The 72,089-nt window shown below is 45.1% G+C and overlaps 2 protein-coding genes across 2 annotated transcripts; both read right to left on the reverse strand.

Moving 5' to 3' along the window:
* Positions 1-29,907: 29,907 nt before the first annotated feature.
* Positions 29,908-32,262, reverse strand: LOC123180026 (uncharacterized). The gene has a single exon (XM_044591984.1). It carries the CDS (start codon positions 32,219-32,221, stop codon positions 30,113-30,115), a length of 2,109 nt encoding a protein of 702 aa, XP_044447919.1. The 5' UTR covers positions 32,222-32,262; the 3' UTR covers positions 29,908-30,112.
* Positions 32,263-36,939: 4,677 nt separating this feature from the next.
* Positions 36,940-41,278, reverse strand: LOC123064547 (60S ribosomal protein L4-1). Its single transcript, XM_044488010.1, has 3 exons — positions 40,126-41,278; positions 38,996-39,125; positions 36,940-37,352 (listed from the first exon to the last, which is right to left on the reverse strand). Exons 1-2 carry the CDS (start codon positions 41,224-41,226, stop codon positions 39,012-39,014), a joined length of 1,215 nt encoding a protein of 404 aa, XP_044343945.1. The 5' UTR covers positions 41,227-41,278; the 3' UTR covers positions 36,940-37,352; positions 38,996-39,011.
* Between the last annotated feature and the right edge of the window lie 30,811 nt (positions 41,279-72,089).

Genomic DNA, 72,089 nt, shown 5'->3' on the forward strand with positions numbered 1-72,089 from the left:
ACTTGGGGATTATCCTCATTGCTGCATAGAAGAATTACGTCCTGGAAGCACCGCTAGGTGCAAAGCCCGCTGCAGGAGCAACACCAGATGTTATGAACGTTTGGCAGAGCAAAGCTGATGACTACTCGATAGTTTAATGTGCCATGCTTTACGGCTTAGAACCGGGAGTTCAAGGACGTTTTAAACGTCATGGAGCATATGAGATGTTCCAGGAGTTGAAGTTAATATTTCAAGCAAATGCCTGAATTGAGAGATATGAAGTCTCCAATAACTTCTATAGCTGCAAGATGGAGGAGAATAGTTCGTCAGTGAACATATACTCAGAATGTCTGGGTACCACAACCACTTGACTCAACTGGGATTTAATCTTCCTGATGATAGTGTCATTGACAGAGTTCTTCAATCACTGCCACCAAGCTACAAAAGCTTCTAAAAGTGCATTATATCGACTAGAGGGGGGGTGAATAGGCGATTTTTATGAAAGTCTTCAAAACGTGAGAGTTATGAAGACAAACAGCAAAGATTATGCCTGTTACTATGCAGCGGAAGTTAGATTACACTAGGCCAGCCATGGTCATGTATTCAATAGAGTGAAAGCACAATGACAAACAGCTTCAGTGTAATAAGGATCAGGTAGGAAGAAGTTATGAAGCCAAACAGATCATACATTCACGTTGTGAAGACAAAAGATAAAGCAAGCATGCAATGGCTTCACAATGAGTAACAGTAAGAAAAGGAAGTGAAGCTGAAACCAGTGACTCGTTGAAGACAATGATATGTTGGACGAGTTCCAGTTGTTGTGACAACTGTATGTCTGGTTGGAGCGGCTAGGTATTTAAACCTTAGGACACACAGTCCCGGACACCCAGTCCTGAACACACAGTTCAAGACACCAAGTCCTCACCATATTCTCCTTGAGCTAAGGTTACTTAGTCCTCGCCCAATCACTCTGGTAAGTCTTCAAGGTAGACTCCCAAACCTTCACAAACTTCGTTCACTGGCAATCCATAATGTCTCTTGGATGCTCTGAACGCGACACCTAACCGTCTGGAGGATTCACAGTCCTCAAGTGTAATAAGTCTTCAGATCGCACAGACAAGAAGATTTAAGTGATGCCCAATTTACTCTAGCTCTGGGTGGTTAGGGCTTTTCTCCTCACTAGAAATTTTCTCTCAAAGGCTTCGAGGTGGGTTGCTCTCAAACGACAAAAGCTGTGCACTAAAATCTGAGCAGCCAACCGTTTATGGTTGTGGGGGTGGGCTATTTATAGCCACTTGGCAACCCGACCTGATTTGTCCGAAATGACCCTGGGTCACTAAGGAACTGACACGTGTCTCAACGGTCAGATTTCAAACTCTCATGGCAACTTTACTTGGGCTACAAGCAAAGCTGACTTGTCCGGCTCTGGACAAGATTCGCTCTCATTGTCTTCACTCGAAGACATAGGTTTTTGTTTTAGGCATCACTTCAGTCATTCTGACTGGTTCTCCTGGACCCCACTTAACAGTACGGTGGTTCCTATGACTCAACACAAAATAAAAAGAACTACGAAAGATCTAAGTCTTCGAGCTCCATAGGCTTCATAACGTGTCTTCTTTTGTCATAGTCTTCAATGTGAATATCTTCATATACCACCTTTGTCTTCAATGTCTTCATACATTTTTAGGGGTCATCTCTGGTAGTAAAACCGAATCAATGAGGGACTTCTACCTGTGTTTTCCTACAATTCTCACAAACACATTAGTCCCTCAACTAGGTTTGTCGTCAATACTCCAAAACCAACTAGGGGTGGCACTAGATGCACTTACAATCTCCCCCTTTTTGGTGATTGATGACAAACTAGTTGAAGTTTTCAACGGGGAATATAATGTGTGAATTTTGTAAAGGATAGGGAATTGTCTTCATAAGTTGCAAGGGCTCCCCCTGAAGATGTGCATATAAGTTGATTTGCTTTTGGAATGCAAATGCACATGGCAGGTTGTACTTGTGGAGATCCACTTCAGCTTATGATGACAATCCACTATGCATGTGAAAGTATATGAAGATAATGACATGCATAATGGAAAATGGACGTCTGCGGAATGAGATAAGTGCGGAATTTATCGTCGCACATGCGAAATTTATCTTTGCAAACAGGGTGGCAAATGACCATCGAGTCTTAGTGTTACAACTCAAAGAACCAAATGAAGCAAAAACGAGAGTTGTAAGCACGAAGCAAAATGTAGCAAAAATATAGCACCCGCCCATATGGACCCGCTTGAAGACTATCAACTCATATGCTTCTCCCCCTTTTGTCAGCAAGGACTAAAAAGGTTCGAAGACATAGAGTGTCTACTCGTTTCCAGGAGCAGCAGGGTCGTTGCAGGTGTTTGGCGGTGCAGAGGAGCTTGGAGGTGCTGAAGCAGGTGGCGGTGATGTAGCATCGTCGTCTTCATCAATGATCCTTGCAGTAACTGTGGCAGCAGATGAATAAAACTCAGAGTCTTCAAGTGATGGTGTGTTGCGCATCACAGCCCTTCTGGGAGGTGTGGTGTCAAACTTGAAGCGCTCAGTGAAGCCATCCTCTTCAAGTTCAGCTTTAGTGCATATCATTGAGAGCCCTTTCCATGTACGACGGCAAGTCTCATGTGTAACGAAGGCATTCTTGGTGGCAAGCTTTCGAAGACGATTGACATCCACCAAGAGGCTTTTCATCTGACGCTTTAGCCAGTCGTGATGCCTATCTTGCTTTTGGTGAAGGGCCACAAGAAGCTCTCGGTCAGTGAGGGCACGAGCGCGCTTCTTGGGTCTTTGAGCATTTGTGCTGTCTGTGGCTTCAGTAGATGCTGGGCGTGGTGCACGTGTAGTGCCAGCCAATGGATACACCCTGGATATGGCTTCAACACCTTCAACGTTCTGCGTGAAGCTCTGGTGTTCTGCATTCTGAAGACTTATCGGTTGCTTGGCAGGTTCGGGATATATGGCTTCAGCAGAGGTATCCACATCTGGCAGGAAGATCCGATGGTTTCGGGCTAAGGGCTGATACGAGATCGTAGAGTGCAGTTTGATCAGCCTCATCACCCAAGGAGCATAGAACTTCAAACTAAATAATTCCGAGCCTGGCGCTGCAAGTTGGCGTATGAAGAGATCCTGTGCGTTGAAGCATTTGCCATGCAGGATATAGAATAGGAGAGTCTTCGTTGCACCCTCAATCTTGGCATGTGGAGAGTGTCCCTTAATGGGCCAGAGAGTCCGCCGGATGATGTGATATATGGTCCTGGGCAGGTACTCAAGGTCTTCAACGAAGAACTCAGTTGGATAGGGTGCATCCTGAGGCAATGGCTTCATCATTGAGAGCATCTGACTCATATTTGGTTCAGGCCTCTAGAATATGCTCTCAATAGCTTCAGAATGTAGTTGACAGCCTTCCTCGAAGAATTCGCCAGGAGTGGGCAGGCCGGTGAGCTCAATGATATCAAATGCATTGGCTTCATGATGGACATTGCCAGTCATCCACTCCAGGACCCAAGTCTTTGGATCTCTGTTGTATCCTTTTATATGGAGGGTGGCATAGAACTGAAGCAGAAGCTCTTCATTCCAGTGCTCTTCATCAGTCACAAACGGCAGCAGACCCACTTGCCTAAAGCAATCCAAAGCTTCCTCAAGACAGGGCAGACCAGCAATGGCTTCAACCTCAAGGCGCTTGTGCGGGAAGATGCGACCTTGGTTGTATAGGATGCTTGAGTAGTAGCTGCGCTGAGGATAGCTCCAGAACCTGTCTGATACAATCCTTTCCCTTGAATAGGGGTTCTTGGAGCTGTTGAAAAATGTATTGTCTGCCTTGAAGCTATTTATGTCAAAGGAGCCAGGTGCTGATGCAGGACCTGGGAACCTTGGAAGCCTTGGGACTGGCTTCTGGACATGAGGCCTGTGCTCAACATGATAATCAAATTGAGGACCTGCAGCAGACTCAGGAACAAAAGTGTCTGGCTCAGTAGCTTCGCTGTCTGCTGAAGCATTTGGTGGGGCGGGCTCCACATTGGCTTCAGTGTTTGTGGTGGCAGCCTCAACATTTTCTTCCTCCGCTTGTGTAGTTGGAGGGACAACCTCAGGCACGTTCTCCTGGAGAACTGCATCTTGATGGAGCGGGGGAGTGGGTTCTGGTGGTGCTTCTTCATTGTCTTCGGCTGATGCAGCCGGAATTTCTTCAGTATGGACTTGAGGCCTTGGACCTTTGCGAAGCCTACGGAACGCAGATGACGCTTGTGGGGTTGGAGTGGGCTGGGCCTCAAAGTCTTCTTCCTCCTGAGGGCAATCCGCCCATGACTCATCTTGTGCCATTGGTGTCAGAGGATGACCAATGCTGATGGGTTCGCTTGTTTCAAGCTGAGGAAGGACTGCATCATCTTGTACATTATCCTTATAACCAATGTCTTCAGCAGCGATGGGGTCAGCTACTGGAATGTCTTCAGCTTGAGGAGCCTCTGTGGGAGCAGGCTCATGAACTGTCAGCTGACGTTCTGCATTGGGGTGAATGACAGAGAGGGGTTCAACCATCAAGGGCTCTGTGGGAGCAGCCCGAGCTTTCTTGATCTTACGCTTCTTCTTGGTGGGGTCAGAAGGAGAGGCTTCAGAGTGTTTCCTCTTCCTAGCTTCAGCCTCTGCATTCCGTGTCTTCTTAAGCTCTGAAGTGGTTGACCGGCTCTTGGGCTTCGAGCCAGTCGTGGCGATTGGGAAGACAATCGGAATAGCTTCTTGTCTTGGTGCCTCTGGTTCATTCACAGCAGGCTGCTTCTTCTTCTTCGCGGCCATCTTGGGGTCGATGCCAGGACGCCCAAGTGCCTTGCGCTTCTCGGCCTCATTGTAGGCCTGCACACATCGTTCTGCCAGAGACTTCATCCGCTCACGCGAGCCTTGAGCTTCTACACGCTTCTTCAGAAAATTTTCCTTTAGCTCATGCAGCATGGTTTTGAAGCTCTTCACTTCCTGCACGTTGAGCCTGGCCATGTGCTTCTTGAACTGAGCCTTTTCATGATCAATTTTCTGCTTCAGCTCAACAATGCGCTGAGCAATGGCCAGTTCTGAAGCAATTGCGCCTTGGAAGGCGACGCTGAGGCCAACGGGCAGCTGCAGATCTTCGAAGCTTATGTCCGGTGAGGCAAACCATTCATCAATGAAGTTGTGGATGATGGAAACATCAAAGAAAGGTAGGTTGTTGAAGATTTCTGCTTCTTCCTTGCTTTTGATGAGCTGCTCAAGAGCGTCATCTCCAAGATCTTCATCGCTTGATAGATCAATGGCTTCGCTGCGCAGAATGGCAGCAGCAGTGAGATCTTTGCCGGTGTGTTGCTGGGGCTCCTTTTCCTTCTGGGGCTTGGAGATGCGGGATACGTCTTCGGACTGCACACTGACTTCAGGAGGTGCAGTTTTCAATGGCTTCGCCCTTGAGATTTTTGAGGCAGGGGCCGGCTTTGAAGCTTTTGGTTTCTTCGTCTGCTTTGGCTTCGGCACAGCAGGGGCTTCATCAGACTCAGAGTCAGCTGGAGGGTCATTCACGGCATTCCCTTGGACTAAGATGTGGGTGATCAGGCCCTCAAGATTGGCAAACGGACCGATGACATTGGGTTCTGCGTCGCGTGTGCCATCTGCCCTTGGTGCGGAGGGACCAGGGTTAAAGTCTAACCCAAATTTCTTCTTGTTTAGCTTCGCTGACTGTTGGGCAAACTGAAAGTTGCGCTTGAAGAGATTGTCATCACGACACCAGAGGAGTGACGACGGATGCGCATCATCAGGCTGTGGTCCTCGGACCATGCATGGGTAGAAGCCTTGAGCAATGGCTTCATCTCTGGTCTTGGGTACGAGATTCTTGTATAAGATGTCCCCCCATGGCTTCTTGATGGCACATTTCTCAGCATACTCCTGAGTGACGAAGCGGTATTTGAACCACTGTTCTGCCCAATAGCGTCGAATCCATTGGATTCGGGTCTTGCGCTGCCCATAACTTTCTTCTGGATCTGTTTTGTACATTTCTGCCAAGTCTTCAGGCGGATCTTTGGAAGTTCCTTCACGTCTCTGTCTGCCCCCCTTCCTTGCTGCTGCTTCTGAAGCCATATACTTTAACTTGAAAGGCTTCAAAACTTTCAAAGGCTTCAAAGGCTTTCTTTTGCTGGACCAACAGGAACTGGCTTCAGGAGAGTTTATGTGATGCTGTAGGAATTCTGCAAATGAATGCAGACTATGAGAACCGAAGGATTCTCCCACGGACATGTACCTGTGACAGCATTAAGGTGCGAGCGAAGGGGAAGAGGTCATATGCATTCTCAGAAGGTTTTGAAAATTAATCAGTTTAGAAGACATTGACCTCATCGTGCGAAGACATTCACTCATAGATAAGTAGTTGGTTCCAGATTTGTACGAACCCACAGATCAGTACAAGTGAGGAATCTAACTACTTCATGAAGCACAAGTGAATATACTAGGCATGTTATGAGATGCAGCGAGAGATCTAACTTGTGTGAAGAGAAACTTCTTACGGTAGAAAGTGACAGAACCATAAGATCAAAGGGGCTGTAAAAAGTGCTTTTCTCAATGGCAAGATTGAAGAAGAAGTGTATGTTGCACAACCGCCTGGCTTTGAAAATCCAAAACATCCTGACATGGTATACAAGCTCAACAAGGCACTGTATGGCCTCAAACAAGCTCCCAGGACCTGGTATGACACACTCAAATACTTCCTGAAGAGCAAAGGCTTCATACCTGGTTCCCTGGATCCCACTCTTTTCACGAAGACATATGATGGTGAACTGTTTGTGTGCCAAATATATGTGGATGACATTATCTTCGGCTGCACCAATCAGAAGTACAGTGAAGAGTTTGGATATATGATGCAAGAGCAATATCAGATGTCCATGATGGGGGAGCTGAAGTTCTTCCTTGGTCTTCAAATACGACAACAACGCAATCGCATCTTCATATCTCAAGAGAAGTATCTCAAAGATTGCCTGAAGAAGTTCGGTATGCAAGACTGCAAAGGCTTCACAACACCTACGGCTAGATGGAAGTGGGAGATGATGCCGAGCAGTTCAGTCCTTTAAAAAGAAGTTTTGAAAAGAAGTTTTATTTACCACACTGGAACTGCTAGACGAAAGTGGGAGATGATGCCGAGCAGTTCAGTCCTCCGTGCCCTAACTTGGCGACGGAAAACACCTACGGCGACAGTGGAGAGGACGATGTCCACGATCGGTGTGAAGACGGCGTCGGAGAAGTCGTGGCAGTGAAGCGCTTCGTCGCCGGCATCGTCGAGTGCTAGTGGTGGTGCTAGGGTTCGTGCGAGGGTGGAAGAAGGAGATAATGACTGCGGTAAGTGTGAATTTATAGGCTCAGGGGCAGCACTGTGCTATTACACAGGTGCCCCTGGCGGTTCGCATATGAGGAACGCGTGGCCAATTTGCGGAAGTTTTGGGTCTGTTCCACGTCCCACGCACGCTTGGATTGTCGGGCGGTCGTTCCTGCTTCTCCGGATTTTATGTGGAGGAATGAGCATTGAAGACGGACTTTATGGTTGTCTCTATGTCTTCTGTTGACTAGGACGCAGTGAAGACATTCGACAGTTTCAATAGAATGCATATGACTTGGAGAGATAGAATTTGAGATAGAAAGAAGAGAGAGATTAGGGTCCGATCACATTCACTTAGTTCAAAAGATTCAACCAAGAAGACATAGCTATGAGTGAATGTTGTAGAGGACAGAACACTAGTATATATATCTATATAATCAACGTAGTGAAGATAATCATGAAGACATGTTGAGTTCGAAGCCAAACCAAATGTGAAGATATTGCAAGGTAACGCCATGAGTGAAACACTTTAAAAATGGAACGTTTGGTGGTGGCGTTACCCACCGTATAGGAAGTATTAGACCCAGACACGGCGCACAATTATCGTGGCGCTCTGAAGTAAAATTCCACATTAATGTATTCACACTTAGAATGTATGTCTTCATTGATTGAAGATATACTTTACTTTGTGTGCTGCACATCAAAGTCATCAATATGCATAAGTGTTAGGATGTGTGCCTGATCACAGGACATTTGAGGATTCCAAGATATTTAGCTCACACCGTAACTTGCAAAACCTCTTCTCATCCAAGGGCTTGGTGAAGATATCTGCCAATTGTTCTTCAGTGTTGACGTGTATGATATCAATGTCTTCCTTCACAACATGACCTCTGAGAAAGTGATGACGAATTTCAATGTGCTTTGTCTTCGAGTGCTAAACTGGGTTGTTGGCAATCTTGATGGCGCTTTCGTTATCGCAGTAAAGTGGCACTTGCTTCATATGAATGCCATAGTCCTTGAGTGTTTGCTTCATCCATAGAAGCTGAGCGCAGCAAGATCCAGCAGCAATGTATTCAGATTCAGCAGTGGAGAGAGATACACAGTTCTGCTTCTTGGAAGACCAACATACAAGTGATCGTCCCAGAAAGTGACATGTGCCTGATGTAGACTTGCGATCAACTTTGTCACCAGCATAATCAGCATCCGAAAATCCAACCAAATCAAACTCTGAGCCCTTTGGATACCATAATCCTAGAGTTGGGGTGTGAGCCAAATATCGAAGAATTCGCTTCACAGCTAAGTGATGCGACTCCTTTGGTGCCGCTTGAAATCGAGCACACATGCAAACACTAAGCAAAATATCTGGCCTAGATGCACATAAATAAAGCAAAGACCCAATCATGGAGCGGTATACCTTTTGATCGAACTCTTTACCATTGTCGTCAGGACCTAGATGATGTTTGGCTGGCATTGGTGTTGTGAAGCCTTTGCAGTCTTGCATACCGAACTTCTTCAGGCAATCTTTGAGATACTTCTCTTGAGATATGAAGATGCCATTGCGTTGTTGTCGTATTTGAAGACCAAGGAAGAACTTCAGCTCCCCCATCATGGACATCTGATATTGCTCTTGCATCATATATCCAAACTCTTCACTGTACTTCTGATTGGTGCAGCCGAAGATAATGTCATCCACATATATTTGGCACACAAACAGTTCACCATCATATGTCTTCGTGAAAAGAGTGGGATCCAGGGAACCAGGTATGAAGCCTTTGCTCTTCAGGAAGTATTTGAGTGTGTCATACCAGGCCCTAGGGGCTTGTTTGAGGCCATACAGAGCCTTGTTGAGCTTGTATACCATGTCAGGATGTTTTGGATTTTCAAAGCCAGGCGGTTGTGCAACATACACTTCTTCTTCAATCTTGCCATTGAGAAAAGCACTTTTCACATCCATTTGATATAGAAGTATGTTATGATGATTTGCATAGGCCAGCAGTATGCGTATGGCTTCAAGCCTAGCCACAGGAGCAAATGTTTCATCGAAGTCAATGCCCTCCACTTGAGTATATCCTTGAGCAACGAGACGAGCTTTGTTTCTGACAACTTGACCATGCTCATCTTGTTTGTTGCGGTATATCCATTTGGTGCCTATTATGTTGTGCTTCTGTGGATCAGGACGCTTAACCAGTTCACATACATTATTCAGCTCAAACTGTTGAAGCTCTTCTTGCATAGCTTGAATCCATTCAGGTTCCATGAAGGCTTCTTCAACTTTCTTGGGTTCTGATATTGATACGAATGCGAAGTGCCCACAGAAATTTGCCAGTTGAGTTGCCCTTGAACGAGTGAGTGGACCAGGTGCATTGATGCTGTCAATTATTCTGTCAATTTGCACTTCATTGGCAACACGAGGGTGTACAGGGCGAAGACTTTGCTCTTGCTGATCTGTGTTGGTGTTGGGAGGAATGTCTTCAGGCTGAGCATTGTCTTCATGTTGATCAGGTGCTGAGATGATAAGTTCTTCTTCAGGATGAGCTTCAGAAGGTATAATCTCTACAGTTCCCATAAGCTTGATTGATTCATCAGCTGGAACTTCATCTAGCACATTTGGCAGTTGCTCTCTTTGTGAACCATTTGTCTCATCGAACCGCACATCCACTGTTTCAACCACTTTGTAATGAAAGAGATTGAAGACTCTGTAGGAGTGCGAATCCTTTCCATATCCAAGCATAAAGCCCTCATGTGCTTTTGGTGCAAACTTTGAGGTGTGGTGTGGGTCCTTGATCCAGCATCTTGCGCCAAATACTCTGAAGTAACTGACATTTGGCTTCTTGCCAGTTAGGAGTTCATAAGATGTCTTGTTCAGAAGCTTGTTAAGATAAACACGATTGATTGTATGGCATGCAGTGTCAATGGCTTCAGTCCAGAATTTTCTTGGAGTCTTGTATTCATCTAGCATTGTTCTAGCCATCTCAATGAGTGTTCTGTTCTTGCGTTCGATGACGCCATTCTGCTGTGGCGTGTACGGAGCTGAGAATTCATGTGTGATGCCCAAGGTATCAAGGTATGTATCAAGGCCAGTGTTCTTGAATTCAGTGCCATTGTCACTTCTAATGTGTTTTATCTTGGCGCCAAAATTGTTCATAGCACGATTGGCGAAGTGTCTGAAGACATCCTGCACTTCAGTCTTGTAAAGGATTATGTGCACCCATGTATATCTAGAGTAATCATCAACGATGACGAAGCCATAGAGGCAAGCAGAAGTAGTAAAAGTTGAGTAGTGAGTGGGACCGAAAAGATCCATGTGGAGTAGTTCGAAGGGTTGTGTAGTAGTCATGATTGTCTTTGAAGGATGTTTTGCCCTTGTCATCTTCCCTGCTTCACAGGCACCGCATAAGTGATCTTTCTTGAACTTGACACCCTCGATGCCTATGACATGCTTCTTCTTCGCAAGAGTGTGGAGGTTCCTCATGCCAGCATGCCCAAGCCTCCGATGCCAAAGCCAGCATTCTGAAGCTTTTGCAAGAAGACATACTGCAAGTTGTGGTCCTGCTGAGAAATCTACCACATATAAATCATCTTTTCGATACCCTTCAAACACTAGAGACTTGTCAGATTCCATTAGTACTAGGCAACGATATTTTCCAAACATTACGATCATGTTCAAATTGCAAAGCATTGAGACAGACATTAAGTTGAAGCCAAGGGATTCAACAAGCATGACTTTATCCATGTGTTGATCCTTTGAGATTGCAACTCTACCTAGACCCAATACCTTACTTTTACCAGTGTCAGCAAATGTGATGTGGCTCTTGTCGAATGGACGTAAGGTTGAGTCCATAAGGAGGCTTCTTTTGCCAGTCATGTGATTTGTACACCCACTGTCAATAATCCATTCTGAAGACTTTGAAGTCGCTGGTGTCGTACCCTACAGTGCGGTTAGGGGGATAGGCTTCACGAAGAGAATTGTGAAGCAAAAACATTTGACGAACCAGTGGGTTATGAAAACTTAGATCCAGATTAGGACTAATAGGGAGAGTAGCATGCGATTCCGGAACGAGGTACATAATGATGCCATTCGGGCATTTTATCTTGCGCCCTACAAGATTTTTAAGGTCCCCAGCAATAGCGTCAGAAGATTTTGTTTTTCTGCTGGAGACCTTTCCCTGCAAAAGAGAGTTAAGCTTTCTTAACCACCCACATCTTCAAGGGTGGCTTAGAAGCAATAAGTCTAAGTGCAGCATCTGAGAATTTTGGCTTTGAAGCCTTAGCAAACAGTCTAGCAGGTGGACAATAATACTCATAGGAATAAGCAGAATAGTTTTTGGTCATATGAACATGACGGTTCGATGAACCGCTCTCATATTCATATGCCTGAGTATGGTTTCCCTGCAAAACATTTGCGTTAGTGTGACTCAGGTGAGTCCTCTGTTTGTATGAAGCCATTGGACCGTATGAAGCCTTTGGTCTGAGGTTTGTCTTCTTCAAGTGAGGTGTCATGAAGACATTCACATGAAGATTTTCCAGACACTTTTTCGGAACCCAGATCTTCTTCATAGGCGGTCCATTCCTGCAGTTAGTACCAATGTACCTGGCAAACACATCACCATTCTGATTCTTAAACAGTTTATAGTTTGCATCAAAGGATTCATCAATGATAATGGGGTTAGCACAAGTGAAGCCAGATAAATTGGATGGATCTGCTGAAAGTTCCTTTGCAGCAACCCATGTGGTTTTGGGGTACTACTCAAGTTTCCAGTAAGAGCCATCTGCATTTATTTTCCTCACGAACCCAACACCCTCTTTCCTAGGGTTTCAGTTCAGAATCTGCTTCTTGAGGACATCACATAATGTCCGATGTCCTTTAAGACTTTTGTACATCCCTGTTTCAAGCAATGTCTTCAACCTAGCATTCTCATCAGCAATAGCAGTGGTATCCTCAGCAGAGGGGTTAGTTACCACATCAACAGTTGAAGATATTGCAACAGCAGTAGCAGTGGAACATTCAGCAACAGAAGTAGCATTATCACGCTCAATGCATTTAAGACATGGTGGTTCAAATCCTTCCTGAGCGGGACTTATCTGTTCGGCGCGAAGTGACTCGTTTTCCTTTTGAAGATCTTCATGAGCCGCTCTCAATTTCTCAAGTTCTTGCTTCCTTTGAAGATAATCATAGGAAAGCTTTTCATGAGTTGTTGAGAGAGTATCAAGACGATCTTCAAGTTCCTGATACTTAACCTGAAGGTTTTTTATGTCTTCAATTAAGGATTCAGATCGAGTCATTTCAGCACCCAACAGATCATCGCTTCTGTCTAACAGTTTTTGAATGTGTTCCATAGCTTTCTGTTGTTCAGTTGCAATTTTAGCAAGTGTTTTGTAGCTGGGTTTTGAATCACAGTCAGAGTCATCGTCACTAGATGTTTGATAGCGAGTAGTGCGTGTGTTTACCTTGGCACCGCGTGCCATGAAGTAGTAGGTAGGAGTGGAGTCATTCTTGTCATTTGCGTCGGTGTCGGTGATGCAGTCATTGTATTCAGTGTTGAAGATGGACTTGGCGACGTATGCTGTAGCCAGACTCGCAATGCCAGAATCAGACTCCTCCTCAGACTCCACCTCTGCCTCCTCAGATGCGGACTCCTCCTCTGAATCCATCTCCTTGCCAACAAACGCACGTGCCTTGCCAGATAAGCTCTTCTTGTGTGATGAAGACTTTGAGGAAGACTTGGAAGAAGACTTTGAGTATTTCTTCTTCTTCTTGTCGTCAGAATCATATTCCTTGCTCTTCTTCTTCCTTCTATTCTCATTGTCCCACTGTGGACACTCAGAGATGAAGTGTCCAGTTTTCTTGCACTTGTGATATGTTTTCTTCTTGTATTCATGAGCAGAAGCTTCATCATTCCTTGAGCTTGATCGTGAAGATTTTCGGAAGCCTTTCTTCTTGGTGAATTTTTGGAACTTCTTCACTAGCATTGCAAGTTCTCTTCCAATGTCTTCAGGATCATCAGAACTGCAGTCAGATTCTTCTTCAGATGAGGAAACAGCTTTTTCCTTCAAGGCACGAGTTCGCCCATAGTTTGGACCGTAGATATCTCTTTTCTCAGAAAGCTGAAACTCATGTGTGTTGAGCCTCTCAAGTATGTCAGACGGATCGAGTGTTTTGAAATCAGGACGTTCTTGAATCATCAGGGCCAGGATGTCAAACGAACTATCAAGTGATCTCAGCAGCGTCTTGACGATTTCATGTTTGGTGATCTCAGTGGCTCCGAGGGCTTGAAGCTCATTTGTGATGTCAGTGAGCCGGTCAAATGTGTGCTGGACGTTCTCATTGTCATTTCGCTTGAAGCGGTTGAAGAGGTTGCGAAGAACACTGATTCTTTGATCTCTCTGGGTTGAGACGCCTTCATTGACCTTGGAGAGCCAGTCCCAGACCAGCTTGGATGTCTTCAAGGCACTCACACGGCCATACTGTCCTTTTGTCAGATGACCACAGATGATATTTTTGGCAGTAGAGTCCAGTTGAGTGAACTTCTTGACATCAGCAGCAGTGACACCTTCTCCAGCCTTGGGAACGCCATTCTCGACGACATACCATAGGTCGATGTCAATAGCTTCAAGATGCATGCGCATCTTATTCTTCCAGTAGGGATATTCAGTTCCATCGAAGACGGGGCAAGCAGCGGAGACTTTGATTATCCCTGCAGTCGACATAGCTAAAACTCCAGGTGGTTAAACCGAATCACACAGAACAAGGGAGCACCTTGCTCTGATACCAATTGAAAGTGCGTTATATCGACTAGAGGGGGTGAATAGGCGATTTTTATGAAAGTCTTCAAAACATGAGAGTTATGAAGACAAACAGCGAAGATTATATCTGTTACTATGCAGCGGAAGTTAGATTACACTAGGCCAGCCATGGTCATGTATTCAATAGAGTGAAAGCACAATGACAAACAGCTTCAGTGTAATAAGGATCAGGTAGGAAGAAGTTATGAAGCCAAACAGATCATACATTCACGTTGTGAAGACAAAAGATAAAGCAAGCATGCAATGGCTTCACAATGAGTAACAGTAAGAAAAGGAAGTGAAGCTGAAACCAGTGACTCGTTGAAGACAATGATATGTTGGACCAGTTCCAGTTGCTGTGACAACTGTACGTCTGGTTGGAGCGGCTAGGTATTTAAACCTTAGGACACACAGTCCCGGACACCCAGTCCTGAACACACAGTTCAGGACACCAAGTCCTCACCGTATTCTCCTTGAGCTAAGGTCACTTAGTCCTCGCCCAATCACTCTGGTAAGTCTTCAAGGTATACTCCCAAACCTTCACAAACTTCGTTCACTGGCAATCCACAATGTCTCTTGGATGCTCTGAACGCGACGCCTAACCGTCTGGAGGATTCACAGTCCTCAAGTGTAATAAGTCTTCAGATCGCACAGACAAGAAGACTTAAGTGATGCCCAATTTACTCTGGCTCTGGGTGGTTAGGGCTTTTCTCCTCACTAGAAATTTTCTCTCAAAGGCTTCGAGGTGGGTTGCTCTCAAACGACAAAAGCCGTGCACTAAAATCTGAGCAGCCAACCGTTTATGGTTGTGGGGGTGGGCTATTTATAGCCACTTGGCAACCCGACCTGATTTGTCTGAAATGACCCTGGGTCACTAAGGAACTGACACGTGTCTCAACGGTCAGATTTCAAACTCTCATGGCAACTTTACTTGGGCTACAAGCAAAGCTGACTTGTCCGGCTCTGGACAAGATTCGCTCCCATTGTCTTCACTCGAAGACATAGGTTTTTGTTTTAGGCATCACTTCAGTCATTCTGACTGGTTCTCCTGGACCCCACTTAACAGTACGGTGGTTCCTATGACTCAACACAAAATAAAAAGAACTACGAAAGATCTAAGTCTTCGAGCTCCATAGGCTTCATAACGTGTCTTCTTTTGTCATAGTCTTCAATGTGAATATCTTCATATACCACCTTTGTCTTCAATGTCTTCATACATTTTTAGGGGTCATCTCTGGTAGTAAAACTGAATCAATGAGGGACTTCTACCTGTGTTTTCCTGCAATTCTCACAAACACATTAGTCCCTCAACTAGGTTTGTCGTCAATACTCCAAAACCAGCTAGGGGTGGCACTAGATGCACTTACAGCTTCGTGATGAACTACAATATGCAAGGGATGGATAAGAAAATTCCCGAGCTCTTCACAATGCTAAAGGTTGCGGAGGTAGAAATCAAGAAGGGGCATCAAGTGTTGATGCCAACAAGACCACTAGTTTCAAGAAGAAGGGCAAAGGGAAGAAGGGGGACTTCAGGAAGAAGGGGAACAATTCCTGAGCTCTTCACAATGCTAAAGGCTGTGAAGAAGCCCAAGTCTGGACCTAAGCCTGAGACTGAGTGCTTCTAATGCAAAGGGACTGGTCACTAGAAGCGGAAATGCCCCAAGTATTTGGCGGATAAGAAGGATGGCAAAGTGAAAGGTATATTTGATATACATGTTATTGATGTGTATCTTACTAATGCTCGCAGTAGCGCCTGGGTATTTGATACTGGTTCTGATGCTCATATTTGCAACTCGAAACAGGGGCTATGGATTAAGCGAATATTGGCTAAGGACAAGGTGACGATGAGCGTGGGAAATGGTTCCAAAGTCGATGTGATCTCCGTCGGTATGCTACCTCTACATCTACCTTCGGGATTAGTTTTAGACCTAAATAATTGTTATTTGGTTCCAACATTAAGCATGAACATTATATCTGGATCTTGTTTGATGCGAGACGTTTATTCATTTAAATCGGAGAATTAATGGTTGTTCTATTTGTATGAGTAATATCTTTTATGGTCATGCACCCTTGATGAGTGGTCTATTTTTATTGAATCTCGATAGTAGTGATACACATATTCATAGTATTGAAGCCAAAAGATATAAGTTTAATAATGATAGTGCAACTTATTTGTGGCACTGCCGTTTAGGTCATATTGGTGTAAAGCGCATGAAGAAACTTCGTGTTGATGGGCTTTTGGAATCACTTGATTATGAATCACTTGATACTTGCGAACCATGCCTCATGGGCAAGATGACTAAGACTCCGTTCTCTGAAACAATGGAGCGAGCAACAGACTTATTGGAAATAATACATACTAATGTATGTGGTCCGATGAGTGTTAATGCTCGTGGCGGGTATCGTTATTTTCTGACCTTCATAGATGATTTGAGCAGATATGGGTATATCTACTTAATGAAACATAAGTCTGAAACATTTGAAAAGTTCAAAGAATTTCAGAGTGAAGTGGAAAATCATCGTAACAAGAAAAATAAGTTTCTACAATCTGATCGTGGAGGTGAATATTTGAGTTATGAGTTTGGTGTTCATTTGAAACAATGAGGAATAGTTTCATAACTCACACCACCTAGAACACCACAGCGTAATGGTGTGTCCGAACATCGTAACCACACTTTATTCGATATGGTGCGATCTATGGTGTCTCTTACTGATTTACCACTATCATTTTGGGGTTATGATTTAGAGACGGCTGCATTCACGTTAAATAGGGACCCATCAAAATCCATTGAGATGACACCATATGAACTATGGTTTGGCAAGAAACCCAAGTTGTCGTTTCTTAAAGTTTGGGGCAACGATGCTTATGTGAAAAAACTTCAACCTGATAAGCTCGAACCCAAATCAGAGAAATGTGTCTTCATAGGATACCCAAAGGAAACTGTTGGGTACACCTTCTATCACATATCTGGAGGCAAGATATTTGTTGCTAAGAATGGATCCTTTCTAGAGAAGGAGTTTCTCTCGAAAGAAGTGAGTGGGAGGAAAGTAGAACTTGATGAGGTAACTGTACCTTCTCCCTTATTGGAAAGTAGTTCATCACAAAAATCAGTTCCAGTGATTCCTACACCAATTAGTGAGGAAGTTAATGATGTTGATCATGAAACTTTTGATCAAGTCACTACCGAACCTCGTAGGTCAACCAGAGCAAGATCCGCACCAGAGTGGTACGGTAATCCTGTTCTGGAGGTCAAGTTACTTGACCATGACGAACCTACGAACTATGAGGAAGCGATGATGAGCCCAGATTCCGCGAAATGGCTTAAGGCCATGAAATCTGAGATGGGATCCATGTATGAGAACAAAGTGTGGACTTTGGTTGACTTGCCCGATGATTGGCAAGCCATAGAGAATAAATGGATCTTCAAGAAGAAGACTGACGCGGACGGTAATGTTACTGTCTACAAAGCTCGCCTTGTTGCAAAAGGTTTTCAACAAGTTCAAGGAGTTGACTACGATGAGACCTTCTCACCCGTAGCGATGATTAAGTCCATCCGAATCATGTTAGCAATTGCCACATTTTATGATGATGAAATTTGGCAACTGGATGTCAAAACTGCATTCCTTAATGGATATCTTAAAGAAGAGTTGTATATGATGCAACCGGAAGGTTTTGTCGATCCAAAAGGAGCTAACAAAGTGTGCAAGCTCCAGCGATCCATTTATGGTCTGGTGCAAGCATCTCAGAGTTGGAATATACGCTTTGATAGTGTGATCAAAGCATATGGTTTTATACAGACTTTTGGAGAAGCTTGTATTTACAAGAAAGTGAGTGGGAGCTCTGTAGCATTTCTGATATTATATGTAGATGACATATTGCTGATCGGAAATGATACTGAATTTCTGAATAGCATAAAAGGATACTTGAATAAGAATTTTTCAATGAAAGACCTCGGTGAAGCTGCTTATATATTGGGCATCAAGATCTATAGAGATAGATCAAGACGCTTAATTGGACTTTCACAAAGTACATACCTTGATAAAGTTTTGAAGAAGTTCAAAATGGATCAAGCAAAGAAAGGGTTCTTGCCTGTGTTACAAGGTGTGAAGTTGAGTCAGACTCAATGCCCGACCACTGCAGAAGATAGAGAGAAAATGAAAGTCATTCCCTATGCTTCAGCCATAGGTTCTATCATGTATGCAATGTTGTGTACCAGACCTGATGTGTGTCTTGCTATTAGTTTAGCAGGGAGGTACCAAAGTAATCCAGGAGTGGATCACTGGACAGTGGTCAAGAACATCCTGAAATACCTGAAAAGTACTAAGGATATGTTTCTCGTTTATGGAGGTGACAAAGAGCTCGTCGTAAACGGTTACGTCGATGCAAGATTTGACACTGATCCGAATGACTCTAAGTGACAAACTGGAACGTATTTTTATTAAATAGTGGAGCTATCAGTTGGTGCAGTTCTAAGCAGAGCATCGTGGTGGGATCTACATGTGAAGTGGAATAAATAGCTGCTTCGGAAGCAGCAGATGAAGGAGTTCATATCCGATCTAGGTGTAATACCTAGTGCATCGGGTCCAATGAAAATCTTTTGTGACAATACTGGTGCAATTGCCTTGGCAAAGGAATCCAGATTTCACAAGAGAACCAAGCACATCAAGAGCCGCTTCAATTCCATCTGCGGTCAAGTCAAGGAGGGAGACATAGAGATTTGCAATATACATATGGATTTGAATGTTGCAGACCCGTTGACTAAGCCTCTCCCACGAGCAAAACATGATCACCACCAAGACTCCATGGGTGTTAGGATCATTACTGTGTAATCTAGATTATTGACTCTAGTGCAAGTGGGAGACTGAAGGAAATATGCCCTAGAGGCAATAATAAAGTTGTTATTTATATTTCCCTATATCATGACAAACGTCTATTATTCATGCTAGAATTGTATTAACCGGAAACTTCGTACATGTGTGAATACATAGACAAACAGAGTGTCCCTAGTATGCCTCTACTAGACTAGCCCGTTAATCAAAGATGGTTAAGTTTCCTAGCCATAGACATGTGTTGTCATTTTATGAACAGGATCACATCATTAGAGAGTGATGTGATGGACAAGACCCATCCATTAGCTTAGCACTATGATTGTTTAGTTTTTCTGCTATTGTTTTCTTCATGACATATACATGTTCCTATGACTATGAGATTATGCAACTCCCGAATACGGGAGGAACACCTTGTGTTCTATCAAACGTCACAACGTAACTGGGTGATTATAAAGATGCTCTACAGGTGTCTCCGATGGTGTTTGTTGAGTTGGCATAGATCAAGATTAGGATTTGTCACTCTGTGTATCGGAGAGGTATCTCTGGGCCCTCTCGGTCATGCACATCACTATAAGCCTTGCAAGCAATGCGACTAATGAGTTAGTTGCAGGATGATGCATTACGGAACGAGTAAAGAGACTTGCCAGTAACAAGATTGAACTAGGTATTATGATACCAACGATCGAATCTCGGGCAAGTAACATACTAATGACAAAGGGAACTACGTATGTTGTTATGCAGTTTTACCGATAAAAATCTTCGTAGAATATGTAGGAACCAATATGAGCATCCAGGTTCCGCTATTGGTTATTGACTGGAGATATGTCTCGGTCATGTTTACATAGTTCTCAAACCCATAGGGTCCGCACGCTTAATGTTCGATGACGATTTGTATTATAAGTTATGTGATTTGATGTACCGAAGGTTGTTCGGAGTCTCGGATGAGATCACGGAGACGAGGAGTCTCGAAATGGTCGAGACATAAAGATTGATATATTGGACCATGTTATTCGGACACCGGAAGTGTTCTGGATGGTTTCGGGTAAAACCGGAGTGCCGGAGGGGTTACCGGAACCCCGGTGGAATTAATGGGCCACCATGGGCCTTATTGGAGAGAGTGGAGGGGAGCCAGGGCAGCCCCCCCCCCCTTGCAGTCCGAATTGGACAAGGGAAGGGTGGTGGCGCCCCCCCTCCCCCCTTCCTTCTCCATCTCCTTCCTTCCCCCTATCTCCCTCTTGGTGGAATCCTACTAGGACTTGGAGTCCTAGTAGGACTCCCCTCTTTGGACGCGCCCCCTAGGGCCGGCCGGCCTCCTCCTCCCCCCCCCTTTATATACGGGGGAGGGAGGCACCCCATAGACACACAAGTTGATCTTTAGCCATGTGCGGTGCCCCCCCTCCATAGTTTTCCACCTTGGTCATATTGTCATAGTGCTTAGGCGAAGCCCTGTGTCGGTAACTTCATCATCACCGTCACCACACCGTCATGCTGACGAAACTCTCCCTCGGCCTCAACTGGATCAAGAGTATGAGGGACGTCACCAAGCTGAACGTGTGCAGATCGCGAACGTGTCGTGCGTTCGGTACTTGATTGATTGGATCAGGAAGACGTTCGACTACATCAACCGCGTTACTAAACGCTTTCGCTTTTGGTCTATGAGGGTATGTAGACACACTCTCCCCTCTCGTTTCTATGCATCTCCTAGATAGATCTTGCATGATCATAGGAAAATTTTGAAATACTGTGTTCCCCAACACTCATCAAGTTCTACTTTCCTCCCACTCACTTCTTTCGAGAGAAACTCCTTCTCTAGAAAGGATCCATTCTTAGCAACGAATATCTTGCCTTCGGATCTGTGATAGAAGGTGTACCCAATAGTTTCCTTTGGGTATCCTATGAAGACACATTTCTCTGATTTGGGTTCGAGCTTATCAGGTTGAAGCTTTTTCACATAAGCATCGCAGCCCCAAACTTTAAGAAACGACAACTTGGGTTTCTTGCCAAACCACAGTTCATAAGGTGTCGTCTCAAGGGATTTTGATGGTATTTAATGTGAATGCAGCCGTCTCTAAAGCATAACCCCAAAACGATAGCGGTAAATCAGTAAGAGACATCATAGATTGCACCATATCTAATAAAGTGCGGTTATGACGTTCGGACACACCATTACGCTGTGGTGTTCCATGTGGCGTGAGTTGAGAAACTATTCCGCGTTGTTTCAAATGAAGACCAAACTTATAACTCAACTTTTCACCTCCATGATCAGATCATAGAAACTTAATTTTCTTGTTACGATGATTTTCCACTTCACTCTGAAATTCTTTGAACTTTTCAAATGTTTCAGACTTATGTTTCATCAAGTAGATATACCCATATCTGCTCAAATCATCTGTTAAGGTCAAAAAATAACGATACCCGCCGCGAGCATCAACACTCATCAGACCGCATACATCAGTATGTATTATTTCCAATAAGTCTTTTGCTCGCTCCATTGTTTCGGAGAATGGAGTCTTAGTCATCTTGTCCATGAGGCATGGTTCGCAAGCATCAAGTGATTCATAATCAAGTGATTCCAAAAGCCCATCAGCATGGAGTTTCTTCATGCGCTTTACACCAATATGACCTAAACGGCAGTGCCACAAATAAGTTGCACTATCATTATTAAACTTATATCTTTTGGCTTCAATACTATGAATACTAGATGATGCCCCACACGTTGTATCGGGAATGTTTGCAATATTTCAATGAGAGATTATATGGAACATGGATTCTTGAAACAATAGTTTCTGAAAGTATATAAGAATTAAATGCAAATAGCATAAAATGGAATTTTTACATGCATGCATGTCGTAGTGGATTTTAATATGCATAGTTGCATGTTGAGGTGGGCCTTTTCTTATGCATATTGAATGATGAGGTGGCATGCTTGCATGTTGAGAGAAATATCTTGGTGGGGGCTAGCTATTTAGATATAGAAGATGTGTATCACTACTATCGAGATTCAATAAAAATAGACCACTTGTCAAGTGTGCATGACCATAAAAGATATTGCTCATATAAATAGAACAATCATTATTCTCTGATTTAAATGAATAACTGTCTCGCATCAAACAAGATCTAGATATAATGTTCATGCTTAATGCTGGCACCAAATAACAATTATTCAGGTCTAAAAGTAATCCTGAAGGTAGATGTAGAGGTAGCGTGCCGACCACGATCACATCGACTTTGGAACCATTTCCCACGCGCATCGTCACCTCGTCCTTAGCCAATAATCTTCGCTTAATCCGTAGCCCCTGTTTCGAGTTGCAAATATGAGCAACAGAAGCAGTATCAAATACCCAGGCGCTACTGCGAGCATTAGTAAGGTACACATCAATAACATGTATATCAAATATACCTTTCACTTTTCCATCCTTCTTATCCGCCAAATACTTGGGGCAGTTCCACTTCCAGTGACCAGTCCCTTTGAAGTAGAAGCACTCAGTCTCAGGCTTAGATCCAAACTTGGGCTTCTTCACTTGAGCAGCAACTTGCTTGCCGTTCTTCTTGAAGTTCCCCTTCTTCCCTTTGCCCTTTTTCTTGAAACTAGTGGTCTTGTTAACCATCAACACCTGATGCTCCTTCTTGATTTCTACCTCCGCAGCTTTTAGCATTGCGAAGATCTCGAGAATTGTCTTGTGCATCCCTTGCATATTATAGTTCATCATGAAGCTTTTGTAGCTTGGTGGCAGTGATTAAAGAACTCTGTCAATGAGACTATCATCAGGAATATTAACTCCCAGTTGAGTCAAGTGGTTGTGGTACCCAGACATTTTGAGTACATGTTCACTGACAGAACTATTCTCCTCCATCTTGCAGCTGTAGAACTTATTGGAGACCTCATATCTCTCAATCCGGGCATTTACTTGAAATATTAACTTCAACTCCTGGAACATCTCGTATGCTCCATGACGTTCAAAATGTTGTTGCAGTCCCGGTTCTAAGCCGTAAAGCATGGCACACTGAACTATCGAGTAGTCATCAATACGCGTCTGCCAGGCATTCACAATGTCTGCAGTTGCTGGCGGGGGTGGTACACCTAGCGATACTTCCAGGACGTAATTCTTCTGTGCAGCAATGAGGATAATCCTCAAGTTACAGACCCAGTCTGTGTAGTTGCTACCATCATATTTCAACTTAGCTTTCTCTAGGAGCGCATTAAAATTCAAGGGAACGGTAGCACAGGCCATTTATCTACAACAACATAGACATGCAAAATACTATCAAGTACTAAGTTCATGATAAATTAAAGTTCAATTAATCATATTACTTAAGAACTCCCACTTAGATAGACATCCTTCTAATCATCTAAGTGATCACGTGATCCATATCAACTAAACCATGTTTGATCATCACGTGAGATGGAGTAGTTTTCAATGGTGAACATCACTATGTTGATCATATCTACTATATGATTCACACTCGACCTTTCGGTCTCAGTGTTCCGAGGCCATATCTGCATATGCTAGGCTCATCAAGTTTAACCCGAGTATTCTGCGTGTGCAAAACTGGCTTGCACCCGTTGTATGTGAACATAGAGCTTATCACACCCGATCATCATGTGGTGTCTCGGCACGACGAACTGTAGCAACGGTGCATACTCGGGGAGAACACTTGTACCTTGAAATTTAGTGAGAGATCAACTTATAATGCTACCGCCGTACTAAGAAAAATAAGATGCATAAAGGATAAACATCACATGAAATCAAAATAAGTGATACGATATGGCCATCATCATCTTGTGCCTTTGATCTCCATCTCCAAAGCACCGTCATGATCACCATCGTCACCGTCTTGACACCTTGATCTCCATCGAAGCATCGTTGTCGTCTCGCCAACTATTGCTTCTACACTATCGCTACCGGTTAGTGATAAAGTAAAGCAATTACATGGCGATTGCATTTCATACAATAAAGTGACAACCATATGGCTCCTGCCAGTTGCTGATAACTACTACAAAACATGATCGTCTCATACAACAATTATATATCATCACGTCTTGACCATATCACATCACAGCAAGCCCTGCAAAAACAAGTTAGATGTCCTCTACTTTGTTGTTGCAAGTTTTACGTGGCTGCTACGGGCTTCTAGGAAGAACCGTTCTTACCTATGCATCAAAACCACAACGATTTTTTGTCCAGTGTGTTGTTTTAACCTTCAACAAGGACCGGGCGTCGTCACACTTGACTTAACTAAAGCTGGAGAAACAGAACCCACTAGCCACCTGTGTGTGAAGCACGTCGGTAGAACCAGTCTCATGAACGCGGTCATGTAATGTCGATTTGGGACGCTTCGTACAACAATATCGCCGAATCAAAGTATGACATGCTGGTAAGCAGTATGACTATTATCGCCCACAACTCTTTGTGTTCTTCTTGTGCATATAACATCTATGCATAGATCTGGCTCTGATGCCACTGTTGGGGAACGTAGTATTTCAAAATTTTCCTACGATCACACAAGATCTATCTAGGAGAAGAATAGAAACGAGCGGGGAAGAGTGTGTCTACGTACCCTCGTAGAACGAAAGCGGAAGCGTTTAGTAACGCAGTTGATATAGTCGAACGTCTTCGTGATCCAACCGATCAAGTACCGAACGCACGGCACATCCACGATCTGCACACGTTCAGCTCGGTGACGTCCCTCAAACTCTTGATCCAGTTGAGGCCAAGGGAGAGTTTGGTCAGCACGACGGCGTGGTGACGGTGATGATGAAGTTACCGACGTAGGGCTTTGCCTAAGAAATATGACAATGTGACCGAGGTGGAAAACTGTGGAGGGGGCACCGCACACAGCTAAAGATCAACTTGTGTGTCTATGGGGTTCCCCCCTCCCCCATATATAAAGGAGGGGAGGAGGAGGGCCGGCCACAAGGGGCGCGCCCAAGGGAGGGAATCCTACTCCTAGTAGGAGTAGGTTCCCCCCTTTCCTAGTCCTAGTAAGAGAAGAAGGAAGGAGAGGAAGAAGAGAAGGAAAGGGGGGGTGCCCCTCCCCCTAGCCCTAGTCCAATTCGGTTTGGGCTAGGGGGGCGCCACACCTTGGCCTGCCTCCTCTCTTCCACCATTAGGTCCATGAGGCCCAATAACTTTCGGGGGGTTCCGGTAACCCCCGGTACTCCAAAACTTATCCGAAATGACCCGAACCATTCTGGTGTCCGAATGTAGCCTTCCAATATATGAATCTTTATGTCTCGACCATTTCGAGACTCCTCGTCATGTCTGTGATCTCATCCGGGACTCCAAACAACCTTTGGTACATCAAATCACATAAACTCATAATACGAATCGTCGTCGAACGTTAAGCATGTGGACCCTACGGGTTCGAGAACTATGTAGACATGATCGAGACACATCTCCGGTCAATAACCAATAGCGTAACCTGGATGCTCATATTGGTTCCTACATATTCTACGAAGATCTTTATCGGTCAAACCGCACAACAACATACGTTGTTCCCTTTATCATCGGTATGTTACTTGCCCGAGATTCGATCGTCGGTATCATCATACCTAGTTCAATATCGTTATCGTCAAGTCTCTTTACTCATTCTGTAATGCATCATTCCGCACCTAACTCATTAGTTGCATTGCTTGCAAGGCTTATAGTGATGTGCATTACCGAGAGGGCCCAGAGATACCTCTCCAATAATTGGAGTGACAAATCCTAATCTCGATCTATGCCAACTCAACAAATACCATCGGAGACACCTCTAGAGCATCTTTATAATCACCCAGTTACATTGTGACGTTTGATAGCACACTAAGTGTTCCTCCGGTATTCGGGAGTTGCATAATCTCATAGTCATAGGAACATGTATAAGTCATGAAGAAAGCAATAGCAATAAACTAAACAATCATAGTGCTAAGCTAACGGATGGGTCTTGTCCATCACATCACTCTCTAATGATGTGATCATGTTCATCAAATGACAACACATGGCTATGGCTAGGAAACTTAACCATCTTTGATTAACGAGCTAGTCTAGTAGAGGCATACTAGGGACACTCTGTTTGTCTATGTATTCACACATGTACTAAGTTTTCGGTTAATACAATTCTAGCATGAATAATAAACATTTATCATGATATAAGGAAATATAAATAACAACTTTATTATTGACTCTAGGGCATATTTCCTTCAAGTATGACGATCACCGCCCACAACTCTTTGTGTTCTACTCGTGTATATCATCTACGCATAAACCTGGCTCGGATACCACTGTTAGGGAATGTAGCATGCAATTTCAAAAAAAATCCTACGCTCACGCAAGATCTATCTAGGAGATGCATAGCAACGAGAGGGGGAGAGTGTGTCCACGTACCCTCGTAGACCGAAAGCGGAAGCGTTTGACAACGCGGTTGATGTAGTCGAACTTCTTCTTGTTCCGACCAATCAAGCACCGGACGTACGGCACCTCCGAGTTCTACGCACGTTTAGCTCGATGAAGTCCCTCAAACTCTTGATCCAGCAAAGTGTCGAGGGAGAGTTTCGTCAGCACATGGCGTGGTGACGGTGATGGTGAAGTGATCTGCGCAGGGCTTTGCCTAAGCACTACGACAATATGACCAGAGGCGTAAACTGTGAAGGGGGCGCCGCACATGGCTAGGAATCAATGTTGTGTGTTCTAGCGGTGCCCTCCCCCTCATATATATATATATATATATACATATATATATATATATATATATATATATATATATATATATATATATATATATATATATATATATAGGTTGGAGGGGAGGGGAGGCAGCCAAGGAGACCAAATCACATTCGGTCACCGAATCACATAACTCATATAATATAAAATCGTCATCGAACGTTAAGGGTGCGGACCCTACGGGTTCGAGAACTATGTAGACATGACCGATACACCTCTCCGGTCAATAACCAACAGCGGAACTTGGATGCTCATATTGGTTCCTACATATTCTACGAAGATCTTTATCGGTTGTACCGTAATGACAACATACGCTATTCTCTTTGTCATCGGTATGTTACTTGCCCGAGATTTGATCGTCGGTATCTTCATACCTAGTTCAATCTCGTTACCGGCAAGTCTCTTTACTCATTCCGTAATACATTATCCCGTAACTAACTCATTAGTCACATTGCTTGCAAGGCTTATCATGATGTGTATTACTGAGAGGGCCCAGAGATACCTCTCCGATACTCGGAGTGACAAATCCTAATCTCGATCTATGCCAACCCAACAAACACCTTTGGAGATACCTGTAGAGCATCTTTATAATCACCCAATTACGTTGTGATGTTTGATAGCACACAAGGTATTTCTCCGGTATCCGGGAGTTGCATATTCTCATAGTCAAAGGAATATGTATATGACATGAAGAAAGCAATAGCAATAAAACCGAACAATCAATATGCTAAGCTAACGGATGGGTCTTTTCCATCACATCATTCTCCTAATGATGTGATCACATTCATCAAATGACAACACATGTCTATAGTTAGGAAACTTAACCATCTTTGATTAACGAGCTAGTCTAGTAGAGGCTCACTAGGGACACGGTGTTTTGTCTATTTTTCAACACATGTATCAAGTTTCCGGTTAATACAATTCTAGCATGACTAATAAACATTTATCATGATATAAGGAAATATAAAATAATAACTTTATTATTGCCTCTAGGGCATATTTCCTTCAACCTAATCTAACGGGTGACGATTAGCACGCGCCAAATAATAATGTGTATATGGTGTTCATGTTTTTGAATCCCTGTATCCTCTCCTCGTTAGGCGTTCGATCAAAATCTCGTGCCTAGCATGCGTTGGTGCTCCTTTTGCAGAATGACGCCCGCCTCTAGCCCAAGTCTCGCTCTGGTTTTTTCAAAAGCGTCCCTAGCCGGTTACTCCCGAATCGTTTTTCTTAACCTCTAGTCACATTGCAACCGGAAAACCCTATGCCCCGCTCTCTGCGTCGAAGTGTCGATGGTTCCAACAGGGTTGCGCGAGCGAATGATGCAGTGGGTCAGCCCAATTGTTAGCGAAGTTTTCTTTTTCTATAGAGTATTTCTACCAGTTTTGGGAACCTTCTGGAAGGTTCCTGAACCGGGTTTTTTCCTGGTTTCTACTTCTGGTGTTTTTCGGTTTCTACTTCCGGTGTTTTTTGGTTTTTCTTTTTCCTGGTTTCATTTTTCATGTTTCTTTCATCTTTTGTGTTTCTTTTTATTGTTTTTTCATTTTCCTGTTTATTTTGTTCAAAAATTTCAAATATTTTTCGGAATTTTGAAAAGTGTTCTCTTTTTCAAAATTTGTTCACATTTTCCAAAACAAACTATATCATTCAAAAAATGTTTCAACGCGTAATTGGAAAATGTTTAACATGTGTTCAAAAATATGTATTTGAATAAAAATGTTGAACATGTATAAAAAAATGTTTTATATTTTATACCAAAAATATACAATGAAAAATAGACCTCAAAACTTATAGTTGTAAAAATGTCAATAATGTATTTGAAAAATGTTAAACATGCATAAAAACATTTCTGAGTATACGAAAAAAGTACAATGCATATGAAAAATGTGGCGTCGTTTGAAACAAACTTAAAAAAAACAAAAAAAATGGTGAAAATCGAAGAAAGAAAGAAAGGAAAGGAAAGGAAACCAAAGAAAAGCGAAGAAAAAAAGTAGATAAAAGTCAAAGAAAATCGATGCAATTGTAGGCAGTGAAAAACTGATAAGAGAAGCACAGAGAAAAGAAAACTTGTGTGGAAGCTAACGTACTGGGCTGGCCCGGTAGCAGTGCGCTAGAGGCGACCGAAGCTACATCTCGCAATAAGTGTTTCAGCCGACTGAAATTGAGCAAAAAAACATATATTTTTTTCCAACAAGAAGGGGGGTCACCAGGTTATCCGCATGCCAATATATACCGGGCGATCGATGAACACGAAGGAGGGCCAGTCTCGAGGCTTCAACTTGTCGGTCTGCTCCCACTGTCACTCGAAATTACTCAAATCTATGGATGGCAACTACTCTAGCTTCAGCTTTCGGAATAAACTGGCAGGTTGGCAGTACCATGCATAGAGGATCGATGAACAGGCCATCTAGACAGTGTGTTTGCAAAAAGGATTTCGGTGAAATTAAACTGCCAAAGTTGCATGATAAATAAATAAAAACATCCATGCCCACTCACAGTCGTTTATTTCATTCATTCTCTGACTGATGACAATACAAGTCATTCATTATCTGCCAAAGTTGCATTTGCGCGACTCTCAAGCATGACTTTTGGTTTGAATTCTGAAAAGGAGACTAACAAACAGAGCAAGCATACAACTGAGAGAGCGCACGCAAAATTACAAGCATGGTTTTGGTCTGGATTCAGAAAATCAAACGCCACGACAGTAAGCTGTTAGGAATTCAGAAATTCATTCATGCACTCCAATAACACTGCCGGCCACTGGAGGAGCACAGCACGATGAGAGCAACTTGTTTTCTACACAGAATGAATTTGCCAAAGCTGCATGACAAAACAGAGAAACCCAAATGCACACATGAACGATGAGTAAGTTTCCGCATTAGTGGCATGATAAAACAGGCAGCAGTTCAGACAACTTTTACCATGTCCGAATTCATTCAGAAAATAAGCTAACCGAACACCCATGACAGTTAAGCTGTACGGAATTCAGTGATCATTCCTTCATACTCTCTGATGATGGGAAATCAAAAAGCAATATGTTCAAGTAAGTTTCTGCATTCTTGGCATGCATAAACATAAGAATTTGAAATTGTAAATTGGCCTTCAATTCAGTGCACGCATGCAGCTCTACCTATGCCAGTATATACAGTTGCAAACAAGAGAATTCCTAAGGACATTGGAAAGCAAACAGGGTAAATAAGGTACAAATGCACAAAAGACTATGCTAACCAAGAACAACATGGGCAGCTAAAGCTGCTCGGAATTCACAAGGCACGGTCAATAAATTCATGCACTCCCAAGTGATGATCGATCAGTACATTGGATGAAGCAAAACAATTCCAATCAGGCATGATTTTGGTTTTATTTCAGAAAAGAAGCTAATCAAGCACAGCAAGCCAGCTGTTCACAATTCTGAAAACAAGCTAATCCAACAGCACGACAGACCAACTAGGCTGAAGATGACAACTGACAATGCATGGATCTAGTCGTAGACGACGAGCTTCTGGTACTCTTCGCCGGCGATGGCTTCCATCATGATGGCCTCAGGGTTCACCACGCCGTCGTTCTTCAGAAAGATTTTGAGGAAGTTCTTGGAGAAGCCGCTCACCATGGCCACCCCCGGCTGGGTCGACGTCACCGGCGTCGACTTCGAGTCGCGCAGGTTCCAGAAGATGATCTGGGGCACCACGTCGCCGTAGCCAGCGTCCCTGAACTTCTTGCAGATCACCTCGTAGTCAGTCTCCCACGGAACAGACTCCCGCCGGCTGTAGTAGTAGGCGTAGGCGCTCCCCGACGCCATATTGAACTCCATGTCGCTGTACACGAACACGGTCCTGATCATCTTCTCCGGCGCCAGACTCACCTCCACTGCCGTGCGGAGGATCTGGTCGAACACCCCCTGGAAGTTGGTGCTCCCGCCCCAGTGCATGTGCCGCACGAAGTCCATCTTCTGGCGGAGGGTCTTGCCCTTGATCAGGTGAATCTCCGGGTTCTCGCTGAAGGTGATCACCTTGCCGGCCCACGGCTCCTCGCTGAGCTCCGAGGTGAGCACGCCCAGCGCGATGCACACCTCCATCGGGGTGCCGCTCATGCTCGCGGACACGTCGCAGACCGAGATGCAGTTGCGCAGCGACCCTTTGGAACGGAGGTCGTCCACCATGCGGCGCCACTGCAGCTCCGACACATTGTCATCCTGGCCGCGGTAGGCGGCCGCGGCGATCTCGTGCGGCAGGAGCGCGCCCGCCGCGATCTTGGCCTTGCCAGCCTCCACGTCCTCCAGGTACTTGTCGAAGCGCTCCTCGTCGTGCTTCTTGAAGAGGAACTTGTAGCGCCGCATGGCCACCGAGGCGACGCGGGTGTAGGGCAGCTCCGACCACCGCTGCGCGCTCATGTACACCTCCGGGAGCTCCAGCACCTTGCGCAGCGGCACGAGCACCTTGCGGCGGAGGCGGTGTAGGGCGTGGTACGCGTAGTGCTCGTCCGAGAGCTGGGTGAGCTCGGGGTCCGAGTCGCGCGGGAAGAGGCGGCGGGCGATGGCCTCGCAGAGCAGAGTGGTGCGGTCGAAGGACGAGCCTGGCGTGGGGCACCACTTGGCGGCGAGCCCGATCTTCCGCTTTTTACCGCCGGAGGCCAGCTGCTCGAGGTCTGAGGTGAGGAGCGCGGCGAAGAAGTCGGCGACGGCGTCGAACAGGAAGCGGTAGGCACGGTCGCCGTAGTACGTCTCCAGCGACTGCACGGCGAGCTTGGCAACCGTGCGTACCTTCTTCGACATCCGCCGCGGCTTACTCGCCGCCGTCGTCTTCTTCTGGTCCACCTCCATCGCTTCGGGTTTCTGCACCTCCGCGGGCTCCTGGACCGGGACAATCTCCACGGGCTTGCTGCCCTTGCCGGCCTTGGAGAGCGCGGCGGAGAGGAAGTCGCCGAAGGTGGCCTTGGGCGGCACGGGTGCCAGCTCGCGGGCGCGCTTGCGGCCGGCGAGCCTAGCCCGCAAGCCCTCCCGCTGCGTGGCGAGGCCCTTGGCCTTCCTGCGCGCCTTGTCGGCCTCGGCGCCGGCCTTGGCGAGCGCGCGCACGTCGGGGCCGCGGAGGAGGCGGAACAGCAGCTCGGGGAAGTCCTTGAGGTAGCCGAACTCGGCGAGCGCGGCGACGTTGCAGGCGAGCGTGCGCGGGTGGTGCTCGTGCATCCAGAGCGCGGCGGCGTAGAAGCCCTCCTTGTCCGACTTGCCGGTGCCGCGCACGCCGCGGAGGTTGCAGGCGAGGCGGAGCGCCGTGGGCGCGTCCTGCGCCCAGGCGGCGGCGAGGAGCTGGCGCACGCGGTCCGCGGGCGTGTCGGGGACCACCTGGAAGAAGAGGTCGAGGCAGGGGTTGCCCGAGTTGGCGTACGTGGCGGAGCAGTTCTCCGTGAGCGCCCTCCGCGGCTTGAGCGCCGCCGGCGACGGCGCGTTGAAGGCCGCGTCGAGGAGGTCGAGGAACGGGTGCGACGCGTCGCCGGTGGCGGCGGCGGAGGAGTCAGGGGACGGGCGCGCGGCGCGGATCAGGGGCGGGCCCAGGAGGAGGCGCTGCGCCGCGGTGGGCTCCGTCTCGGTCGCCATGGCTGCTAGGGTTTGGGGGGGAAGAGATTTTCGGGGATCGAACGATCGATCTGGTGAGCTCTGGAGGCGGCTCGGCTCGTTCTTTTCGATATGTCTGTGGGACGACGGAGGGGCGACGGTGGATCTGAGCCGTCCACTGAACCGACATGGCGGGTCGACGGCGCGGATTGGTCTCATCAGGTTGCATGCATGGTGATCAGCCTTGCTATGCGCCTATGCCAATGCGTGAATCTTCGTTTTGACCATATTTGATTGATGCTCATTGCTCCACAAGCACATTTGAGGCATCACCGCATCAGAGATGGTACGTCTCCCTCCTTCCCCTAATCAAGTTCTTCCCGGCTCTCCGCCTCTGATTGCTCCATCTGACATCTCCAATTCTTCTCTTCCTAGTTCCTACTCTTTTGGTGGCCTGTTCTTCAAAGCTTCATTGAATCCAAGGATGAGAATGGGGGAGGGGGGGGGGGAGTGTGCCAGCCTTGCATTGACTGGTTTCCTACAATTGTTTGGTGACATGTCTTCTAAAAATGTTTATCACTTAGAAAAGGAAGTGGGGAAAAATAGAGGGATGAACTGGTAGAATTCAAGAAAGGTTCAATCAATCTTTTTTGAAGGAACATGGCAGTAGTTCTGCCTTTTCATATTAGAAGAGGGAAAGGAACCAAGGTTCCAGGTGTTGTACAGAGCGGCCAAAGCCCACACTCACACTTTTAAAGAAAAACACAACTCTGGAAACCCAAAGGAAAGGAAATAAAGGCGCTAAAAAGTAGCCTCCTTTAACATTGCTATTTCATCTCTAGCCATAGCAGCAACAGTCTCAGGGGAGCATCTCTTCCCTTCAAAAGTCTGCCTATTTCTCTCTTTCCAAAGATTCCAACCGACGTATACAGCCGAGGTGATCTGCATGCGCCTAGTTCGATTGCTATGCAGCTTCCAGACCTTCCTCCACCAGCCCTTGATCGTCATTGAGGTTGAAGCAACAGTAGAGGCCTCAGGGTCACTTTGCAGGAAGGAAAACCAAACCTCCTGGGCAAAAGGGCAAGTCAAAGTAAGATGAACAGCCGACTCGATGATCTGATTGCAGAACGTGCACATCTCGTTGTGTGGCCATCCCCTCGTCGCAAGCCGATCCGCTGTCCAGATTTTGTTTTGGAAGTAGTAACCAAAGGTGAAATTTGATCTTCGGTTCGGCCTTGCTCTTCCAAACAGAGTGTAGTTGCGGTTCCGCAATGCGGCCCAAGAACTGAGCCTTGTAGGCGGAGGCAGCGGAGTAGCAGCTATCAGCAGAGAACTTCCACCGGATAGAATCTGGGATATCAGAGAGCACAATGGGTTGGAGCATCTCCCACAGCCTGACAAACCGGTCGAGAAGATCCTCAGAGGAAATCCTCTCCAGGCCCTTCATCCAGCGGCCACGGTCCAAAGCCTCCTGCACAGTCAAAGTTTTTCTCCGCGCCAACCAAACAGGCCAGTAGCAATATTGACCGGAGCCATACCATCCAACCAATGATCATGCCAGAAATGTGTGCTCTTCCCATTTCCCAGAGAGATGTCAGTGCAAGCCGAGAATAGCAACCTATCAGTGCGGTCACAAGGGATGGGAGTGCCCAGCCAAGGCCTAGGGGTGGGGCTCCATTCAAGCCAAGCCCATCGCAGTCGTAGTGCCCTACCAAAACAGACAATATCTTTGATTCCCAGGCCACCCAGATCCTTAGGGGAGCACACCCTCTTCCAGTTTACTAAACATTTGGCTCCGCTACACTCGTCATCCCCATTCCAAAGGAAGCTGCGCATAATCTTCTCCATTCTCTTTACTACCCATTTTGGGAATTAATCAATTGACAATTTTTGAGAACCGGTAGTTCTTCAAAGAACTTAAAGTGTTCAGAAGTATATTTGGCTTCTTACTGAGCTCAAAAGACTTGAAGTTATTGAATGACATTGAATTACTCAAATGTTGTGCTAAACTTGTAGAAACGTTTTCTCAAAGTTATGTCGAATTAGACGATCTCTTCTCGGAATTACAACCACGGCAAATTACTTTACCAGAATCTGATGTGCCATTGCGTGCTATGGATATTTTTGAGTTTGTTAGACATAGACTCTTTTCCAAATATATTAATAGCTTATCGAATTTGATTTACTGCACCAGTCACTATAGCATCAGCTGAAACGCAATTTCTCAAAGTTGAAGTTATTGGGAAACTATTTGAGATCATCAATGCCACAATAAAGATTGACTAGTCTTGCTACTATATGCATTGAGAAAGGAAAGTTGGATGAAACAAATACTGATGTGGTTATTGATGACTTCTCTTCCAGAAGGGTTAGGAGAAACAACAAGATCTGATCATCATATTAAGGATGCTTTGGAGACGTTTTCTTCGGGTGAAGACATCGAGTGACGAACAGATTGGAGAGAATATAAACTAATGTAAGTTCTCATGCATTGACATTATATCTCATGATAACAAACATTATATCTCTGAATTTTCATTTGTCCACAAGTGCCCCATTTTTTCGTCTCACCCTATGGCCCCAAATATGTATGAACCGGCCCTTCGTCTGTGGCGACTTCGTCAAACTCAAAACGCGTCTGCATTGTTTTAGAAAAAAACACACCTCAAAGGAATAGGAAAAGGAAACTAAACACAGTGCATGCATGTTTCCTCCTTTGTTTGATTGAAAGGAAGAGGAAACTAAAATATGGGACAACATTTGTAAACAAGGTAAAACACGAAGATAGATCAGCTACCAAAGTACGTCCATACTGCAGTAAAAAAGACCGGTAAACAATGTAATACACGGAAAAGATCAGCTAAAAGATCTTCCTCCACATTGGGACAACAACAAAAAGCGTAGCCTCCACAAATGAGGAACATTTGTCAAGTGAGTTGATTGCCTATAAGTACACGAATCATATATATGATTCGCTTACTGCATGAGACGATAGTAGCGCTCGACTGTAAGAGTTCGCCCGACTGGACTGGCACAACAGAAGTTGTGCACAAGCGGTTTTGGGGAAGTTCAATGTGATTTTTTTTCTCTTTATGTGTTTTCTCCAGCTACTTCCTTTTTTTCATTTTCCATTTAGATTTTTTCTGTTTTCAAATACACGTGTCAAAAAAAATTTAGTACACCTTGAACGTTTTCAGTATACACCTTGATCATTTTTTAGATATACGCTGAGCTTTTTTTCAAATACACGCTAAACATTAATCTAAATACATGTTGAACTTTTGTTAAATGCAAAATTGAACGATTTTTAATACACAATGAACATTTTAAAACACATGCTGAACTTTCTAAAAAAATCATGAACATTTTTATAGAACATGTGAATATTCCTTAAGTGTTTATGACCATTTCTTAAATAGCACAAATATTTTACATTATGAACAGCCCTTAAATTTACACGAACATGTTTTACATTTCATGAGTATTTTACAATGTCATGGACATATTTTTGAACGCCTGAAAAAATGGCATGGATAATTTTTATGAATGGTGCCAACATTTTAAAAAAATGTGAATGTTTTTTTACATTTCATGCACATTTGTATAAAAACTTCATTAACATATTTTGAACATGTGAAATTTTTTGAATGACACAACCATTTTTCTGAATGGCACAAATGATTTTTCAGTTGCACAAACAAATTTCTGTATTTGATGAACTTTTTTTAATACACGGTGAGCGTTTTTAAAAAAATTATTAAAGTAATATATGCAATACATATATGAACGCAGATTTGGTGAACATGGGTGCGCGCGCACCCTTTATGAATAGTAAATTCGAAAAAAATGCTACAAAAAATCTGAATTTATTTTTTTAATATACATAATCAATTGGTATACTTGCATATGAAGTTTCACGAAGAAATCACATCCGCAGTAATCTGGGCAAAAATGACAAAATCAAAGCTATATTAAAAAATTGTTTAATGAATAGTATGGTCACATTTGTATTTTTCTTCACTAAGAATACCATATGGGTGTCAATACATCATGAAACTTCACATGTGAGTAGAATGATCGACTAAGTTCCATACATCATGAAACTTCACACGTGAGTAGAATGCCGCGATGGCTCAGAGCCTCAGACCACCGCAATGCATCCCTGTATGCTCTGGAGGTCGAATGCTCGCCCTTCCATTCGTGCTCTCCCTATCCAGCCTCATTCTCGCTGTCCCTCGCCACTCCCAGATCGTGCTACGCTTCTGTCAAATTTGAGCCATCCTCAGCGTGTGGAAAACAAACTTGGTGCGCTGGGTGTCATTCTCGCCCACTGTACCAACCCGTTGTTGAGAGTTGGATCATATAATATACCTTGAGCTTTACTAAGTTGGAAAACAGGTAACGTGGAGTCATTCTCATAGTAAAGCCAATAAGTACCTTGTGTTGATATGTGCCTTCTGATTTAACACAAGTCAAATAATAATACTTACCTAACAATCTTGATTTCTGAACAACAAATATTTGTGTTTATGTGCACAAAGCTTTTCATTTTCTATTTTTGATGATCTGTGCTTTTCAATCAAAGAGAATCCTAATAATGCCCTGTAATGCTAAATTCAGACAACCAAGTGTCTGTGTTTGTTTAGAAAGCTTTTCATTTTTCTGTCTATCTTATGCTGCAATATAGTAATTCTGAAAATCTCATTGATTTTTCTTGATTTAATTTTTGCATGATCGGTCATTTATAAAATACGAAGGAATGCAAGGAAAGCTCAATAAATCATTTACCAAGGTCCATTGAGGTACAAGCACAAAATCCATTTTGATATATTACATGTGAAGCTGTTTCCCAACGATTATCAGGAGAGAAACAGGTCTCTAATAAACATATAATGTATATTGTTTTCCTAAGATTATATAATGCGAACCATTATAACTTAGTAAAACAAATGTTTGCAGGTTGCCTCCAAGCATCCACTTTAGTGCAAAACTTTCTCCAGTCTACGGCCCATTCAGTTGCTTCAACAATAAATCCATCCGCTGAATATATATACAGGGCAGAAATACTTCCTCAGTCAAAAGTACAGCTGTTGAACCAATGAGTTCTTTTGACAAGAAGCGTTGTCGTAATAGGGAAAGATACTTGCTTATAACTCGGAACAGCAAGATGTATCTGTGAAGAAACTGTCAGTACAAATGGAGTGGAGAGGCAAAATTTAAAAATCATGATACAAGTGATAATAATGTTATGAAGTCTGTAGTGAACCAAACCGGTACAATTAGTAACGACGACACCAACTCACAAATCACAAAGAAAAAACAATTGGTATTTTTTATTACTAATATATTTGGTGTTATTTCTGTTTTTTAATTGTTCAATATTGTTGGTCAAGAAATTGCACTATTCACTACCCGAAGATTTATGGGTGTATGATCAACTTTTCGCATATATTCCTTTCCTGCTACTCCCTCCGTCTCAAAATTCTTGTCTTAGATTTGTCTAAATACGAATGTATCAAGTCATGTTTTAGTATTAGGTACATCTGTATCTAGACAATTCTAAGACAAGAATTTTAGGACGGAGGGAGTATTATTTTTCCCGTGTTGTCGTGTTTCCCAGTTGAATTTGAACAGTCTGAATGCAACTCACAAAATAGGAGACTTGGTTCAGCAATGAGGTTGTTCCCCTAGAAACGTCTGCAGGCTCACGTTCGATGACGAGGTCGAACACCTCGCGCCACCCCTACAGGCTACAGCAGCAATGGCAGTCAAACTTGAAGATGTGCCTGTTTTGAGGCAAAAGCTGGATTAGCGGGACAGTCGGTACTCTGTCTGTTCTTCTATTATTACTCGGCTTGTTCTACAGGTTGCTTCTTGAGCACCACCTGAACGGCATTTGACAAAAGATGGAGGAGATATCATCTAGAACCATCCAGAAAATGGTAGTAGAATATTTTATAGAGCAATTAGAGAGTATGGTGACCGGTAAAAATGTAGAAAATTTATTTTTTGTTTCAGAGGTATAGTTTGTTCTTGGTCATCAAGTTATTGGGTGGCTCTCCAGTGTGGTTGGGTGGTTCTGTCCCCTGTTCCGTTTGTTTTGTCTGATAAGCCACAAGCGTATCTTCCAGGGAGAACTGTGAGCAAGTATTGTTGTTGAAGAAATTTCACAAATTTACTTCTCAAAGATTCAGGGGTATTTTTTTCCTCAGCATTTTCCAAATAGATGATCAACTTATCAGAATTCTTTGCTATTATTTTTTCCCCTGTTGCCATGTTCTTCTATCGTCTCAACGGAGTCTTTAGCCCATATCACGAGAGGACATTTTTTTTTTTTAGAAATGATCAAAACAAAGTTGACTAATAAAAAACATTATAATCTAACAAAATTTACATCTGCTTGACTGTAACTTCAAAATTCATCATTTTGTTTTACATGTTTCTCAACTTTGTTAGTGCCGAATTTACTAGTTTTGCAAAATGCGGGAGGCTAAATTTCATAACAAGACGTGCAAGAAAAAAGCAAACAATTTCACAATGACGAAAATTATTTCACATTCATGACAGTATATATGAAAAACAACTCAAAATCTGAACTAATGACTCGACGATAAAGCATGCCATATGACATGTCTCGCAAAATGCGTCCACAGATAAAACACTCCAGATAAACAGCTACCAAAACAGCATATGATGTCTCAGACTCAGGATAACCGATAACATGACACAAAATCATACTTTAGGGTCTCTTAAGGTAGGACGATAAACTGCTACTAATTCAACAAGATGATCACTGGCTGACGCCGAGCCACTTACTAATTCAACGAGATGATCACTGGCTGACGCCGAGCCACTTGGAGAAGACGTCGAACTCCATGTAGTCGCTGTCAGAGATCATGGTCTGGTACCAAGCCTTCCCAGCAGCCTTGATCTTAGATGCCTCCTCCTACAATAACAAATGTCCTTCATCAATGATGAGAAAACCAAATAGTAAATGCAGGATATGGAATTCAGTCACCTGGCAATCAAGCTTAATTACAAACTGGGATAAATGGCATACAACGAGCACAAACAAATCATATTGGATACTGGTGAATCAGATATTCAGTATGGCATGCTATGAAAAGAAATTAGACATTGTGTTTTTTAGAGAAGAAAGAGTAACACAACCATCCATACTGATAAATCAGGCTAACAAAACAAATACACTCAGAGAGACTAACAAATCAAGATAGGCGCCTTCATTATGGATACAAAGATTAAACATGCAGCTATAAACTGAAGTACGGAAAAATACACTACCGAGTATATGCAAAGAACACACAACTAGTGTGCTTGATCCCTATTTCAGGGCTAGACAGGCATGCCAGAAATGAAATGGAAGTACATCAAAGCATATCAAACAGTTACAGATATTGCATATACAATCCATGGGAAACTAACATAGCTTGCATATAACCCAGCCAGACTATACAAACAACCATGTATACAGAAAAAGAAACTAAATAATCAAGACAGGCAGCTTGACTATGAACACACAAAAAAAAAAACCTGCAACCAGAAATTTATTTGAGGAACACATAACAGAACCTATTGATGAATCAGGTATTCCAGAATTGTTATCATCATAAACTGATCACAACCTACTAATGAATCAGGCATATCATCATAAATAAACTAACTAATCATAACCTATCAATGAATCAGGCATTCCATGCAACAGTACAAACATATGGAAATGTACAGAATTGTTATCATCATAAACTGAAATCACCATGCACAATACAGGCATTCCAGAATTCAAGTCATGCTAAATACCACTACACATAAAGACTTAGTAAAACCTTAGTACGGACATTCAACAATTGCTGAAGAGTATTATAAGGTATATGTAATCATGTGTAACATGATATGAAACAGATGGCAAAGGGAAGGGAGTAGCATACCACGCTGAGCTTGGTCCTCTTGGAGTTGATCTTGTCCTTCCTGGCCTTGACACGGGCTGCCTCAGCAAGAACTGCCATCCTGCGGGCAGTCCCGAAGTAGGGGTTGAGCTTGAGCACGGCAGCAGCATTCTTGAGAGGGTTCTTCCTGGCCTCCCTGCGCTTCACCTCCTTGTTGATGGGCTTGACCACAGACTGGACCTCATCAGAGTTGATGAGGCGACCAAGGTCAGCATTGGTCATCTTGGGCCTGGGGAGGACAAAGCCCTTTTTCTTGGAGGAAGACGCCTCAAAGGAGCCGTACACCTCGTCCAGCTTCTTGAAGGCAGACTCGGTCCAGATCACAAACCGGCCAAGGTGGCCACCAGGGGCAAGGTCGAGCAGGTTGAGGCGCTCGACGTTGGCAACATCCACACCAGGGAGGTTGCGGAAGGCCTTGACGATCTTGGAGCCCTCGGTGGCGTAGACGATGAGGGGGCCCTTGCGGTTGATGTACCGGCGGTTGCGCATCTTACCCTTGCCGGGGCGGATGCCCACGGAGTCCTTGGCCTTGTCGGCGTCAGCGTAGGCGCCCAGCTGCTTGAGGACCTTGACGGCCTGGGAGGTCTTCTCGATGCCCTCGGCCGAGTCGGAGACGACGAGCGGGAACTCGGGGACGGACTCGATGCGGTGGCCCCGGGCGGTGACGATGGCCGGGACGGCGGTGGCGGCGAGGGCGGAGGCGACGGCGACGCGGCGGAGGCGGATGTTGACGCGGCGGTGCCACTTGCGCCAGATCCGGGTGGGCGCGAACATGCGCCCGCCACGGCACATGTTGCCGAAGGCTCCCTGGCCGGAGCGGTGGGTGCCGCCGCCGCCGACACGCGGGATACGCGAGACGGCGCGACCCGTGCCCCAGGACTCGGCCGAGGTCTGGTGACCGGCCTTGCGGGAGACGGCGTAGGGCTGGCGGCTGTTGCAGGAGACGAGCCTGTGGACGAAGGTGATGACGTCGGGGCGGATCGGTGCCTTCATGACGTGCGGCATCGGGACGCCGGCCGCGTCGGTGGGCATGTCCCCGTCCAGGGCCTTGACGGAGACGAGCGGGCGCGCGGTGGTGGCCATGGCGGCGGCGGGGGAGAGGCTGGACTGGGCGATGGGGGGTAAGAGTTTCTATGGATGGATGCAGGGGTTAGGGCTTGGCTAGGGAGGTGGGCTCTCTGGGCCTTAGGTCAGTGAGATGCTTCATGGACCTGAGCAAAAGATTCCTTGGTCCATCTACGGCCTGATAGTTTTTCTGGGTGGAAAAGAAGTGATGGTTTTTTTCTCCAAAAAAAAGTGATGGTTATGTTTCTCAAAAAAAACTGATGGTTGTTTCAACTACTTGGAGGCAGTTAAATGCAACAATGGTACATCAACTTGTCCCGCATAAAAAAAACTTGTCTCGCGTGCTCGCGTTGGTCCATAATGCCGCAAACACGGCACACGGCTCGCTAAACTCGGTAGTGTGCTCACTTTTACAAAAGTAGCTACATGGCATGTTGAGTCAGCACAAGTCGTTTCGAGCCGAAAGAAAATTTTGCAGATGCACCACTGAGCGGCATGTGAGAAGGCGGGGAGGCGGGACTTTTGTAATAAAGGCCTCAAGTTTAGTTACACCCCAAACATTGGTCATTTCTGTTTCATATATCTCTCTCCCTCTCTATTCCAATCTAAGAGACCAGGGAAGGCGACGGCGCCACCCGAATTCAGCGATCGTTTGCACTATGGTTAGTTCTCATCCCCTCAATTTCTTTCTCACAACTTCGCGGTCGTGAGTGGGCCAGCGGATAGGGTTTCTCGTAGGTTTGATCGACCATACTCAGAGCAAATCCTATCTAGTATCACATGTGGCAGTTTGATGCATGTTTTTCCCTTTGCTTGTTAGCCACAACCCCCCCCCCCCCCCCCCCCCCCATTTAGTATAAGAGATTGGGGGTTTTGTGTAGCTGAGAGGTGAAATTGGATTTATGTTCCCCAAAATGCAATGCATGTGATGTTGATCACGTGTTCACTCCAAGGTTCAAAATATCGATATATCGTATATCGGATTCATATCAGTTTGGCTTGAACATATCGAATGTTGGATATCGGGTGATATATCGAAGGATTGTAGATATATCGAAAAAAAATTATCCAGATTTTTTCCCAATATTCTTTGTAAAAAAGTCTTGTTAGTAAAAGTAAAATATGTGGTGTCAATGGTCTAACGTGAAAAACTTAAATTCCTAGTAGTGTACCAGTTTTGAATAGGAGCTAGCCATCAATCCTATTCATTTATGTCCTAAATCCAACGGCTGAAAGTAATGGGATCCGCAACTTACAGTACATGGTTCCTCCATCCAGCATGTTCTAAAATGAATGCCTGATCCTTCTCAAGAGACCTGGGCCATACTGATTCCTCTTGGGCCAACCATGTTGCAGCTAGAGGTTGACAACATGTTGAGCTGAAAAGTTTGGTTTGGGGGGAGAAACGTAAAAATAAATTTAAATTATGTTTTTAATGTTTTTTGTGTATTTAAAAAAATTGCAGTATTCGCTGTTAACAAATTGTGTGGATTGAATTTATCAATTCCGATTTTCTTTACAAGATAATTTATTTCTACACCTATACATCAAGAATTTTTTTGCCTTGAATTTATTAGCAAGTCTAAGTTTTTTTCCTCCTAAAAATCACCCCCATAATGTTAAAATGTGCATTGTTGCGCATACATACTAGAATATAATATTAAAATATATAAAAATAATAAAAAGCGAAAAAGACCAAATAAAACATATGAGAAACCTAGGGTACGTAATAATTAATGGGACGGTCAACTACAGATGGGAACTGCCAAGACTATGATTGTGCTTGGATAGTTGCCTTCAGCAGCCAAGCCAAAAAATTGGTCATTGACCAAAGGGTGGGTGTTTGTTTGATTGCCAGTCAATTATTTTGTTTGCCCGGACGGATGCTACTTCGCCAGTTCAATTTTGCGCCAACACGTTGGCAAGTTGTGGAACTGGTGGAACAAGAGGAATAAAATAAAAGAAGGGGAATTACCAATCACGGATGACGAGCTAATTCGCCGAGTCCAATGCAGTACCTTGGAGTTCATGCAACTGTTTAAAACGAGTAAAAAGAAGCAAGCAGAGAGCAAGTGGGGCACCGCCGGGTGAAGGATTTCTGAAGATCAATGTGGATGGAGCCTATACGCCGGGCGAGACTTTTGCTGCATGGGGAGCGGTTGTCCGTGACGAGGTGGGAGATGTGCTGCTGGCCCGAGCTGGTAGGAAGGAGCAGATAAATGACCCATTCGGAGCAGAGGTTGTGGCCATGTCTGAGGCAGTGGCCATGGCAGCTGACATTGGCGCCCTCCGTGTCGTCTTCGAGACCGATTTCACAGCTACTGCAGGAAGCACTCGACTTGTCCAAGGTTGACTCGTCCCCATACGCGGCTGTTATCGAGGACATCAAGCTTCAGCTTAAATTGTGGTTCTCTAAGCAATCTATTACTTTCTGTAGACGCGCAGCGAACTCGGTAGCGCATGAACTTGCGAAACTTGGTAGTTTATGTTTGCCAAATGATAGCATTGGTTGGACCAATATTGTACCACCCCATGTGGCTGTTTGTGTGTCGGGTGATTTGCCCGAGCACCGTTAAGTTATAAAGCTTTGCTTTCTCTCAAAAAAAAAGTTGCGGGCGGCTAAAAGTTCCGCCAATATTTTGGCAAGCCAATGATTTGGTAGGGCAAGCCAATATCTCTTTCTTTGCCCGACCTATGGGTCCCTTACCTACAACGTATGGCTGAGTGGTATGACCAATAAATCGGTCTTGGGAAGCTTTTAAACTACAGTCGAGAGCGGTTTTTTTCTGGTTTTGTTAACCTTCTACAGCCTTTTTTTCTTTGTTTTTCTATTCCAGCTTTTTATTTATCTTTTTCTTTTTTACTTTGAATATTTATTTTTTGATATATTTTTCCTTCTTTTTTGTTTCTTATAATTCTGTCTTATTTTGCTATTTTTTATTTATGTTTCTTTTACATTTTCACGTTTTTTGTTTTAAAAAGTGAACATTTTTATATGACGTTCACTTAAAAAAGAATTGTGGTACTCCCCATTCAAATATATAGGGCCTAATGTGTTTTTTAAGATTGCCTTTGACTATTGATAAGATTAATAGTATATGAGTCGTATAATGTAAAATTATATGTCATATTATTGCTCTAACATGTGGTCAAAGTTAGCCTAAAAAAACACATTAGGCCCTACATAGATGGATAGAGGGAGTACCAAATTTTACATTGTCATAAATATATTTTTAAACATGAGAATATTTTGTCAAGTGTTATAATTATGTTTTCATATACCGTGACCATTTTTTTAAAAAAGTGCGAATAAATGTTTGCATTTCATGAACTTTTTTAAAACCATCATAAATGTCTTTGAATTGACATGAACAATGTCTTAAACGTGTTAACATTTTTTTAATGTCGTAAACAATGTTTTCTAATGGTACGAACATTTTTTGAAACTAGATGACATTTGGCATAGACGACGAATATTTCAAATTCATATATAAGAATATTCGGTCAAGTAGACACAAAAAGTTACTCACACACGATGAACATTTTTTAATTAGACTATGACAATTCAAACACATGATGAACACTTTTAATACGTTATGAATATTTTCTAATACACGATGAATATTTAATTATATCTTGAATATTTCTAAAACTAAAACAAGTATGAAAAATATATAACAATTGTAATTAAAAGAAAATAACAAAATTTTAAATTTTTATTTGAGTCATACAAAATCATACATTTGTTTGGGCAAATATAAAATCATACCTAGCCTTTTTTTACCGGTTCATATCCAATTCAACCAGATTAGCGGTAACAGGGTGTAGTAGAGGGGGATCCTATTTCACAATGCGTATGATTGGGCCCGCCCAAAATATCTCGTGCCCAAACTAACTGTAACTTTTTAATTTATTATTTTTATACAGTTTTTTCTCAAATTCCTTTACATTTTAAAATTTCGTTTTTATTTTAATTTTAAATTTTTTATTTTGTGGACGATTTTCAAATTTTGAAGATTTTTTAAATAGTGAAATAGTTTGAAAATCTTGAACAAGTTTCCAATTCGTGAATATTTTTTAAAAATTGTGAACATATTTAAAATTCGTGAACAAGTTTGTACAAATTCACAATAATTTCATAAAATTTCGAAAAGTTTCTTGAAACTGACGCACATTTTTCTGAAACTCATGAACAATTTTTTTTGAATCATCAAACATTTTGAAACGATCAATTTTTTTTATATTTGGGAACAAAAATGGAATCCGAAAACATTTTTTGCCAACATAATTTAGAAAACCATGAGCATTTTATGAATTCATGTATTTTTCGAATTCATAAACATTTCTGAACACACGAACATTTTTGTTTCTACGGACATTATTTTGTCACATTGTGAATAATTGTTGAATACAGGAGCATTTTCTATAAAATTCACGGACATTGTTTGAATTTACATACAGTCTTTTGAAACTCATGAACAATGTTCACATATATGAAGATTTTCTAAAATTATTAACATTTTTTGAAACCATGAATATTTTATGATTTCTTAAACACTTCACTCAAGATTGAAATTTTTTATTTTAGAAACTTTTTGTAATCCCGAATTATTTTAAAGAAGAATAAAAAGCAGAAAAGAAAAAAAATAAAACGATAAAATGACAAATAAAAAAAAGCGCGACCAGTCCTGTAAATGGGCCGGCAAAAGTGGCGCGTTGGTGCAACTGAGGGCTCGCCCTGTCTCCTTTGCTAGCGCACGCCACGCTAAATCAGAGCTCCCTGTAGTGGACCAACCTATCCCGCACAGCGCAGGCGAGCATCCCGTTGGTCTCGTAGTATACAAGACATAGACTCCCCTTGATTAGGGTTTCTCGCGCCGCCGTCGCCATCTGAGAAATTTAGGTCTCCTCGACTCTGACTGTCATCTTGGCTCTGAGAGGTGGGGGGACCTCGGATCTTCAAGACCTCTATGTTCTTTGTCATCGTGTAGTGATCATCATAGTTTTGTGAGAATAAATTTCCTCTCGTTCTTTTGACGGTGCCATGAGGTTAGAGAGTTTTTTGTCCTCTCAGATTTGATGAGTTTATGTTGCTGTGTCAAGCCTTTTTTGTTGGTCTAGTTCTTTGTGGAGGTGAAATCTTTCATCGACAACATGGTGAAGATATAGAGATTCGATAGCCTGCACTTCTAGGGGATCATCCCCGGCCCAAGTACATTCATTGATCAAGGCTTCCCATCTATTTGGATGGGCGACTCAAGGCGCTTTCAAAACCCATTATTAGTAATGTTCGTGCGGGTGAAAGAGTGACAACATCGTTCCTCCAGTCCAATTGCATCCTTTTTACCGAACTCTTTGGAGTATTTCATCTTTTTGGGGGGGGGGGGGGGGGGGGGGTCTTCTTGTCTTTTTTTCGTATTTCCCCCCTTTTTCTCGTGTTCTTTGTGTAAAAAAGGTGTAAAAAGGGGCGACCGTTTCTAAAAACTGGGTGAACAAATTTCTACATCTTCATGAATTTGTTGAAGTGTGTGAACATTTTTAAATGGTTACGGACACTTTTATAGTCGTGAACATTTGTTTTTAAAATTGCATGAATAATTTTTGAACATACAAAAAAAATGTTAAGCGGTACCATCATTTTTTCAAGTTCATGAATATTTTTATAAATGTGTGAGTATTTTTCTAAGTCTCATGAATATTCTGTTAAAAATGTGTGAACAAATGTTTGAACTGCATGAACATTTTATTGAATTTCTTGTATGGAAAAAAAGACTGGCACGGTTGAAAAAACTTGTTCGCGCATTTTTAAAAAAATATTCATGAGACTATGAAAATTTTCACACGTTTATGCAAAATATTCGTGACATTCAAAAACATGCTGGTACCATTTAACAAAAATTTCACACATTTAAAAGTGTTCATGACATTCTTGGAAAAAATCATGCAATGTTAAAAAATGTTCATGACATATAAAAAAGTGTTCGTAATTCTTTGGTCACAAAAATTAATGAAAATTAATAAAGTACATACGTACATACACTTATTTTTTGAGTAATGAACATACGCAATAACAGAGGGTACACTTCACGAGTAAAAAATATGAACACAAATCTAAAGCCCATCTGATTTGCAAAAAAGAGTCTATGCTCCATCTCATTATTTAATACATGGATGCAAATCTATCACTTTTAGTAAGGAAGTGGATTTGTTTTTCTCTTGATGTTTTACAACTCGTATTTCCTCTCCGCACTATTCCTATTTTTACACACTCCCAAATGAATAGTAATACTTTACTCTACATACGAAATTAGGATACTTGAACCACCACATTTGATGAATTGTCTATAGTACTATCTGTCAAAACATGTCATTGAATGTTGTTCACATGGTTCACATTGGAGAATGCTAGCTGGCACCAACAATGATCCTGCACACTCTTTATTTATCTTTCTCTCGGCGCCCAACGGTCTCTTTCCCACGATCTTTTAGGTCTATGAAAAACAGACGAGTGGTCGAAACAGAAGGGCGAGAATTTTTGGAGTTGTGGAATGGAAGACTTGATCTCATATTGTGAGGAAGTGAAACTACTAGAAGATGTCAAGGACAAGGTGGGAGATGGTGCGGAGGAGCCACTAGATCCCATGTGGTTGGATCATGGAGGTCAAACGTGGTGATGATGGGCCATCTATAGGTATGATGTATACTACCAAAACGTATGCAAAGGTACACCTTGTTCGGTAGGTTTAATTGTCTATAGGATACTTGAACCACCACATTTGATGAATTGTCTATAGTACTATCTGTCAAAACATGTCATTGAATGTTGTTCACATGGTTCACATTGGAGAATGCTAGCTGGCACCAACAATGATCCTGCACACTCTTTATTTATCTTTCTCTCGGCGCCCAACGGTCTCTTTCCCATGATCTTTTAGGTCTATGAAAAACAGACGAGTGGTCGAAACAGAAGGGCGAGAATTTTTGGAGTTGTGGAATGGAAGACTTGATCTCATATTGTGAGGAAGTGAAACTACTAGAAGATGTCAAGGACAAGGTGGGAGATGGTGCGGAGGAGCCACCAGATCCCATGTGGTTGGATCATGGAGGTCAAACGTGGTGATGATGGGCCATCTATAGGTATGATGTATACTACCAAAACGTATGCAAAGGTACACCTTGTTCGGTAGGTTTAACACATATTCATGATTTATACATGTTTTATGTTTTTTTTCTAGTTTTGTTTGTTTTGCTTGCTTGAGAGATCTGATTTGTTTTCCTTGTTGCTTTTGTTTCCTTCTAGTATTTTATTTTTCATGTGTTGAGGGTCAAATTCAGGATGAAGGAAGAGGTCCTGAACTGCCTTTTCTTCGATATGGATATGTATATTTTTCTTACTATGACAAGATCCTTATATATTTTATTTTTATTATATCCATGATCTATGTGCCATTCTACCATGGTATGCATAAGGCACATGAATGGCTTCCAAAGTGTTGGTTGGTTGAGCTCAGAGGAGAGGGAGAGAAGATGGACAAGATGTACAAGGAAGTATTTCATTCCTTTGCGTGCCCCGGTAGAATAATAATATAAAATGGCAATATTAGGATTTACTTAGTTTTGGTGCGGTACTTTCTAAAGAAGATTTACTACTCTATGCTAAGGAAGCGAACATATCCAAATGTGTTACAGATGGACAATGCGAGACAAGCTCCCAAGATAATGTGTATTTCTTGCTATTAGTACATAATTAATTATATATGTTGGTAATGATTTTGCTTTTCAAAGATAATTACCTTCCTTACTTTGTAGATTCTAGCAAAAGTGGAGTTAAACCCATGTGGGCTACTGCAATGATGGGTCAAAGAGCTAATATGCATAAAATCGGAGGGAATAATAAAGAAAGACTTGGTATATAAAAATAAAATAAAAACCTTACATTTTTCATTGTTGATTTTCAAATTGCTGGTCGTGATTAATGATGCCCATCCCACATGACACAGGCGAGCATCCCGTTGGTCACGTAGTAAACAAGACCTAGACGCCCCTACAATGCTTGTTCCACTAGTCGACACAAATGGCTCACCTATTAGTTTTGAGAAGCTTTTGTATACAATATTGCATGGTTTATGGTGCGTCCATGGTCCCACCCCACTCCTCCACTAGAATCCACATCCCCTCCAATGGAAGCATTCATTGATCCACACTCCATTGCTCATCATCTGGATTTCTCTTTTGGACGTCAATTCAAAAGCAAGGTTCGTGATATCTTCTCCACTTTGGTCAACCCCATGTCACCGTCCTATGGATTTCTTTTGGTGGTTTATTTTGTTTTGTAATAATTTGTATTGTTGGTGATCTCGTGAACTATTATCGGTGCTTAGAGTCTAGTATGCATACAACATTATATTATTGTGTTTAATGTTGTCCTTTAAGAGCTGCTCCTTTTGGTATATAATCATGCCTCATATGTTCAGAGTTTTTGTACACATCCTCAATATGCTGGCGATTTATTCCCCTCACACTATGATATTCCTAGTATGAGAGACCAAGATATTATCATTCCACTTATCAGTAAGAGTCAATATGGGTTCATTAAAAGCAGAAATATTCGGGACTGTCTAGCTTGGGGATTTGAGTACATTCATATGTGACATAAATCTAAGAACGAGATTGTCATATTTAAGATTGATTTTGAGAAAGCATTTGAAAAGGTAGAATACAATGCCATCTACTTCATGTTGAAACATTTGGGCTTTGGAGATAAATGGCTTAGATGGATAACATGATATTATCTATTGCCACCACTTCTACGATCTTATATGGTATCCCTGGGAAAATAATTAACTATAAAAGAGGGTGAGATAGGGAGACCCTCTCTCACCTCTTCTTTATGTTCTTGTGGCCAAACTTCTACAGATGCTGGTTAATGAATCATGGCACAATGGACATATGAGTTTTTGTATTGACAATCAGCATACTATGAGCTATACTATTATCCAATATGCGGATGATACACTTATTATCATGCCTACGGAACAAGAGCAACTATCAAACCTCATGAATGTTCTAAAGAGTTTTTTGGAACTTACCGGTTTGAAAGTCAACTACAACAATTCCTCTTTGCTCCTAATTAATATATATGATGAAAGAGTTGTGTTTCTGGCTAACATACTTGGTCGTAAAAAATATATATGCATTTCACTTATCTTGGACTCCTATGGGTTCTATTAGACCAAAAGTGGATGATCGGATGCCTATGGTGTCCAGACTTGACAAAAGACTATCTCTGATTACTTCAATGATGCCATACTCTGGTAGGTTGGTGCATCTAGTAATTTATGCACTCCTCATCTTTGTCATGTGTCACATTAGAGTACCTTTTACAATCCTAGACCACTTCCAAAAAATTGGTAGAAGTTTTCTTTGGTATGGAAAAGAAATTAATAAGCATGGAACTTGTCTGGTCGATCAAATGGGAAATATGTATGCCTCCCTAAAAAAGCTGGTGGCCTAGGTGTTTTAGATCTCAGAACGCAAAATAGAGCTCTGCTCTCTAAGTTCTTATACAAGTTTTCCAACCAGCACGATATACCTTTGGTTCAATTGATTTGGAATACATATTGTAATGATGTTGAGGTGTCTAGCCATCCCACTAGATTTGGATCTTTCTGGTGGAGGGATTGTTGTTCTATATCGGAGGATTCCAGAACATGAGCATTTGTAAACCTGCTTCTGAAAACACAGTATAAGTCTGAGTTGATAGGTGGAATGATGAGACTCTTCAGGCAAGATTCGCGCAGTTGTTCTCATATGCCAAAGACATAAACATCACCGTTGACTGCATACATCTATGTCGCTCATGACTTCTAAGATATGCTTCACGTAATAAAGTCATCCATTGTTGTCTAATAAAGCACAATAATGTTAAAGCTTTAAATGGCATGATTTGCAACAACAACAAAGACACTTGGTAGTTCTACTGCCATAGCAATAAATACTCCAACAAAAGAATATATCTGGAACTTATTTGAAATCCTCGCGAGACTCCAAAGCCTTTCCAATGGATATGGAAATCTTACAATTTTCGTAAAAAGAAAATTCTTCTTTTAGCTGTTGTTACAGGACAGGTTAAATACCAGCGATCTCCCGATAAGAAAGAACTTCCACATTGAAACCAATAATTGTGTGTTGTGTGATGATGAGCCTAATGGTCACCTTATGCATCTCTTCTTCAATTCTTTTGTGTAATTGTGGTTCTCTTAGTTTTGGCTGGAACACTGACTATGATATTGTAGAGATGCTCATGGAAGGGGAGAGGAGATACTCAATTCAATGTTTCTAAGAATGCCTGATTGCTGGCTGTTGGAGTATTTGTAAGCACAAGAATAGTGTTATTTCTTACAACAAGGTCAAAACTAGGAATATTGCATATCATGCTTCAAATCTCACTTTGATACAATCATCAAGAAGGCCAAGCCTAGCTTAAAGGAAGGGGTGCAATCTTGGTTAGATTATTTGTGAACCATTTGTAACATACCATACCTAATATATAGCCATTTGTACATGTTCCACCAATCTTAATGAAAAAGAATTACAGTAGGGGTTTTCCCTACTGTTGTTGCTCAAAAAATGTAATGGCTCGTTTTGGGAACCTTGTTTACGTTTATGAAAGGTTTTAATTTCAGGGTTTTATTTTTGTGTGTGCGTGTGTGTGTGTTTTCTCTAATATTTCTCCATCGGTTTTGTTTTCGGGTTTTTCTTCTTGTTTTTTTATTTATTTATCTTCTCAGTTTTGCATGTTCTTTTTTTGTGAAAAAGGAGGGGATGTTTTTATACTTCATGAACATGTTAAAATAGTTAACGAACAAGTTTTTATATTTTCATCAATGTTTTCGTAAATCTAGCAAGTTGGTTTAGACGGTTGTGAACATTTTCTTATATCGCATGATTTTTTAGTTGTGCGAACAAATTTCAACATCATCATGATTTTTTTAAATGCATGAACATTTTTTGTAAAAGTTGTGAACATTTTGAAAATGGTTACAAACACTTTTTATATATCATGAACTTTGTTTTTTCTAAATTGCTTGATTTAAAAAAATATCATGAACCTTTTTTAAAAATGTGGACATTCTTGTTAAATGGTACCAGCATTTTTATGAAGTTTACGAGTATTGTTTGTAAACATATGAACATTTTTGTAAGTCTCATGAAGAATTTTGTTTAACATGCATGAACACATTTTTAGAAGTGTGTGAGATTTTTTGGAACTTCGTGTATGGAAAAAATGTTCACCCAATTCAAAAAACATGTTCACGCATTTAAAAAAACATATTCATGAGGCTTAAAAAATGCTCACATTATAAAAAATATTCTTGACATTCAAAATAATGTTGGTACCATTTGAAAAAAAGTGCACGCCTTTAAAAAGTGTTCATGGCATTTTTTTAAAATGTTCATAAAAACTTTCAGGCAATTTTTTTAAAATATTATTCATGAGATGTAAAAAGTTCGTTGTTCTTTGGCCACAACAGTTAATGGAAGTTAATACAATGTAAACCTACATACAAACACATTTTTTAGTAGTGAACATACACAATAATAGAGGGTACACTTCACGAATAAAAATATGAATACAAGTGTACACTCTATTGATTCACGAAAAAGGTGTCTATGCTCCATCTCATTATTTAACACGTGACGCTATTCTACCAGTTTTAGTAAGGAGGCTGGTTTGTTTTCTTTTGATGTTTTACGACTGGTATTTCTTCTCCACACTATTCTTCTTTTTACAGACTCCCAAATGAATAGTAATACTTTAATCTACATGCCATTAGGTTACTCCGGTCACCACATTTAATGAATTGTCTATAGTACTATCAGTCAAAACTTGTCACCCAATGTTGGTCACATGGTTCACATTGGAGAATGCTAGCTCACACCAACAATGATCCTACACATTGTTTATTTATCTTTCTCTCGTTACCCAACGGTCTCTTTCTCATGATCTTTTGGATCTATGAAAATCAGAAGAGGGGTCGAAACAGAAGGGTGAGAGTTTCCCGAGTTGTGGAGTGGAAGACTCGATCTCATATGGTGAGGAAGTGAAACTACTAGAATATGTCAAGGACAAGGTGGGAGATGGTGCGGAGGAGCCACCGGATTGGCTCCCGGATGGTTGGATCATGGAGGTCAAATGTGGTGATGATGCGCCATGTATAAGGTATGATGTATACTACTAAAACATATGCAAAGATACACCTTCTTCGGATGGTTTAACACATATTCATGATTTATACGTGTTTGTATGTTTTTGCTAGTTTTTGTTGTTTTATTTGCTTGAGAGATCTGATTTATTTTCCTTGTTGCTTTGGTTTCCTTCTAGTATTTTATTTCTCATGTGTTGAGGGTCAAATTCAGGATGAAGGAAGAGGCCCTGAACTGCCTTTTCTTCAATATGGATATGTATATTTTTCTTACTATGACGAGGTCCTTATATTTTATTATTATTATATCCATGATCGATGTGCCATTCTACCATGGTATGCATAACGCACACCAATGGCTTCCAAATGGTTGGTTGGTTGAGCTCAGAGGAGAGGGTGAGAAGATGGACAACATGTACAAGGTAGTATTTCATTCCTTCATTTGCCCCAGGAGAATAATAATATAAAATGGCAATATTAGGATTTTCTTAGTTTTGGAAATAGTTTTATATTTACTCAACATTGGGAGTATGGTTACTTTCTAAAGAAGATTTACTACTCTATGCTAAGGAAATGAACATATCCAAATGTGTTACAGATGGACAATGCGAGACAAGCATCCAAGATAATGTGTATTTCTTGCTATTAGTACATAAGTAATTATATATGTTTGTAATGATTTTGCTTTTCAAAGCTAATTTTCTTCCTTACTTTGTAGATTCTAGCAAAAGTGGAGTTCAACCCATGTGGTCTACCGCAAGGATGGGTTAAAGAGCTAGTATGCAGAAAACCGGAGGGAGTAATAAAGAAAGACTTGGTGTATAAAAATAATAAATAATAAAACCTTACATTTTTCATTGTTGATTTTCAAATTTCTGGTCGTGATTAATGATGCCCATCCCACTTGACACGGGCAAGCATCACGTTGGTCTCGCGGTAAACATGACCAAGGCGCCCCTACAATGCTCGCTCCACACTAGCCGACACAATGGCTCGCTTTTTAGTTTTGAGAAGCTTTATATACAATATTGCATGGTTTATGGTCATGTCCAAACACCACCTCACTCCTCCACTAGAATCCACATCCATTCCAATGGAGCCATTGATTGATGCACACTCCATTGCTCATCATCTGGATTTCTCTTTTGGACATCAATTCAGAAGCAAGGTTCATGATATCTTCTCCACTTTGGTCAGCCCCGTGTCACTGTCCTATGGATTTCTCTTGGTGGTTTCTTTTGACCGCTCTTCATTTATCTTGGATCCAGTCAATGTGAGTTTGGCTCTCTCAGCTTGCACGGCAGGTGGATATGATTCATCGAATGTTTCCCATGTTCATGGCAACATTTTTCATTTCTCGGTCTGCTTCAAGGCAATGGGTTTCTATCTTGTAGTTAAGAAAAATTTCTCGTGTGATATGTTGTAACACCACGGATGTGATTTACCCAATATGTACTCCAACTCTTGCCGTTTTCGGCGTTAAGTTATTTTATTTTCTCGGGTTCGGGTTTTTGTCTCCATGTGTTGTTGTCGTTGTCATGCATCTCATATCATGGCATCATGTGCATTGCATTTGCATACGTGTTCGTCTCATGCATTCGAGTTTTTTCCCCGTTGTCCGTTTTGCATTCCGGCGCTTCGTTCTCCTCCGGTGGTCACTTCTACCTTTCTTTCGTGTGTGGGGATTAAACATTTCCTGACTAGACCGAGACTTGCCAAGCGGCCTTGGTTTACTACCGGTAGACCGCCTGTCAAGTTTCGTACCATTTGGACTTCGTTTGATGCTCCAATGGTTAACCGAGGGACCGAGAAGGCCTCGTGTGTGTTGCAGCCCAACACCCCTCCAATTTGGCCCAAGACCCACCAAAACCTTCTCCATCTTCTAGGGCGTTCGATTAAGATTGCGTGGCCGAAAACCGCACCTAATTTGGACACTCCTAGCTCCCTCTATGCCTATATATACCTCCCCCATTCCAAATTTCGGATCTCCCCGTCCAAACCCTAAAAAAACACCTCGCGCCGGCCGGACACGTCCGTCCCCGGCCGGACAACGTCCGCCGCCACCTCCGGCCAACCGGGGCGTGCCACGTGGCCCATCGCCGCCTTCGTCCGCCGCCGGCCCGGGAGGCCCGAGCCGGGCCCCCGAGGCCCATCGCGGCCACCGCCGCCATCTTCGCCCCGCCTCCCTCTTCGCCCGGCCCCGCCACCATCTCTATCGACGCCGGCGACCGGAGCCGCGCCGGCCGCCTCGCACCTCGCCGGCCGGAGCAAGCTCCGCCGCGGCTGCTTCCTCCCACCGGTGCCGACCACCGCCGCCACCACGCCGCCCGGAGTACGCCGCGCCACCGCGCCTCGTCGTCCTCCCCATCCGGCTCCCTCTCCTTCCTCCTCACCACCACGGCAAGTCCGGCCACCACAGCTCCATTTTCGCCGGCGACCTCGAGCTGCTACAGTGCATCTATAGTGCCAGATCTGAGATCTAAAACTCGCGGTTGACTTTTTATCCCCGAAACCCTAATAATTTGCTATGTTCATTGTGCCGTAACTCCTCATCCGTAGCTCTGTTTTGGGCATATAGCATATCAAAATGTTCGTATCAGAGAGTACATTGTTTCATCTCATTGCATCATTTTCATTTGAGTTCATCTTGATGCCCGAAATGCTGTTGGAAGAATGCTATTTGAGATAATTGTCAGATCTGCTGCTCCAATTAGATATTTGTCATTTTTGCCATGATTATTATGTGCATGATAGGCCCAAGAGCTCTACATGTGTTTTGTTATATGTTTTGCCATCTATCCAGAGGTGCAACCCATGTATTTTTGTGATGTGTGTGGTGACTAGCACAAGCTTGCAAAGCGAGGCATTTGTTAATGCTGATTTCAGGGACTTAGCATTTCCATTTAAGTCCTTGAGCTGTTTATCTCATATGGCCATATGTTCATGTTGTTTCCTAGTGATCCGTGCCTCTTTTGAGGATGATCATTAAGGATGTTTTGTTAATTTTATAGTGCTCTATCCATCCATGTCTTTGTTTGCAATTATGGAGCACCCTAGCTTGAGTCAATCGAGCTCTAGTTTTGTCATTTCGTGAATCTCGGCAGATTGTCTACTTGTTAGCGATTTTGCCGATGATGTTGTAGTTGATCCGTGCATGCTATGGTATTGTTCTTGCCATGTCTAGCTTGTATTTTGTGTATTCTTGATGGGTGCATGCTTAGATTGTCTTGACTTGCTCTGTAGTGAGTGCATCGAGCTTGTAAACATGCCTACTTGATATCTGTTTCAGCATGCTCCAGTTTTCACTAAGTCTGAGAACTGATTATGTTTTTGCCATGTGCACATGCTTGCAAATGTATTTTCTAATCCCTTTTGGCTCAAGGTCACTAAGGGACTTTTGTTAAGCTCTTTGAGTAGCTCCATGCCATGCTTTACTTTGCCATGTTCAGGTCCTGTAGCATGTAGTTTTGTTGCTCCAAAGAGTGCTATCTGATCTGAAATTCCAGACAAGTGTTAATTTCACTAAGTCTGAAATGTGTTTGTCAAATGCATTTTTGCCATGCTTGTTTGAACCTGTTAATGGATGAATTGGCCATAGCTCAGTGCTAGACTTTTGTTAAGCTTCATGAATGGATTCCTGCCATGTATTTTGATGCCATGTTTGGGTGCTGTAGCATGTTCATCTTGTTGCATTTAGATGGCTACTTGCTGTAAATCGCAGACCGGTGCCATATTTGAATTGCTTGCCATTTCCAAACCGTAGCTCCGATTCCGGCGTTCTTTATATCGTTTTCAAGTGATTTCATCTCATCTTTCTAGTGGAACACTTGGTTTTCCAAGTTGAGGCCAGGTTCATGCATTCCTTGTCAAATCTTGCATATGCATCACATATCGCATCCCGCATAGCATACCATGTTTGCATCATACTGTTTGATCCTTGCACGTGGTTGATTGTGTCCTTGTTGCTTGTTTGTCTTGTTTGGGTAGAGCTAGGAGACGAGTTCGCTAACGAGGAGCCCGTTGAGTTTGCTTTCGAGGATCCAGTCAACTCTGACAACTTTCCAGGCAAGATGATCATACCCTCGAAATCACTACTATCTTTGCTTTGCTAGATGCTCGCTCTTTTGCCATGCCTATGCTACGATGCCTACCACTTGCTTTCATGCCTCCCAAATTTCCATGTCAAACCTCTAACCCACCATGTCCTAGCAAATCGTTGATTGGCTATGTTACCACTTTGCTCAGCCCCTCTTATAGCGTTGCTAGTTACAGGTGAAAATTGGAGACCGTTCCTTGTGGGAACATTATTTACTTGTTGGGATATCATTATATTGCCATGTTATCTTAATGCATCTATATACTTGGTAAAGGGTGGAAGGCTCGGCCTCTCGCCTAGTGTTTTGTTCCACTCTTGCCGCCCTAGTTTCCGTCATATCGGTATTATGTTCCCGGATTTTGCGTTCCTTATGCGGTTGGGTTATAATGGGAACCCCTTGATAGTTCGTCTTGATTAAAGCTTTTCCAGCAATGCCCAACCTTGGTTTTACCATTTGCCACCTAGCCTCTTTTTCCCTTGGGTTTCTGGAGCCCGAGGGTCATCTTATTTAAACCCCCCCGGGCCAGTGCTCCTCTGAGTGTTGGTCCGAACCAGGCAGCCTGCGTGGCCACCTCGGGGAAACTCGAGGGTTGGTTTTACTCGTAGCTTGACCTATCTGAGTGTGCCCTAAGAACGAGATATGTGCAGCTCCTATCGGGATTTGTCGGCACATTCGGGCGGTGTTGCTGGTTTTGTTTTAACTTGTCGAAGTGTCTTGTAGAACCGAGATACCGAGTCTGATCGGAACATCTCGGGAGGAGGTCTATTCCTTCGTTGACCGTGAGAGCTTGTCATGGGCTAAGTTGGGACTCCCTTGCAAGGATTTGAACTTTCGAAAGCCGTGCCCGCGGTTATGGGCAGATGGGAATTTTTAATGTCCGGTTGTAGATAACTTGAACCTTAACTTAATTAAAATGAATCAATAGTGTGAGTTACCGTGATGGTCTCTTCTCGGCGGAGTCCGGGAAGTGAACACGGTGTTGGAGTAATGCTTGCGCAGGTTGTTCTCTAGTTGCTCGCTCGTGCTTTGCCTCCTCTTCTCGCTCTCTTTTGCGAACAGGATAGCCACCATATATGCTAGTCGCTTGCTGCAGCTCCACATATTTTTTCTTGCCTTACCTATTAAGCTTAAATAGTCTTGATCGCGAGGATGCGAGATTGCTGAGTCCCTGTGGCTCACAGATTACTTCCAAACCAGATGCAGGGCCTGATGATTCCGCTCCAGATGACGCGCTTGAGCTCAAGTGGGAGTTCGACGAGGACTCATGATGATACTACGTGTCTTTCCCTGATGATCAGTAGTGGTGCCCAGTTGGGGTGACCGGGACCGTGTTGCATGTTGGGTTATCTTTTATTTTGGCGCCGTAGTCGTGCCATGAGTGTTTGGATGTTGTAATGCTATTTATGTACTTTGATTGACATGGCGAGTGTAAGCCAACTATGTTTCTCCCCTTTATTATTTATATTACATGGGATGCTGTGAAGATTGCCTAACTTGCGACATTGCCTTCAATGCGATTATGCCTCTAAGTCGTGCCTCGACATGTGGGAGCTATAGTCGCATCGAGGGTGTTACATATGTTCACATGCTTATTCCATCTATGGGGCAGTGGCGGACCAAATTGGAGTTTTAAGGAGAAATAATGGTATGTTGAACAAGACGCAAAATGGACTATGATCTCATACAAAAACCTATGTCACATTGGCCAGCCTCTATTAAGCAGGTTTATCAAAGGATTTCTAGCAACTATGCACCAATGAACATGGATTCTCTAATATTGGTAATAATCATCATGTGAATCATCCATTGATTGGTGCAAACTCCATCCTGATTAGAGTTAGAAATCTTGAACGTGTGATCTCTGATCGGATTAATCACGCTGACCATGCACATACTCAACAGACTTCCACGCATAGCGGATTGGCAGGTGATGGGCTTAATGGCAATTCAAATTCTGCCACTCCGAAGGACAATAGTGTTGGGTCGGCCTCTATGAAGCGCCTCCATCCAGCCCAACAACCGGGAAACTAAAGAGTCTGATTTATCTTTGGATTATTTTGGTCGTGAAAATCGCTTCTGTTATTGATGCCTTGGATATGGTCATTTCTATGCAGATTGCTACAAGAAAAATAGATGTCATGTTTGTTATAAGTATTATGAGATTTTGTTTCAACAAGAAAAAATATGGACAGACTTAACAGGTCAACAACCGGTAGATACTCAGCACAATAAATCCCATGCCCCTCCATAGGCCTCTTCACCTCCCTCTTCTCCTCATCATATTCCTATCACTTCAATCAATCCAAGCTTAGAAACAATGGAGTTCTAGCCATTGCAACCCTTTCCCCCACGTCCCAGCCCGCACTATGGTGGTGTTGTCTGGTCCTCTTCATGCCCGGCTTGGATATGTGGTGGTCGGTGGCAATCTCCCAATGGTTTGTGATGAATGGGCCATCGCCAGCTTGGAATCTGACATCTCTCTAGAGGAGTTCCATGATGCAAACGTGATGATCTCCAACTTCCTAGAGAGTCGTGGATGGCAGAAAAACTACACGTCACGTCGTGGTATGGGTACTTGATACGTCTCCAACGTATCTATAAGTTTTTATTGTTCCATGTTGTTATATTATCATTCTTGGATGTTTTATAATCATTTAATATCATTTTTTGGTACTAACTTATTGACATAGTGCCAAGTGCCGGTTGCTGTTTTTGCATGTTTTTTACATCGCGGTAATCAATATCAAACGGAGTCCAAACGCAACGAAACTTTTTGTGGATTTTTTTGGACCATAAGACATCCATGAAGGAAATATGCCCTAGAGGCAATAATAAAGTTGTTATTTATATTTCCTTATATCATGATAAATGTTTATTATTCATGCTAGAATTGTATTAACTGGAAACTTAGTACATGTGTGAATACATAGACTAACAAAATGTCACTAGTATGCCTCTACTTGACTAGCTCATTGAATCAATGATGGTTATGTTTCCTAACCATAGACAGGAGTTTTCATTTGATTAACGGGATCACAATATTAGAGAATGATGTCATTGACTTGACCCATCCGTTAGCTTAGCACGATGATCATTTAGTTTGTTGCTATTGCTTTCTCCATAACTTATACATATTCCTATGACTATGAGATCATGCAACTCCCGAATACCGGAGGAACACTTAGTGTGCTATCAAACGTCACAACGTAACTGGATGACTATAAAGATTCTCTACAGGTGTCTCCGATGGTGTTTGTTGAGTTGGCATAGATCGAGATTAGGATTTGTCACTCCGAGTATCGAAGAGGTATCTCTGGGCCCTCTCGGTAATACACATCATTATAAGCCTTGCAAGCAATGTGACTAATGAGTTAGTTGTGGGATGATGCATTACGGAATGAGTAAAGAGACTTGCCGGTAACGAGATTGAACTAGGTATTGAGATACCGACGATCGAATCGCGGGCAAGTAACATACCGATGACAAAGGGAACAACATATATCATTATGCGGTTTGACCGATAAAGATCTTCGTAGAATATGTGGGAGCCAATATGAACATCCAGGTTCCACTATTTTTTATTGACTGAAGACATGTCTCGGTCATGTCTACATAGTTCTCGAACCTGTAGGGTCCACACGCTTGACGTTCGGTGATGATCAGTATTATGAGTTTATGTGTTTTGATGTACCAAAGATAGTTCGGAGTCCTGGATGTGATCACGGACATGACGAGGAGTCTCTAAATGGTCGAGAGATGAAGATTGGTATATTGGATGACTATACTCGGACACCGGATGAGTTCTGGGGGTCACCGGGTAATTATCGGAGTGTCGGGGGGTTATCGGAACCCCCGGGGGAACTAATGGGCTAACATGGGCCTTGTGAGAGAGAGAGAGTGAGGGAGTCCTGGATTAGAGGGTCTCCGGACAGATGGACTATATCCTTTGGCCGGACTGTTGGACTATGAAGATACAAGATTGAAGACTTCGTCCCGTGTCCGGATGGGACTTTCCTTGGTGTGGAAGGCAAGCTTGGCAATACGGATATGTAGATCTCCTCCCTTGTAACCGACTCTGTGTAACCCTAGCCCCCTCCGGTGTCTATATAAACCGGAGGGTTTAGTCCGTAGGACGACAACAATCATACCATAGGCTAGCTTCTAGGGTTTAGCCTCTACGATCTCGTGGTAGATCAACTATTGTAATACTCATATCATCAAGATCAATCAAGCAGGACGTAGGGTATTACCTCCATCAAGAGGGCCCGAACCTGGCTAAACATCGTGTCCCCTGCCTCCTGTTACCATCCGCCTTAGACGCACAGTTCGGGACCCCCTACCTGAGATCCACCGGTTTTGACACCGACATTGGTGCTTTCATTGAGAGTTCCACTGTGCCGTCACCGTAAGGCTCGATGGCTCCTTCGATCATCGGTAACGATGCGGTCCAGGGTGAGGTTTTCCTCCCCGGACAGATCTTCATATTCGGCGGCTTCACACTACGGGCCAATTCGCTTGGCCATCTGGAGCAGATCAAGAGCTACGCCCCTGGCCATCAGGTCAGGTTTGGAAACTTAAACTACACTGCCGACATCCGCGGAGACTTGATCTTCGACGGATTCGAGCCCATGTCAGGTGCGCCACACAATCACAACGAGCATGACGTAACTCTACCGTCGGACAGTGTTTGGGACATCGCATATGCAACTACTCCGGCCCTCAATCCAGAGCAAATTGCGCCATCCGAGGACGAGTGGATAGACCCCTCCATGGAGGCTGCACTCCTAGTGGCGATAGAGCCGAATACTGACTTCACCCCTTGCGAGAGCCGTGTCGCTGAACAATTGGATTCGTCCCCGGCCATAGGCTCCAAACCGCCTGCGTCTGTGCCTATCGAATCCAATCGGGCACCGATCATGGAGTTTACTCCCGCAGATATCTTTCAGCACTCGCCTTTCGGCGATGTGCTAAATTCATTAAGGTCTCTCTCCTTGTCAGGGGAACCTTGGCCGAACTATGTCCGGCTGGAAGGGGATACAGACGACGAAGAAATTCGCACCCCACCCACCACCCACTTAGTAGCCACTATCGACGATCTAACCGACATGCTCGATTTCGACTCCGAAGACATCGACGGCATGGACGATGATGCAGGAAAGGATCAGGAACTAGTGCCCACAAGGCACTGGACAACCACTTCATCACATGACATATACATAATGGATACACCCAAAGAAAACGATGACGAGGAACGGGAGGAGACAGTGGAGGATGACCCCTCCAAGAAGCAAACAAAGCATCGGCGTAGGTGCCGCTCCAAATCCTGTCTCGGCAAAAACAGCGATAACAGCGCAAGAGAAAATAACACTCCAGTCGACTCCAGACGAAATGACGACCACATTGCCCCGGTGGCAGAGCACGATGAAGCTGCAAACGGCGAACATAGTACGGATCCTACGTCCGAACACGGCGACGCCGTGGACAAAAATCATCAACCCCCCTCTGGGGAGGAAAACAGTCCAGACGAAGATGCACACATCATCCCGGAAAGGCACTTGGAACAAGAGAACCTCCGCAACAGGCTTATTGCCACAGCGAGGAGTCTGAAGAAGCAGAAGCAAAGGCTTAAGGCCGCACAAAATACGCTCAACAGTAGGTGGAACAAAGTGCTCGACAATGAAGAAAAGTATGGTGGAAGTTACCACACAAAAAGCTATCTAAAGCGCAAGCTATTACCCGAATTCAACGATGAGGCCTTAGAGCCCACACAACTAAAAAATAAAACGGCCAACCGGCCGGTTAAACCACCTTGTGACCGTGATAGAGCGACTAACAAGGTTGCACATAAGTCAACACACGATCTACGTGAGGACTTGCGCCAAAAATCCAGCATGACCAGATCCATCTATGGATCTAGGAAGCGCGCTCCGGTACAAAATCAAAACCGAATACTACAACCATCCGAATGCCATGATGCATCCAAATACAGGGGTGCCGCACACCCCCTATGTTTCACCGATGAGGTGCTGGACCACAAATTCCCAGAAGGATTCAAACCAGTGAACATAGAGGCGTACGACGGGACCACAAACCCTGGGGTCTGGATTGAGGACTTTATCCTCCATATCCATATGGCTCACAGAGACGATCTCCATGCCATCAAGTACTTGCCCCTCAAGCTTAAAGGACCAGCTCGGCACTGGCTGAAAAGCCTCCCCGAAAACTCAATTGGAACTTGGGAGGAGCTCGAGGATGCTTTTCGGGCTAATTTTGAAGGGACCTATATCCGACCTCCGGATGCAGAAGATTTAAGTCATATAATTCAATAGCCCAGAGAGTCAGCTCGAAAGCTTTGGAACAGGTTTCTCACTAAGAAGAACCAAATCATCGACTGTCCGGACGCCGAAGCCTTAGCAGCTTTCAAACACAGCATCCGAGACGAATGGCTCGCCAGACACCTCGGCCAAGAAAAACTGAGAACAATGGCAGCCCTGACAAGCCTCATGACCCGCTTTTGCATGGGCAAAGATAGGTGGTTAGCCCGCAGTAGCACCAGCAACCCAAGCACATCCGAAGTCAAGGATGGCAATGGAAAACCACGACGCAGTAAAAGCAAGTGTCGCATTAAAGAAGACAACCCAGATAACACGGCGGTAAACGCCGGATTCAGGGGCTCTCGACCAGGTCAGTGGAAAAAGCCTTCCAAAGGCAGCAGAGATGGACCGTCTAGCCTAAACAAGATTCTAGACAAACTATGTTAGATTCATGGCACCCCCGATAAACCTGCAAATCACACCCACAGAGAATGCTGGGTTTTCAAGCAGGCCGGTAAGCTAAACGCCGAACACAAGGGGGAGGGGAGACACCAAGCGAAGACGAGGATGAACCTCGCCAGCAAAGCACTGGTGTCGGTGTCAAAACTGGCGGATCTTGGGTAGGGGGTCCCGAACTGTGTGTCTAGGCCGGATGGTAACAGGAGGCAAGGGACACGAAGTTTTACCCAGGTTCGGGCCCTCTCGATGGAGGTAAAACCCTACGTCTTGCTTGATTAATATTGATGATATGGGTAGTACAAGAGTAGATCTACCACGAGATTGAGGAGGCTAAACCCTAGAAGCTAGCCTATGGTATGATTGTTGATGTGTACGATGTCCTACGGACTAAAACCCTCTGGTTTATATAGACACTGGAGAGGGTTAGGGTTACACAAAGTCGGTTACAATGGTAGGAGATCTTCATATCCGTATCGCCAAGCTTGCCTTCCACGCCAAGGAAAGTCCCTTCCGGACACGGGACAGAGTCTTCAATCTTGTATCTTCATAGTCCAGGAGTCCGGCTGAAGGTATAGTCCGGCTATCCGAACACCCCCTAATCCAGGACTCCCTCAGTAGCCCCTGAACCAGGCTTCAATGACGACGAGTCCGACGCGCAGATTGTCTTCGGCATTGCAAGGCGGGTTCCTCCTCCAAGTACTTCATAGAAGATTTTGAACACAAAGATAGTGTCCGGCTTTGCAAAATAAGTTTCCACATATTGCCATAGAGAGAATAATATTTACACCAATCTAATCTGCTGACGTATTCTGTAGCATGTCACACCACGGCCAAGCCTTTATCTGAGTCATTTCATTATCCCACCTCAGCGCGTCATGCGAGGCAGTTTCTATCAAATTTCGGGTTCTGGGAGACCCTTGAGGTTCGAACACTGGGGTGCGTGCGGAGATTTCACCTTCTACCTACCTGCACCCCTCCGCCTCGCTAAGATCTAAGCTATGGAAAGAACAGCACAAGAGACACAGGGTTTATACTGGTTCGGGCCACCGTTGTGGTGTAATACCGTACTCCAGTGTGTGGTGTGGTGGATTGCCTCTTGGGCTGATGATGATGAGCAATACAAGGAAGAACAGCCTTGTGAGGGTCTGTTCTTGGCTGGGGGGATGAACTGCTAGGAGGAGTTCAGTCGCCCTTCTCTCTCTCTGTGTGTGTGATGCTACTCGATCCAATCCTAGCTAGTTTCTCTCTTGGCTTCTAGATTCTCCCTTCTTGATTGCGATTCGATCTCCCATCTCCGATCCGATCTCTGATCTCTCCTCTACCCTGTGGGTGGCTAGTCCTATTTATAGGCAAAGGCCCTAGGCCTCTTCCCAAATATTGAGCGGGAAGGGCGCCAACAATTGGCCATTTTGAAGGGGAACATCTGGTACACTTATCCCGACTAAAGTTGGTCCTCGCCTGCCAAAGGCTCTGGTGGTGATGCTGGCTTGGGCTCCACAATGACTTCCTCCCTGTTGTTGGACTGGTCTTGGTCTTGTTGCACCGAAATGGGTGCCTTTGCTTGATGCTCTTTCCTGCGCTTGCTCCCTTTGCACCAAAGAGGAAAGGAGGACACTGTGCGGCCGGCGCCCGCCTGGCGCCTTTGGTCGTCATGGCTTGCGTCACGGGCACCTCGTGAGGTACCCCGCCTTGATCTCTCCGCCTCCTCACGAGCCAGCCTGATGAGGCCGTGCCCGAGGAAGCTCCGTGTCGTCCGCCCCGCGAGGCTTGGCCCCTCGCGAGGGTCTTGGGTCTGTGTTGATGAAGATGGGCCGTGCTGGGCCCCCTTTGAGCCACACCGCGGGCCGCAGGCAGGCAAGTCTGGGGACCCCTGTTCCCAGAACACCGACAATAGCCCCCGGGCCCAAGGCGCGCAGCGAAAGGGAAAGAGCGAAGCGCCGCGGGCCCTAACAGCCTGCGGCCTTGGGCGCCGCGTGGCGGTTGACTGGACGTGGGTGCCTCCACTTCCCATGGCGCCTCAGCAACTACACGGACTGGACAAGTCCCTGCATGCAAAGCAGGTCATGATTACCTGCGATCATGGAGGTCGGTGGTTGGTCTTCACCGGCCATAAGTACAGAACAACGCGCGCCCTTCCAATCCATCCCTTCTTGCTTCTCCTTCTTCCCGTTCCTTGCTCCATCTTGCTGCGATGGCTCCGATCCGCCTGTTCACGGCGGTAGAGAAGGGAAAGGCTCCCCAAGAGGAACCAGACCCACTCCCGCCAAAGAAACGGCTCGCCCTCCGCGGCCGGGACGAGGGGGCCCATCAGGTGGTGTCGAGGCCCTGGTGCGAGCGGCCACCGCCGGGGTTCCCGCTTCCCTTGTATGCCCACATCGAGGGCTCTGAAGGAGTCGACGCCGATCGCCACGGGCGGTGCCATCATCGGCGCCAACGGGTCACGAAGGTGTGGGTCGTCCCCCCTAGGGTCCACACTGAGGGATCCTCCCGAGAGTTCGTGCTCCATGCCGCCATGCCTCCTCAGTCTTGGATTCGCCTTCCTCCCTTCTTCGCCTCCATCATCCCACAGGGAGAACTCCTGAAGCTTTGGCTGCAGCACGCCGGCTGTAGCACCCTCGCGACCAAGGCAGAGGTCACGGTCGTTGCCCCGGGCGAGGTCTTCATGACTCAAGGCTGGAGCAAAATCGCCCGGGTTTGCAGGACAAGAGGCGCCCTCGCGATCCACTTGGAGTACGACGGTGCTTCGGTGATGTTCTTCAAGGTCTTCGATGCTAACGGGCGCTGGCTGGAGTGCTGCCCCGGGAGTGGTGGTCGGGACCCTGCTACGACAAGGACTGGGCCCGCCGACCGCTCCCTTGGCGGCTCCTCAGGCGGCGGAGGCATCGGAGGTTCTAGCGACTCCGGCGAGCTCTTCGCGACTCCGGAGACGAGCGACGACAGCTACGAGCCCCCGAGCCGGCACTGCTCCTGGAGCAGGGCGGGCTTGTCAGGCCGTCGCCGACTCTGATCTGGATGGGGTTGGCGCCGGTGCTTGACGGCCCACTATTGATGATGGCGTCTTTTGCAGGGGCGGGTGTAGTTAGTGTCCTTTTAGGATCTGTTCCCTGCGAGGAATCAAAGATGCGTCCCGTGGGGGCTTGTAAGGTGCCTGTGATCCTGTTTTGTTAATAAAACCCTTGTCGTAGAATTGTGCGAGTTGATCATTCCGTCTTAGCTCAGTTCTCCCTTTCGAACCTCACGAGGGCTTGGTGCTCTGCGCCGACAGGTCCTAGTCCCAAGGCGGCTTCAGCCATCGCTGGTATGCCAGGTCGCGATGCCGTGGTCAAGGCCAGGAGGTGAGCGACCCAGGGTCCGGTAAGAGCCCCTGAGTCACGATGCTCAGGAGGTCCCCTTTGGCGCTCAAGCAGCCGTCGTTCGGTGAGAACGGAGAGCGGCGCCGCTAACACGGAATTGCATTAGGTGCGGGGATGGTGCCACGATAGCTGGTGCTTCCGGGTGGTGACTTATCTCGAGAATCAGGGGCCGCTCTCTGGTGTGTTGCCGGGTCCGTGCATCGGCAGGCGTGAGGTTGCTCGGCGAGGTCCTCGCGTGTCCCTCCCCTCTCGCCTTTGCTCCCCTTTCTGCTCTACATCCTCGGGTCCCGGCCCTCGAGTGAGTCTCAGCCGTCGCTGGTATGCCAGGTCGCGATGCTGTGGACAAGGCCGGAGGGTGAGGGCTGGAGAGCCAGTAGGAGCCCTGAGTCGCGATGCTCAGGCACCCCCCTTTAACGTGCAAGCGGTTCGCGCAGATGAGAGTGAAAGAGACACTGCAAGGGCCTCGCCTGACGCAGCTCCTTTAGGAGATCCTGTAGACCCATCATAGAAAGAACGAGGGGTTGCCATGACAATTGACAGTCAGCCATTGGTTGCTTCCGAGGGGAGATGAGGCACTGAAGGCTTGACGAGGTGGCGCCATGCAGGGCTGCCGCGGCCAGAGCTCAGCCATTCAGGTTTGTCGGTGTTGCAGGGACAGACCCATGCGCAAGCGTCGTGCCGTTTGGGAGCACCTCCGTCAGTTAGCGTCAGTTGAGCGGGCAACTAGGTCAAACACATTAGCCGCGAAGGAGTGGATTCATTCAAATAGATGTTGGGAAGGCGGACATCACTGGGCAACTAGGTTGGCGTCAGTTGAGCGGGCAACTAGGTCAAACACATTAGCCGCGAAGGAGTGGATTCATTCAAATAGATGCTGGGAAGGCGGACATCACTGGGTCAGGCCCGAGCGACTTGGGGATGATGCAGCCCGAGGGGCGCCCCCAACAAGGTAAGCTAACAACATAAAATAAAAGGGATACATGCCGCAGGGACGGACCCACGCGGCCTGGGAATAATGTAGCCCTGGGGGGCGCTCCCAGCTGGAAATGAAACTTGAAAGATGTCACCTGATGATGTTGAGGACGAAGGAGTGTTGGCGTAGCAGACTCGGTGGGCTGCGGAAGCCGATCCTCACAAGCCCCCAGGCCCAGGGGCCTCGGGAGGCTCCGGAGGCGCTGGTGGCTCCTCGCGAACCATCTCCATCTCCGCCAGGGCTGCGGAACGCCTGGCCTCTTGAGCCTCCATGATGCCCCTCATGAGGCGCTGGTACATGGCAGCCGCGTTCGGCAAGCCGTAAGGCATGCGAACGTAGCTGTGGGGTGGACCTTCGCAGTGCCCCACTCGCGAGGGCCAGAGGCGCTCCAGAGAGGCGACTCGATTGAGCCATGGTGTGTCGATGCAGACGCGCAGCCCACCATCCTCGCCTGGATGGGGAGCCACAGCTAGTAGGCGGCCGCCGCCTCTCATGACTCTTGACTCCTGTAGCTCCTGAATGGCCTTGCTGATGAACTCCTGAGGGTCTGGCCCTCCTTGCCTTACTCCTTCTTGAGGGAAACGTGCTTCGAAACACGCCTCCATGTGGTGCCCAAGCGCCTCCCTCGTGACCTTAGCCAGGTCGGTGGCCCTCCAGGGGAGAGCCCCCGAGCCTTGCCTAAGGAGGGCGCCGGGCGCGCTTTCCTATGCGATGGAAGGAGGTTCCCCCTGGGCAGGCGCGGGCCCTGAGGGGCCTGCCTCTTGAGGGGCCGGGCCAGACGATTTCTTCTTCTTCTTGGGGGCGGTCTCGGGAAGCCTCCTGCTTCCGCGATCCGGGTCTTCCAGCAATGCGGCCTGAAAGGCTCGTTCCAGGGAACACACCACGTCCTTCTCTTCACAGGGCACCTGTCGGGTGGTAGGTGCGACATATGCCAATGGGTGGCTTATCATTGTGGGAGCCAGTAAGACATCGCCGGTGCCTGGAAGCGGGATGAGGCGAAGACATGCACGCCGGCGAATCTTACCCAGCTTCGGGGCTCTCCGAGGAGATAACACCCCTACTGCTGCTCTGCAGGGTCTCCGCATGATCACTAGATGAACGAGTGGCTACAAGATGCTCCTTGAGCTGTTTGGCGAGAGGAAGAAGAAGGGCACGGCTTGCTCTCCTCTCCTCTCTATGTGGTGTCTAAAACTAGCTCTGATCAACCCTTTGCATGGGTGCCCCGGGGGGTTTATATAGGCCCACCCCCCGGGGGTACAATGGTAATCCGGTTGGGCATGGGCCCTAGCCGTCTATGTCTAGGCTCGCCAGCTTCTGCGTCGGCTACTGGGGCCCGCTGGTTGGTGGGCCCCGCCGGCTGCCGGCTCCTTGGTCGACAGGCAGGCCCCACTGTCAAGGGCCTTGTCGGTGGCTGGTTACTGTTGCCTCAACCTGGTGACGAGGGCTTCGCTGAGGTGGGCGTGGCTACAGTGCCGCCGCCCGGCGGGCGATTGCTGTAGCCTCACCGCGTCTTGTCTCCTTAATGGGGCGTCTCCTTCGAGGGAGGAGGCAAGCCGGCTGCGGGGAGCCGGCCCTGTCTTGGCCGACTGGGGGAGGCCTGGCCGCCTTCGGGTGTCTCTCTGCCTAGAGGGGCCCACCGCCCATGGGCCGCGTTGACAGCCCGTGGTGGGTGGCGTCAGGGTCAACATGGCAATAATGCCGCGCTGGACGGGTCATGGCCACCCCGTACGGCGCACTGTGCCAGGCGTGTTCCGGGATTCGGGGGTGGCAGGCTTTACTGTAGCCACGCCCCGTCAGATCGCCGTTATGTGGATGCAGACTTCGAGGGTACGATCTTAACCGCTTTGTGGGAGTCGGTTTCTTGCGGCCGGCTTCTTGGAGCCGGCCCTCCCGCGGCTTTCTTTATGAGGGCTGAAGCCGGGCCGCCTTCCGATAGTTGGCCTGGGAGACAGCCGGCAAGGGGAAGGCGACCCCACGTCTTGGATTCTTGAGGGCTGGATCGGCTTGTAATTTTTTCAGAAGGGCCAGAGGGAGCTGGCTAGGCTACCCGTGGTCATTTACTCCGACAGTAGTCCCCGAAGCTGATCGAGCTTCGAGGCTGACAAAGGGACGAGAAGCTTGGTCAGCTTCCTATCCTGAGGAGCCGGCTTTGCTTATGCGCGCCGTCTTCGGAAAGCTCCATTTCTTGTAGGCGGGAACGTGGGTCGGCTTGTGAGCTGACCGCGCGCCATCCCACAGGCCACGTGGCAAGGAAAACCTGCCAACGCACATGCGCGATGGGACACCGCTGCAGGCCTAGGCCCGCCACTCCTAGGCCTCTGCCCGAGCGCGAATCTTCTGCGGCCCACAACGGACCGCTCGCCTTCCCGCGGCGGTTTTATTACGCCATCAGGGCGCAATAATCGCGGGACGTGGGGGAGTGGGCGCAGTTGATCCCATGTTCCCCCACACCATGCCTCCTCGGCTCCGCCGCGCGGGTCTATAAGTAGGGGAAGGAGGGGGAGCGGCAGAGGCTCGCACGCTCTCCCTCGCTCCGCCCCTTCTCACCTTCCTTCTACTTCCCTTCGCCGCCGCAGCGACCCATTGCCGCGCCGCTCCGCCGTTGGACCTCTCGGTTCCTTTGGTCCCGCCGTAGTGGGGTCGTGCGCGTCTCCGCCGTCGCATCCTCTTGTTCCTCGCCGTGTCATTCCCATGGCGTTGTCGAGCTCGTGGGATGGCTCCAATGTCCACGAGGACCATGTTGAGTTCCTCCGCCGGACGCCGCGTCTGCCGGGCGAGAACTACATGCGGGTTCGTCGTGCACCGGCGAGGGAGATTTCGCCGGCACCGGAGGAGGGCGAGCGGGTAATCTTCCGCTTTCGTCACCTTGTGTGAGGGTTTTCTTGGGGTTCTCCCCACTCTCGAGCTCTGGGGAGAATTCTTCCAGAGCAAGCTCGGCACCGTTGTCGCGGGCGTGCCCGCCCCCTGCGGAGCCTTCATTGCCATGAGGCGGACGGGCGAGAACAATCCATTCCCGCCCATCCCGCTGATCCAGTCGGTGAAGCTCTGGTAGAAGTCCTATTTTTACGTGAAGAACGTCGCCCAGCAAGGCGACTACGTCAACCTGCCGACTTACGTAGCCGGCCTGCCGGCTGGGAGGCAACCCTTGTGGAGCTACCGGACCAGGTCGTTGTCTCAGGTCGGGAACCCAGCCGTCTCCCAGCTCCGGATGATGATCCAGTCAGAGGGCCTGACCGGGGCCGACCTGGTGGCCGCCTTCGTGGAGCGCCGAGTACTTCTGCTCCAAGGCCGGCCTCACATGATTTGCCAGATGAGCGGCCGCTTCGACCCGTGCCGGCTGAGCACCAGGGAGATGCCTCATGCCGAGGTGTCTTACATGGTGAACTACATCTCCAAATACAAGCTCGTCGAGGATTGGCAATACGGCAAGGGGCCGTATTCTCGCGCCAACCCTCCGCCTGCCGTAAGTTTTTCTTCTT

Source organism: Triticum aestivum, chromosome 1A, assembly GCF_018294505.1.
Source record: "Triticum aestivum cultivar Chinese Spring chromosome 1A, IWGSC CS RefSeq v2.1, whole genome shotgun sequence".
In the NCBI taxonomy this organism is placed as follows: Eukaryota; Viridiplantae; Streptophyta; class Magnoliopsida; order Poales; family Poaceae; genus Triticum; species Triticum aestivum.

What these genes read in the sequence shown, in the direction of transcription:
- LOC123064547 (XM_044488010.1), bottom strand. Translation starts at nt 41,226, where the DNA reads ATGGCCACCACCGCGCGCCCGCTCGTCTCCGTCAAGGCCCTGGACGGG. An exon ending in AGAGGACCAAGCTCAGCGTG is followed by an intron (nt 39,126 to 40,125) that starts GTATGCTACTCC and finishes TTGTTATTGTAG; the next exon opens with GAGGAGGCATCTAAGATCAA.
- LOC123180026 (XM_044591984.1), bottom strand. Translation starts at nt 32,221, where the DNA reads ATGGCGACCGAGACGGAGCCCACCGCGGCGCAGCGCCTCCTCCTGGGC.